General features: G+C 45.2%; 1 protein-coding gene across 1 annotated transcript; it reads right to left on the reverse strand.

Annotated features, from left to right (window-relative positions):
• Positions 1 to 10,348: 10,348 nt before the first annotated feature.
• LOC144133412 (uncharacterized) lies at positions 10,349 to 53,321 on the reverse strand. The gene is made up of 7 exons (XM_077666499.1): positions 52,895 to 53,321; positions 26,929 to 27,048; positions 20,337 to 20,513; positions 18,232 to 18,310; positions 15,912 to 16,042; positions 14,922 to 15,022; positions 10,349 to 12,275 (listed from the first exon to the last, which is right to left on the reverse strand). The coding sequence occupies exons 1-7, from the start codon at positions 53,022 to 53,024 to the stop codon at positions 12,207 to 12,209; spliced, it is 807 nt and encodes a 268-aa protein (XP_077522625.1). The 5' UTR covers positions 53,025 to 53,321; the 3' UTR covers positions 10,349 to 12,206.
• Positions 53,322 to 59,203: the final 5,882 nt, after the last annotated feature.

Here is a 59,203-nt window from a genome sequence, read left to right on the forward strand (position 1 = left end):
TGTACCGTGTGAAGAGTTACGGCAATAGCCTTTAATGGCTCATACTCGCGGTGACCATCCGTCCGTTACATCGCCACCTAGGTCACGTGAGCTTGTGATGTCATGTGACCTTAAGATCTCCGAAAGATCTATAATTTGGGTAAAAATTGCAAACGGCTTTCGCCTTCCCACAGTTAAGAGATATCTAAGTGCCTCCAACGAATTTTTCATTTCACCAGCCTACTTTTGTCCCATTTTTACCTCTTCAAATCTTTTTACAATATTTTGCCCCACGTAATCAACGTGCCACTGAAGTCTTTATATGCTTTTTTTTTAAAGCGCTTCTGTATGCGATGTATATATTACATAGCTATCCTTAGCTTGCTAAACAGTGACTAAACAGTACTAAACAGTGTGGTGCAGGTAGATATATTGCCAGGTAAGTTCACTGCAATTTGTGAGGTCTCTGATCAAGTGCCAACAAAGCCACGCTGTGAAGTTTTATGTATAGATATATATTTATATACATACATAGATGACCCGTACATATAACAACAGCTGGAAGTGGTATGTGGGCCAGTAATATATGTAAACATATTGATAGAAATAGTTCTCACAAACATTCAGTACACTGAACTGTGAGCACATTGAGGTACAGTCACCGCATAGTGCGAAAAGATTTCACAAAGGTTTGACGTCAATAGTAGGGTTACATGAGCACGAAGTAAATAAAAGTACAACTCTGTGTAGTTTTCACATCTAAATACATATAACCTATGGATCAAATACACATGTATAAGCAGGTACAGCAGGTAAATGAGTAATTTTTCTATTAATATGTTCAGCACAGCAGAGTACCACTTTTCAAGTATATATGAAGCACACTATTTTATACGGTATGTTTTACAGTCGACTGATTACACATTTGATGCAAGAAACAGCTGTTACACAAATGTCGTGGTATAACTGCTAGCACCCTGTTTGTGCAGTGTTTGTGTTCCCAAAAGGAAAACTTCACAACAAGCGGACTTGCCAACCTCGTATTGCGACTTGACTGTTTTCGAATGCACTGATATTCTCTCATGAGATGAATGCCATACCCGACCTCCGTCACCTTTCTCGGCAATCTTTGAACGTAGAGAGAACAGAACTTTACAGCTCAGCACAGGTTATTAATGCCTTGATGAATATGCAGTCATTAGTATGAGAGATCATCCTGAGCCAAATTGCTTCATTTATTCAGTAGAAGCTCTGAAGCATAAAACCATATTGAACAATACATGATAAAAATGGAAAAGTTAAAAGTACACACAAATGGCTTGCAAAAAGCGCTAGTGTTTTATGAGGTATGTACAGTCGGAGAAAAACGTCTCTAGGCTGCATGCTCTGTAAACGAAGCCGAAAGCTCTATTATTAGCTGCCACCTGGAGACCACACTTGTGGAGGTGGAAGAGCAGGTCATTCACATCCACAATTCTTGTCTCTAGCTGCCAGCTAATAACAGAGCTATTGGCTTCGTTTAAGGTCCAGATGCTTTTGACTCCAACAGTATGTGCTAAGGAACAACATAATGTCATCTGTTTGACGCACGCACTAGCATAAGTTGTAATGGTAGTGGTGATGCTCGTTAAGCTTTGTGTTGGGGAGTACCAGCAGAGCTCATCATAAAACTATAGTGTAAGCCATTTGCATGATGCACTTACGGCGTGTCTCATTTCATCCAGTGCAGACTGAGCCTAAAGCACAAACTAAAAAGTTATTTAAGCATGATAGGTTATAAATTCTAATTAGTGTACATAGGTGTTTGAATGGAATATACTATTTTCACCAGATAGCCTCACTTCAGAAACGGTGCTCCTGGCTATTGTAGCATATTTATAAGAAATCTCCATTGATTAAAGTGAAACAACGTACATGTTACAATAATGAAATGAATATCTTTTGTTAACGATAATAATATGACAGCATCTCGTTAGCTCACCAGACCTTTATGCATAAGTTCAGATATGGATCGAATTTCTCCAAGGAGTTGTGTCCCGCAGGCAATACAGCATACTGTTTTCAACAAAATAAAAAGGTCATAATTTTGGTTTTCTTTCGAGTATGTGCAGTGGTATGCCATCAAGGCCAAAAAAAGACATTCATATACATTCCTGTTCAGATCATGCACCCTAACTCAGTGACCGCCTTCTGCAAGACTTCAATCGAATATATATCTTTGCTTGCAATTAAGTACTGCAAGATATACAAGCATTGTCTGTCAGCACCATCCAAGATTTGTCATGTAGTTGCCACTGCCAAGCTACTGCTAACCTTACATGCGCTGTGCCCAACACATTAATAACCATTCATGCATATGGCAATGTATCTAAGTACGCATCTTTTTTTGGAGTTCGGGTATCTTGGACAAATGGCAGGAGTTTCGAGGCGTTGGGACTGTCGGCTAAGTCGTTCACTCTGACCACCTTAGTGCACAACTAGCATGTCAATAAAGATCTAAGCACCTATGTTATCTAATCAGCTTAGCTTTTCTCACACTGCCTTGGAAGCTAAAACAGTGCTCTACCGGTATGGCGTTCGTGACATCACGTGGCTTGCACTGACGTCATCGCGGAAGCGATTTTGAAGTATATATTAGAGGAACACTGCGCACAACTCCATCTAGATTTTATTCTCACTAAAAATCATTTCTATGGCTATTACATTGATGCCTGTTCGGCAGCAAAATACGTATTTATCGCCTGGAAAATTACGTTTGAAACTCTTACCGCCAGTGGAGTCAAACTTGTGAGGTCTACTCCAAAAACGATTCTGTTATCAAGGCCATGAATTGAATGGCGGCGCGGTATATAATTGACTCGGGGATTCATGGAAAAAATCACCAAACGCAGCTTGTGAAATTGGCCGGCGATTATCATGTCTCAGTTTAATTTTTTTCCTTGCTGATGAAAGTCCCATTTTCAGCGAAAGTAATGTCTTTGTCATTAAAAATACAGGTGTCGCCAACACTGATCGATTTCGGAAGTAAAATGTGTGCGTCGATGCCAAATTTTGGGCGCGGATCCCCAGAGCTACGCTACACCACCATTCACAACTGAAAACCGTGGCGACCCATCCTTTGCGGTGTGACGTCATGATTTTGAATCGACTGCTGGGAAGCTATTTAAAATCATTTTTTTTTCAGTAAATGGACACCGTCTACAGTGTTAATTACCGTTACTGGATTACCGGGACCACGTGCACCGTCAGTGCACATGTGCAGATCTCCTGGAGGGTGCCAGAGGGCGCCAGGTACCCTGCAGCTGCTTGCTGGCCTGGTGCATCGGGACTAATCAGCACGTGCCCACTGGCTGTGGGCGGGCTCCCGGGACTGCGGTAACGGTAACACTGTATGCTGAAGGTGTCTAGCGTGTTTTTGCTGCCCGACAAATGTCAATACAGCCACTCAGAGCCGGACTGTTAATTTTTGCCCAGAGCAATAATAGAATGTAGTTGGCCTCAGTGTCTTGTAGAAATGCAGTTAATTGAGATGATGTAATGAGTGAAATTTTTCAATTGAATTGAATACGAATATTCGGAAAAAGCTGGCTCCGTTAAAGGGGCTCTGAAAAACCTTCTGAGGAGAGTACATAAACTGGGTCAATCACAACGTTCTGTCGTCATAAACACCTGAGCCACAATCACGCGCGAAAGTTGGCGAGCACTTTCCGGCTACTTTTTCATGATCGCGTGCCCTCCTTTGTCTCGCGCGCTCCTGCGTATTTCTGTGTAGAGATGGCTATTGGTTGGATTCTTTCAGACGTCATACAGCTACCATGGCCGCGGTCAGTCAGCCACGTCGCTCCTCCGGTGGGTCAGGAAGCTCCGCCCCCCCCCACGGGGAATTCCAACAGTAGGGCTGGCGGAGGTGTTTTGAGCTTGCATAAGGTGACGAGAGGAGAGGGAAATGCGCGAACAAAAGTTAAATTTTGACTGCAGATAACTCAGCTTCTGCAAAATGCATTAAAACAAATCTTGCTGGAAGATATCCGTGAAGCGGGCGTTCGTTAACATGCTGGGAATACCACACCTTGATTAAGAGCCCCTTTATGTGCGGAATAATTGTTATTCCTCAAAATAACTGACTGAGCCAGAAAAAAATGCATTGCTCTTTACAGCTAGAATATGATCAGCAGCTGAGCATGATACTGAACAAGAGCTTAAAATGTTATGGAAACGGTTCTTGCTATGAGATCAGTGACAATGTAAACAAAGTGAATACGCACAGCTAGATGCACACAGAGCCTCCAGTAGATTTCGAAAAATTGTTAAGACAGAATAAGATGTCAACAAACTTGTTCCTGTTGCTCACGATTTCCTCTGCGAACAGACAACGTAGTTTGGGTTGCATTACTTCCGAGTATATGCAGCCATAAGAGGATATCTAAATACACCGAAGATCTATATAGTTCTTGATTACAGCTTTAATCGAATAGTAGGAAATATTTCGATATGCATTCACAAAATATTCACTCCCCATCTGCTCCCCTTCCCAGACCACCGATTTCACACCGAATCCTGCCGCGCCTTTCCTTCGTTGGTAATAACCTCCTCCTCCGCGTGCTGCAAACCACGTGATCACCATCACCGCATCGTTCGCGACGTTACGTTTCTCAAATTGACGTCGACGCGGCTGCCATACTATGTTTAAGTAGCTGTAAACAAAAAGCTGCGCGTATGTCTTGTCAGTTCATTTCTTGCTTCACCATGGAAGTTCTACAAGTAGTGCAACAGTGCAGCTCTCGTGACGTCACGAGCTAGCCACCTATATGTGGGTGCTTACTAAGTCAGTAACCGCGGTCAGATATATTCTTTCGCCCCAGAGTGCTTTCCATATGACCTGCATGCACTAATTCAGAGGCGAAGGCTTTTTCGGTTTGGAGGGAACACTGAAGAATTTTGAGAGAGAGAGAGAGAGAGAGAGAGAAAGGCGAAAGATAAATATGCCTACGACATTGAGTGTTCCCAGAGATGTGCATAGAAATATATCGGCACCACCTTCCCTTTCTCGTGCCGTGTTTTTATGTTAATCGGAAGTGATATCGCTGCCGTACATAAGACACGTCACAGCATTTATTCCTTAGTCGCAGAGCACAGATTAAAACGAGGTGAAGGAAACACAGACATCACGTGACGAACTAGGATCAGCATGCACTAATGCTACAAGGGTGCCTAAGTAATTTTTATTTTTGATGCAGCACGGAGCTCCGCCAAAGACAATGAGATTACGGCTGGTACAAGCCAAAGACGCGGGCTAGATCGCTTTTTCGGAAGCCTTGGCCGTCGTAATAAATGCGAAACTATAGAACACACTGCTACAGTGGTTGTCGTAACACTGTGGAGCTCAAGAGGACGTAGATTTGCATTAAAACGTGCGTTGTAAAAATGTCGTTAATTTTTGTAAACTCCTTAACTCACATTTTATAACGTTCATTTTCAAGATACCATCAGCATCGAATGAAACTCGAACGCAGAAAGGCAGAAATATCGGCTGTAGAAGAGTAAACACTGGCAGATCACACGGACACGTCGAGGGAGAGGTCACTGCGCCTTCCAAGTAAATATCAGTTGCTTTAATACTGAGTGTCACCCGACTAAAATCTCATTTTTCTGCGCGTAGCGCAGGGCACGAAGGAAATGAAAAAAAGATGGCGCAAAGTTGAGACCACGTGACCAAGAGGCAGCCAATGGCGTTCCGCGGTCGTCAAGGGCAGTTTGATTGTGGAATGAGTGACCGTGCTCTTCATCTAGGGATCACACTCAGGGACTCTGGCGGAACACTGCGCGTGTGGCATTAGTCCGATTCGAAAGCAGCTAACGACAATAACTATACAGCGCAGTCGAGACCAGAACACGAATCATGCATGCGTTAAGATATAGTACAGCAACAAGACGACGGAGGCTGCTATATATGGAAGAGATAACAACAACAGCTATAACAACAGCAACAAACAGCGATTCTGGAAGAAGACGTGAGATAAGCGACGTCACGTTCGTCGATGCCTTTAGATGGTGAGTGCTTAAAAGACTGCTTATGGTCACTAACAAGAGACGAGCCGGGCGGCGCTGAAATCTCTAAGCGTGCGAGGTTCGCTCCACCGTTAATTATTTAAGGGCATGGGCGCACTAAGGCAGCGTAATTATGGTACACACGACTACGAGTATCTGCTATAGCCTAGTGTAAGTTGGCACGTAGACACGCACACACAGACGTACAGATATATGATAACGAGAGTATACTACGATTGCGTCAGCTTCGACACAAACTCACATATACAGATAACAAACTGAGGGAGATGACGCGAACGTTCAAATTAAAGGTTAACATAGGGGTACGCATCTCGCCTATGGAACTGAATAAGTTCTGTCACAGCATTGGGACGGCCATCGAATACAGCGTAGAAGCTTTATACAAAGACAGATTGAGGGGGAGAGAGAGATTTTAAAGAGCATATATGTCTGGTCGAGGATAGAGTTTTGCTGACGACTCACTGGAATGTAAGGTTACCCGTGAACCGGAAGGAACATTGCTGGAAGAGGGCACGAGTTTCTGGCGAAAGTTATACACAAGGCTGGCGCGAACCTTTTAAGTCGAAAAAAAAAACACCATTACAGCAGCGTGAATTGTATATAAACCAAAGACGATGAAAAGGCAAGACAGAAATGGACAGAAAAGACACTTTTTTTTACACTTGAGATTTCTTTCCTCCGTGATGTATGTGGGAGATTTATATTTCTTTAAACCACCGGTCCGATTAAAACACGACTCTATAACGGGGGACGCAGTTTCGGAAACCCTTTTCAGCCACCTTTCGTCAGGTTTTGGTGGGTTTCCTTCTCAAAACGAAGAGTTCTAGTGGTGCAATGCTGATATAAGAGGCAGGAACAAAGAAAAGGTTGCTACACTTGCCAAACAAAAAAGAAAAAAAGAGCCTATTTCGACAGAGAGAGCTGGCTTTTGACACCCACGACTGAAGTCTTCTTTTAAAGCCACGGATCGAAGGCTGCTTTTATTGATTTATCGATTCCTTCATTTGCCTGAGCAGTAGAGGTAAATTAAAATCCACGCCACCTTCTTTCCAAGATGCCTAAGTAAAGTAATACTAGCGAGACCACGTGGCCTAAACTTCCAGAAGTGGTTGCGTCCGGCGCTTTCTCCAATCCCAGACTGCACCACGGCGGCGTTTTAACTCCGTGCTGCTACACTTTTGTGGGGTCCAGTCAAAATTAATCTCGGCGCAGAAAACGAAGGGAAAAACACAAAAAAATGTATTCTCTTAGTGTGTCTCGGTTGTCAACACTGTAAACATGAATTACCTTGTAAGGGAGTTAAAAGGGAATAAGTGGTCCTCCAGCGCACTCCCTTTCACGGGCAGGGTATGCTGCGCAAGTTCCCGAGTAGATTTCGATCACTAAATATGCGGAATGCTTACTGTTGGCAATGAAGATATATATTCCCTCCTCAGTGCATCGTAACTCGAAGCACTTAGAAATTGAAGGAGACTGTTGAACGTGGCACTGGAGGTCTTGAAGTTAGCAAATAGAGGAGGTTAAAACCTGTGGGTAAAATCTTCATAACTGCAATAACTTCGCATGTATTGAAGACGGAATCTTTCCGTTGCTAGCCCTAAGTATTCCTCATTCTTAGTGATAGAAATCTACCCCAGGGCATGGACAGCATACTCCGCCTCTATCAGGGGCAGGTTATGCTGTTCCAACTTCGAGAACGTGAGGCTACATGGAACTGACCGAGCCACCCTTCCCAACCTGTTTGAACACGCGCATTTCAGGAAATATCTTCTGGCACTGTACCTATTCAACGCTGACAAATGCATCAGTTAACAGCGAGGAAAAAGAGTTTTCATGCAATGGACGTACGGCAGGAGGTTAATTGCCACCTACGCAAAGGCATATGGAAGCACCCAGGATTTCTGAGTCGGAAAGGAAAAAAAATAAAAACGACAAATTCAGGGCTTGTATGCTGAGACGGTACGACTGTTTTGGAAAAGGTACAGGATGTTACACACGCGCGAAACGTATGGAACGGAGTCGAGGTATCATCACAGCATGTTGTGACCACTTTCTTCTTTGTGTTTTTTTTTTCATCTTGTCATCGCGTTAAAGAAATGCAGGCAGGAATGTATACGTGCATGTACGGTACAGCATATAACCGCGACACATCTATATGTATAACTCTATGTATAATATGTATATATATTTATATATATGTATACGACATCATGAAAAAAAAAGAACATGGCAGCAGTTTAGTGCGTTTGTTCTGAAGGTCGGTTATGTCGCCATCGGATAGTGCAGGAAATCTTTTAAGGTACTGTAGTGTTCTGCGTCACATCCGCCTCGAAATGCTTGCGCGAGGTGCCACAACGGGCACATCGCTATCCGCTAGAGTGTAAGATGGTGAGAGCGTTGGCACTGGACAATGTGAATTTGGGCTCATTGTAACGCGACCAACCTGCGCATGCTCCGTTCGACACCAAGTTCTTAAGCAAGGCCTGTTCTTGAAAGCGTAATACCGTTGAAGAAATAGACTGATTAGAAAAGGTAATGTCGTTGAAAACACATTTAGTTCCTTCCTGTTTCGTTTCGACCACGCGCGTCAAGTCAGTGGTGTGGCCGTGGAGGCTGAAACCCCCACTTTGGGCATTTTTGCCCGAAAATTCGACTCGATCGCCTATTGTGTGTTTTACGCCATGGCCTTTCCTGGTTAGATAAGAGTAGCTCGCCAAACGTGCCGAATGAAGCTGCCTACTACGGTTTGTGTACCACGTCGGTCAGACTTGCATCTCTGTCTTAGGACTGTGACAGGTCTGTTCGCCATTGCGTGAGTACCGGTAAACGCCGCAGTGTATGGGACACCCGCGAGATACGTTTGTAAGATGCGTGGTAAGCCTACTTTTAACATTCAGAACATGGCGGAAAGCAAACTCAGAAAAGGCCATCGCTATCTGAGCTGCACGCCAAAAAGTGGGCCGGAAGTCACGCGCTTTCGGGAGGGCTACTGGGAGTCTTTGACCGACGGCGCAGACAATAGTAACGCTGGGCGCAGCGGCGTCGTCTGCTGCATTGTCTGTTGCGCATGCGCAAACGCGCTCAGACGGCGGCCAAGTAGGGGAACCTTAACGTTCTGCTTAAAAAAAAAATGTGATGTCATGGCCTCTCCTGAATTCTTTCCTTTCTCCATGATCCAGAAGAACGTTGCACTGTGCTCACGTATTTGACTGAGTGACTCACCATTTGTCATAAAGAATGCGCATCAGGTGCTAACTTTAGCGGAAAATCCAAGACCTCGAATGCGGTTAGACTTGCAAGCTGAGCGGAGCAGGAGCATTTTGATCGCTGAGTAGTAATACCTTTCGCCGTCGAGGGAGGGAGCTACATGCTAGCAACCCAGACGCAGCGACTGGGTAGCGCAGGTTGAGGTACACGGTTTTGTTATGCCCATTTGTAGTTGTGCACGTAGCTCCATCTGGCGGGGTAACTTTGCGCGTACAGACTTTGCCGAAAGTTCCCAGGCCACATTTGGAGCGCCCAGAACAGAGGTTCGGTCTTTCCGCGAGGCTCGCATGTAGCGCTGTCAGCACTTCAGAGCTCTCATAAGTGAAAGGAAGTATCCGAATACTGAAACGTTCCGTACGAAACACGCGTACGGGATCACGGAAATACGAAGTTCAAAGCGTATACATACATATATATAAGTCCATATTTTTTTCATGCTTGTTGTATAGTTTCGATATTCCTACCGTATAGTTTTCATATGGCGCCATGCGGTATCCGTATGTATTTTCGTTCTTTCCGTGTGCGCTGTTCGTATAACTTGGGCATGCTCCGTATAGCTTCGATTTCAGCCTACAGAAAACGCATAAAATTATGGGAATATTTATGCGGAAGGTTTCAACAGGGTCTCGAGCAGCACCAGCAACGGCAACAGTGTCACAGGACCCTGCCTATATAGTCGTCTACAGTCAGTACTCTCCGCGAAGCCTGTACCCACATGCTCACCAGAGGAGCCAGAGTCGTACTTAAGCACCGAAGGTGGGGATGTTGTCGAGCGATGACTTTTAACACGCGGCGATGTCAGTGCAAGATTTAAAGGAAACGCGAAGGGAAAAAATGGAGGCCAAGGATGTAAGACCCACGTGCGCGCGGAGCATTGCTGATTTGTCTGAGATACACACTGGGAAGAAGAAGTTGAACTGGTGGCGGCTCGAGATGGGAAAACAACGTTTTGTTCTTTCAGGAACTTCTCCTCTTTGTATATAAAGTGGAAGAAAGGACTCCAGTCGTCCGTGTTTTTTTTTAGTTTTTTTTTCTCCAGCTTGTAGCCTATGTTTATAGATGGCTTTTGCATCTCTTTGACGCGCTTAGCGGACCGAGTTGTTGGAAGGCTGGCTAGAGCGCTCGTGCACATCAACAACAGCGAGAGGCTGCTTAAAGAGGAAAGTAAAATTAAGAATCGTCCCAGAAATATCTGCAACGGTGAGATAGCTCGGGATTCTCTAGGAATTCCTTTCAGTTTTTTGTTTGCTTGTTTCTGGTTGCTTTTCTGCTCAGCCAAGTCCACACGCAGTATTGGGTATAGACAAAGCTCGTAGCGTTCTCGGATGTATCTCTATAACTTTCTAACGTGACCGACGACAATACTGGACATGCAGGCAGTATCTGACCTCGGTGGCCATTGCTCGCATTTTGGTGCCCCAAAATGGCGAAGAACTCAAGGTTGGAGGTAAGTAAACGATTGTTCGCGAATAATTACTCAACTGGTGTTCGCGGCCGGTCCGGCACGACGGGTGCAGTGGCTTCTGTACTGGTTAACCAGACAACTAAAGTAACGCCACTGAATGAAGATCGTGGCTTGTCTGGGTTCCTCCTTTCTCGTACGCTGTTATCCTGACGAAACGTACCTTCTTTGTCATAAGTAACCAGACTAGCGCTTACCGCTTCTCATACGATCAGGAAGCTTTTGATCATTCATATGAAGACAGCTATGCCGCAGCTTCGCATCACTGCGGCTTATTCTCGCAGCCGACGAAGGCTAGCGACCGCAGCGCCACCGCTCCTCCGCCAGCCCGCTTTTTCCGCAGTCACGGCAGCCTGGTTACTTTTCACGAAGACTGTGTAAAACGTGCGGATTTCTTTTTCCTGCTTCTGGACGTTCCTCCTCGAAACTTCGTGATCGATATGGAAAACCGATTCTCTTAGCAGGGGGCCGGAAAAGCATTGTAACATCTTACAAATGTCGTATCGGCATTCTTTCTGCGCATGTCACACATACTCACGAGCGGTTTTTTAAAAAAAGCCCTTCCGGAACACTTTAGGAGGAGTGCATGTTTGCTCTGTTAATTTTTTTCCCTTCACACTTCATTATGCGCAGCTTAATTACTAGGCAACCCTACGCCTTGGTGTGTCTGATTGATGTTCTTCAAGGAGCATCTTCTCCGGCCCCTAACTTCTTCGGCGCTACAAAGGCTCGTTATCCTGACAACAACACGATCTGACTAAGCATAGACACCCATGAATTGTAGCTATGGTTATTGGTGCTGTCAGATTCATCAAATATAACCAGAGCTCTTTGATCGTACCAGTCGCAAAGCTCTACATAGAGGCCTTGTTTCAAAGCCTATATCACTCCGGTCCTGAACTCGGAAATTTGCAAACTGTCGCGCCACCTGCTAACATTCAGAACAACTGCTCAGCGCTGCTCACAACACAGTTACAATGGAGAAAGAAGTGTTGCCGGGGCCCACCGAATACTTGGCTCATAGGTGGCGCCACCATCTGCTAACCTCTAGTAGCTGTCCGCAAGCCGTGGCCTGATTTTGATTCGGAGTTTCGTAATTCGCTGGATTAAGAAACTCTGTATACACCCACTATGTTTTTCATCACGCCAAAATAACCAGTATGCAGTAAAAAGGTACGCGTTTTTCGATCCATCTGCGCATTACTCCGAAACTTTAGTTTTGAGAAAACGTGCATGTACAACGTAACCGTATAACGGATCAGAGCTGTCTCTATACCAACTGCAACACTCAAAGCAAGCTTTACGTTTTTCAATGAAGGGCGCATTAAATGGACCGAAATTTAGGGACTCTACAGATTGTTGCGCCGTCTGGGGAAGAAAGTGGCAAAGTTAAACTCTGCCAAATAATGAAGAGGCACCGCCACGTCCGCTAAGCCTGAGGTGACACGCTGGCGTTGTTGGAAGAGCTCCCTGCTTCCTCGATGTCTGGCGAAGTTTCCTGCAACCAAAGAACAAGACCAGAGAGGTAAATCAGTAACACGTGGAGGAGAAAAGCAGAAAGAAAAAAAGTTGACTTTACGGCTTTGCTTTACATCGCTTAGCGCAGTGAATTATTTTTATTCTTTCATCGAACAAGGCGCACAGCTCTTTTAACGCGAGAGCACTAAGGAGCTCGCGAGGCGACCCGTCGTCTTCCCCACAGTAAGGGTGCCGCGAACTGCCGCGGCGCAGCCGCCGCGTCGTTAGTGCCTGAAAAATCCACTTCTCGCGGAGGCCACCAGGAGCACTGTGATTGATTGGGACGTCATCGTTAGTCCTTGAGCAAACGGAGACGAAAGTTTTCATTGCGCCTAGGGGCATCTATGTACCGTCATGTAGATGGTATAAGGAGCGGGTTCTCTCGGGTTTCACTCTTAAGGCGGGGCTCAAGCGTCTCCCAGGTTCCAGATTCTCGCCGGGGAGCGTCTCGCCTTAAAATCCACGCGAATGAGTGCATTAGGTCGTGTCTGTGCGTTCCTGAGCATAGTTTCGACGCGAGGGAATGTTAGGCGACATGCGAGCGATTAATTGGACGTGTAGGCGACAGCTATATACTTAGCTTGAGCTTAACAGACATGACTTGCTAAGTATTTATTATGCGAAAAAAATTCATAGTGCGATTGCGAGTCTGCAAAGCGGATGTTCAACGTTAGCTGGTGCGGGGGAAAACGGGGTTATATTTGGGCGAGGTGGCAGAAGTGCGAGGGAGTTGGACTTCTTTTTCTTTCGTTGACAAGGTGCGTTGTAGCATCAGTCTGGCGGGTGGGCTTTGCTTGCGGTGCGGACGCCAACGACAACGACGCCGGAAAACTGAAGATAACAGCTATCGCTGTTAAAAAACTGACGGCATTTGAAGATCGCGGGAGTCTTATGTTTTAGCGTGCATTCGCCTGTACGCGTGCTAGCTAGCCTCAGCTTTACTGCAAGAGTGTACTCATGCCCGTGTGTGAACACTATTGTGTTCACACACGCGTACAAATACAGATATGCGCATTCGAGCACGTCAGAATCCGACGCAACGCAGTATAACACTACTCGTCGCAATACAAAACCGAATTTGCATACAGTAGCTAATATACATTTTGGGACAAATGTTTCCAGGACGTGTGAGCGGCAATCAAAACCGATGTCTTTGTTGTTAGGCTGTTATCTCAGGCCATACTTCTGGCAGAAAAAGTTGGACTTATGTGCTTTCGTGTGTGGTAGTCAAGTAAGGTCATTAAGCCAAGGTATTGAAACTATACGCCTGGATCTCTTTTCATGCGTCCTGTGGACTTCTGTCGCGGATAGTACCTAATAATAGCGCCATATTCATGCACGCGAATACTTTTCTGACAAATGTGTTGTGCCTTTTTTGCCAGCCTCCCAGAAAGCTGTTTACGGCCGTAAAGAAAGCCGAAGTGTTAGGCTGCACTGCAGCCGACGTATCCATTAGAAATGACTGCACCGACTACCGCCAAACCTAGGTATATTAATGCGAAAGGTTTTCCTTCTTTTCTTCTTTCACTCCTTCCTTTATCTCTTCCCTTACGGCGCGGTTCAGGTGTCCGCCGATATGTGAGACAGATGCTGCGCCATTTCCATTCCCTAAAAACCAATTTTGAATTCGAAAACATTATATGTATCATTATCACAAAAGCCGGGGTCCGCTGTCTATGGCACGAAATTCGGATGATGCAGTACGCCGGTATACGATGTCACAACACTTATGAAACGTAACGTGCTATGACCTGCTATGACTCAGCACTTTATAAGTGACGTATATAAGGCGTGCAGTGGTTGTACATGGTAGACGTAGTCATGACAAATAGTAATAATCATGACTCACGACATGATAATTTTACAACTTATCATGACTCGGAACCTTACAAATAACGTAATTTAAGGTTATAGAATTTGTACAAACTATGCGTATTCGTACGTGTCTCATTCATTATGCAACGTAGCATGACTCAGCACTTTACAAGCAACGTAGTTATGATGTCTAGACATAGTCCTAATGAATGACTCAACACTTTACTTCTGCAATGTAACATGACTCAGCGCTTTACAAGTAGCGTAAACCGTATAGAGTTTGTACAAAGTATGCATATTCATGCATCGTACTCATAGTCATGGCTCATAGTCGTTCTGCAACGTATCATGACTCAGCACTTTAATGCTTTTGCATTCCTGGACATCAGCAGTCTTAAGTGTCTTGGACGAATTAAAAAAGCATGAACCGCCCTCATAATGGTCTATCGGAAAAGGCCGTGACCCCTCCGGGTCGCTCATGGCAAGGACGACTCTCATCCCTATTAATGCGCAAAAAGATGGAAATATAGGCTTATTAATGTTCCTCCTCGGTTGGCGGGAATAATTTTAACTTCGTGTCGTCTTCAATATATTATCTTCGATTCCCTCCTGGGTCACCACGGGCTGGTTAACCCCTTTCTCCGCTTTCCCCAATTTGATTCCTTTCGGACTTCCCGCCGTTCCTCTTATTTCCCCCGGGCCACAAACCGCCGAATGCGACGCCGCAGAAACAATTACCGGCCTGCGGTTAAGCCTTACCTCTTCGGCCGCCGCAGGAGGAAAAGAACGAGGGGATTCTGCTCCGTCTTACCTTGGCTTCGATTGGCTTCATCTCTATGGGACGGGATGCGGTTGGCGCCGCCACGACCTGCTGCGCCGCGTGGGGCTTCGGGCTTTCTACGTAGTGCGGAACTGTGGACAAAAAAGGCAAAAAAGAAAGGACAGGAAATGAAAAAATGAAGAAGAAATCACATAGGAAAATAGAAACTGGTCTCTGGGCCAACCTTTAGAAGCATGGCCTCAAAGCTCGCCCTTTGCACCGTCAGTTAAACCGGCACGGTTCTTTATTAAGAAAAAAAGGACACTAATTTAAATTCTAATCACCTTATATTGATTTTCGAAAAAATGCTGCCGCACGGAATCTTCGGGGATTTTAGTGAGGAACACCGTTTCGCATATATAGAAGAGCATGTCGGACAGTTCAGGAGTATATAGGAGGAGTAAGATAGAAACAGAAAGCTCTTTAGTGGAGGTAGCGCACACTTAAAGCAGGCCCACTGCTCAAATATAGGAGCGTATATTGGACTGTATAGGAGCACATAGAAGTAGTAACGTAGAAACAGAAATCTGTCTCGAGCGAAAAGCGAACACGTAAAACAGGCCCACGCGTTACGCCAGTCGACGTTGGCAATGCGATTACCTCATAAAACCTAAACACACTCTCATGGATTTTGTGTAATATAACGGGACAACATATTCCCTGCCGCTCCTTAAAACTCTGGCAGCAACGGTCACACTGCTTTGCGTCGGCCACGTTAAAATATTTGAGTGCAAACTATTGATACCGCACACTTGACCGATCTCCCGGCACTACCAGTGGTGACATCTCCAGGAATTTCTAGACGAGCGCTTATGAGACGACAGGCGCAAAAACGAACAGACAAAGTTGGTGATTGGTTTCCATTTAACAGCGTTAATGCAGTGGACGGGACTTCCGTCATCAACCCTCCTTGTCGCCCGACCAGTCAAAAGAAGCGCAAAAAAAAAAAGAAGTTTTAGAGTCTGTATGGTTGGCACTCACAATATCGTCTCTGTCTGTAGATATTGCTCACTCCAGCCGCGGACACGTTGGCGCTGCCGTCGTCTCGTGCGAGCTCGGGCTGTGCTGCGGCGTTGGAGGGCATTTGGTGTTGCTTGCGGAGAGCGACTTGTCTGTCGCCAGAAGGGAGAGTGTCGTGGGGCATTGGAAAAGAGGACGGGAAGCAAGACGTGAGTTGCAGAGTCATCTGTCTTGAGAGGCATGCCCTGTGAGGTGGTTAGGGTCATCTGTATGTAGAACGTTTAACGGAGCACGTGACTTATCTGTCATGTGGCCTTGATATTTGATGACGTCATTTTATGCGGATGACGGCCACGAGATCTCAAGAGACGGGATGTATAGTTAAAGAGCTGACGTTGTAAATACACGTGAGGGTTATCACGACCAGAATCGGGAAAGGGGCAGGAATGCTGTAGCGTTGGTTTTGAACGATGACCGCTAAGAAGTTTAAACTCCGTTGTATTCTCAGAGAAGAAAGAAACGACAGCAAATTATTGTTGTCTCATGTTTCCTCGGTGTCTGAGCATTTCCCTTTCATAGGCAGTAAAACGACAAAAAAAAAACTATTAGGCGATCCTCGGTAGATCGTTTGAATGCGTTTGCACATCAGAGGTTGTCACACTTAGGTGCGTTATATCCAAGGAAGTACGCTCAGGTTCGTTGTATCCAAGGTCAGCACGCGAAAGTTCGTTATAGTGGCATACTTAGGTTCGTTATATACAAAATTTACACAATAAAGTTCGTTATATTCGAGGTGGCATACAAGGATCGTTATGCCACGCGTGACGGCGGTCGCCATTTTCGCTTGCACAGACCCTTCTAATGCTCACACATTAATAAGGGTTGAAAGTGTTAAGCCTTCATAGACATGCGAGATCTCGGCTACACGAGGAGGTGGTTTAACAATACTCACTACTGCTGCGTCTCAGTAACAAAAAAGCAGGATATATACATTTGAAAATCAACAACAGAACGCTGCCCGTCCATATTCGCGCCCAAAAGTTCAGCGGTCAATATTTTTAAGAATAAATCAGGCAGAAGGTTGCAACGAGCAGCCCAGGTCCTGTCGTAATTGAAAAACGTGTTTAGAGGATCGTTCATGTTAGAGGTCGTTCAAAACCGAGCCAGGCCAAGCACGCGTTTATTTCTGTCTGCCACGGCTTCCAGCTATTGAATAAGAACCAATAGGAAGTGCCTGAATAGGAACTACCTGAACAGGAACTACCACCGCTTGTGAGCCATGAAGAGGGTTTTGCGCGATTAGAATATTTTGACTGCGAGTGGCTTTTTGAAAAGCGAACGAGTAAAAATACAATTTCTTTGTGTGCACAGTGTGCCTCATGTGTGCATGCGCGGTCTTGGTCACGAAAAAAAAAACTGCCTAGCTGTGCGCATACTATTGCTTTCTTTACAGCCGTGAAGCTGTCTTCGCGACGATGTCACGACTGCCAGGAATAATTTTTTCCCCTCACAACGAGTTTAACCGCAAGAACACTGTTCCCTTTACGACCGTGCTCGGAGCTGAATGCTCAGTGTTGATGCTTAAAAGCCCTCTATTTTTTCGGTTAGGGCAAATGAGCATTCAGGCATGACCACAGATTGCAGCAACAAACAAGGCCGGTTAAGTACAATCAGCGCCCGTACTCGTCAAGCGATGAAAGCCGAGGCTCAGAGATAAAACAAAAACAAAAACAAAACGGATTAAGCGCTACCGTGCAATCGTACATTCGCTTCGAAGGCACAAAATATGTGCGAGCAAAAATAATCGACTGTTAACTGTTATCCACTCCCCTTTACTTTGTGCACTGCCGCGAGTTTCCAATACGCGATCAAAGATTATATAACACACTGCTCTTCCTGTTCATCTCTCTGGTGTTTTCGGGTACTCTCACACGCAAACCAGGATAGAGAGTCCCGATGTTAGATCCTCCTGATAGGGTGATGACAACTACACCATTTTGTATACCAGGCTCAATTTTCGTAGCGCCGCTGTGTTATCCTGAAACAACGCATTTTGAGGTTGTCTCGGCACGAGATTGTTTAATACAGCTGCCCGGCACAGCAGATATATTTCAGGCAGAAAGCTTCATGTGGATACCAGAGGTGTACGCAATATTTGAGGAACAAAATGGCGTCTTCCAACCGAACTACGGTTGACCCCACCGTAACTAAACATAGACTCTGTGCAGTCGCGAGACATGTCAGAGAGCGCAACCTAAACTGCCCAAGTGCGACGCTCGGAAAGGCCGCTAATATGATATGCGCATAGGGATTGCCCGGTCGATGTTTCGAGCACACGTACACACAACAGGCGACGAGGCAGAGGACAACCACGGTCACTGGGATCACAGCGAGAATTCCGAATCCGAAGGAAGATGTTCCTGGGAAGAGAAAAACAGGCAGGGAAAAGAAAACAAAGGGTACATTGGTACGTGGGTATATGAGTGTGTATATTTTGTTATTGTTTAGGCTAATATAGTTGAGTGCCGAGAGGAAGCTTCTACAAGTATTGTGTTTTAACTATACCATTCTGTCTGTGTAACAGAAACTAGTTAGACAACACTGCCCGGTTAAGTAGGCGTTCTAAGTTCGTTACTTTTTCGCTTTGAATTTGAATTTCCTTAATTTCCAACATCATCAGCATGACAACGCCCACTGCAGGACAAATATCTCTCCCATGTCTCTCCAATTAACCCGGTCCTTTGCCAGCTACGGCCACCGTGCCCCGCAAACTTCTTAATCTCATCCGTCCACCTAACCTTCTGCCGCCTCCTGCTGCGCTTGCCTTCTCTTGGAATCCACTCCGTTACCCTTATGGACCAGCGGTTATCCTGCCTTCGCAGTACTTGCCCTGCCCCAGCCCATTTATTCCTCTTGATTTCGACTAGGATGTCATTAACCCGCGTTTGTTCTCTCACCCACTCTGCCCGCTTCCGGTCCCTTAACCTTGCAACTACCATTTTTCTTTTCATGGCTCGTTGCGTTGTCCTTAACTTAAGCTGAACCCTTTTCGTTAGCCTCCACGTTTCTGCCCCGTAGGTGAGTACCGGTAAGATACAGCTGTTGTACACTTCGCAATTTATGGGAGATTTAAGGAAAAAGTTTCTCATAGCAACTGAACGAACTTTAAACCCTGTCTGAGGGTACCACCGGCCTATACCGGGTGTTTCAGCGAGAACTTTCAAAAATTTTCAAAAACAGCCTTTTTGGAGTAAAAATATTGCTTTTGGGCGTAGCATAGCATTGTCAGTCTTGGCGGACACCAGAAATCCGGTGAATCGTCTTAAGTAGTAAAGTGGTTAACTAATTTTTAATAATCAACTTCCTAACTAGTAGAGTTAGACGCCTAGTTGAAATTAGAGATTTGTAGCCGGTCGTTAGGAATACCCATATCAGTATTTGTAATTTCTAAAACGCGATTACCCTTGGCGCTGCGGCTGAACAAAATTTGGCTTTTTCGACTAGTTACGTGCACTGGAGGGTTTGCTCTGCCCGCATGCTTTCGAAAGCGCATGTATTTCGCTCTATGGAGCCAAATTTTTGTCGAGCCACAGCGGCGAGGATAATCGCGTTTTCTAAATTATAAATACTGATATGGGTATTTCTAACGACCGTCTGGAAATCTCTAATTGGAACTAGATGCCTAACTTTACTAGATAAAAAGTTAAATATTAAAAATTGGTTTACCAGCTTACCACTTCAGACGATTCACCGGTTTTCCGGTCTGCGCCAACACTGGTAATACTCCATAACTACAGCGCAACGAACGGGACGTAGAAGAAGAATACAGGCAGGGGCACAACACAGCGCTGACTCACAACATGAAATCTTTATTAGCTGCCAGCCGGAATAAGTACGCGACTGGCGGCCAGATATCGAAGGCAATGCACACAAGTCACAAATATAGAAAAAAACCCGAAATAAAGCACATGCGTGTGAGCATTCCCAGTCGAGGTATCGTTTTTCTTTTTCTGATAGCGATACGGAGGGTGCACTTATACAATCTTTTGGGAGCATTGCTATGATATGTGCTTCTAAAAATTTTCTTGTCAGCGAGTCGCGGTTCCTACCTATCACAACGCACTCGTTGTACAGTGGCTTGCAAGCATCGATGTCATCTTCGTCATCATCTTAATCAATTTTGCAATTTATGCAGTGTTTGGCTACGTGGCCTACTATGGGGCCACCCACGTAGAAACCAACTCGGCCAACAACTGACCTTGTCGAACTGGTAATACTATGCCGAAATGCCATATTTTTACCCAAGAAGGGCGTTTTGGAAAATTTTTGAAAGTGCTCGCTGAAACACCCCGTATGTGGTCTAGCCTCCTGCTGACCGTATATTGTGCGTGAGAGCAACAGCTGAATCGATTTAATGGTAGAAAGGATGAAGTTCTGGCCCCTCACTGTGCACACAGCTCCATCCGCCGAAGACGCTTCGCTCCTTGACCAGGCCGTCCTTGCAGTGGCACGTCCCGTGCCAGCAGTATCCCCGGTAGCACTGGTGGTCCGCGTGGCATTCGCGGTCGGCCAACGCAGGCCAGCCAACCTCACTGTCCTCCACCGGCTTCTGTGTCACTGGCGCTGCGGGCACAACGACAGGGGACGTATACTAAACCGTAATGCGAATCCCTGCCAGTATCAGCATCTCCAGGCATCCTATATGGCAGACTTAATTGCTCTAACCAGGAGCAGTGAAATCATTCCGGGGATTACAAAAATTTCTTTAGACAGTCCATAGACTGTACATAGACTTCTGTTTGTAAAGTCTATAGACTGTCTATAGACAAATCTTAGAGAACAGTCTATAGGCAGTAAAATCCTACAGTCTACAGACAATATGTAGATTTATGGCCATACACTTTTATGTATGTATTTATTTATTTATTGCATCCTCAAGGCCAAAGGCATTACAGAGGGGAGTGGGTTAATTAGAATAAAGAACAGTGAATAGAATACAGTGAAAATACATATTACAAAATAAATTTCCTCCAGAATAAAACAAACAACATCCAGAAAACGTAAATAGTATAAAAACAATGTATACAATACAGTGGAAGCAGATATAACACACAATCAACTTTCTTCACAGTAAACAATATTAGCTACAGCGTCGTGAAAGATTTTATTATCAGCAATGGCTGCAATATCGGGTGTCTTAGACTTTCGTCTATAGGCACTCTACAGATTATGAATATACAAAAATATATATCTATACGAAGACAATAGAGTCTATAGGATGTCTGTAGACTGTCCATAGACCATTTTTATAAGTGGATAAAGAAGGAAAATAACTGCAAGAAGAATAAGAACGGGAAGAATTAGAAGAGCATAAAAAAGTTAGTTGAGGCGTTCAGGCAGGTTCTACGCCCAGGCTTCTGTAATGTTTTTTTTTTAAAGTCTAGACGCAGTTGAAATACTTGAATTGAGTATAGGAATTAAATTAGCTGGTCTGCGAAAGTTCTTACTATATTCGGATACAACTCAAGAACGAACCAGCAGATGGCCCTCAAAGAAGGCCTTCCAGCCAATGGCGTCGGCCGATTTTCATGACTCTGCGGTTAATCTCTTTCATCTGCCATCCCCTGCAATTTCATGCTAGTAGTTCCAAAGGGATCGGTCAAGGGGGAGAGGCTGAGAACTGGTCGACGCCATTGGCTGGAGGGTCTCCTTTGATGAGTTCGTTCTTGAGTTGCATCCGACTATAAAGTGAGAGGAAAAGAAGAGAACAAAAATCACAGGGACACCTAATTCCATCACGTGTTAGCAGTGCGATGGCATTGTCAGATGTTGATGTCTTTACCGGAAGTGGGATCACTTCCGGTTTGGTGACATAACTTCTCTCCAGCCAATGGGAATGCTCCGGTGTGGTGACGTCACTTTTCTCCAGCCAATGGACGAATTTTTTGAACGGCGACGCATTTCGCCCCCATGGCGCTTCTAATGTTTTCGCTTAAACACTTCTCAAAAGGCGTACATTTTATCCGGAGCGTCGAAAAGCGCCGGCATGCTACTTTGATCGCGGGAAGCGAATAGCGGTAGAGAAAAAAGGTTATCACTGTTTACGGCGTGTAAACAAATAAAAATTGTTGTTATTATTAGTTATTATAAGAACACCTGGACATGAAGAGTCGAGATAAGTGAAAAAGAAACAGGAATTTTGAAAAATTGTGATTTATACTCGTTTCGCTTCAAAGCGCCCTCGTAAAGCCCAGAGTTCTCCAGTTCCGAAGAGGAAAGAGAAAATCAAACAAAATAAATAAAAAAACGAAGAAAGGGGTGCCTAATCAATGTTAACATGGTCGTTCAACAGAAAAAAAAAAGCTGAGAGATTGTCCTGACCGATCATGCTCTGAGCTGCTTACCAATTCGGATGCTTCTGTGGCGCGATAACTACTGCGCAATGTGGTGCTCAAAACCTCCAGGAAACGGTAATTGAAAAACAAAACCAGAAACACTACCTCGTCATATAAACCTATATAATTCACAATCGCTTGCACTTACCGTCTCCGGGAGTAACGCCTAAATCTCTCGGAAGCTTGAACTAAGTGAAACTACAGGGAGTGCGGTCGTTGAAAATAACGCTCTCGGCGAGCCTGGCGCGATCTAAGGAAGAAATAGCACCTCCGGACTTGCCCCCCCCCCCCCCTCCTTCCTCCGAAAAAAGCCAAAAAGCCACCACAGCGAGGAAGGGCATGTGTCGAGGCAGAGGCACACGCTAGGCTTAACTCCGCCTCGGCGCGCACGTTTGCATCGCTAGTCCTCGGAGTTCCAAGAATCGCTCTCTCTCTCTCGCTACCCTACTCAAAAAGTCATTTGGAATGGCTCAGGAGGCAGCGAGCGTTCGCGGTGGTCTCCGTTTTGGGCACACCGTGAAAATGGGGGACTTATGGAGATTTCGCGCACCTTTCGAACGGAAAGGGGAACCTGAGAGGTCCACTGCGGCTCACTGAAAAGGGAAGCTACAACTCTTGCCCAGTCTGACCGCGCGTGCTTGGCGGTGCTAAGCTTTTTTTTTTTTTAAGCGCTAACTTCGCGCTTCCTGGCTTACTAAAAATTTTCGCTTAGAAAATAGGAAAAAAAGAAGTGAATGGAAAAAAAAGAGGAATGAAACGAATATTCAGCAATAAGACAGGTAAAAAAAATTAAGGAGACACTGATAAGCTGCGCCTTTAAGGATATGGCGCGACAGTGTTAGTTAATGGCTCCCTTCAGCGGTTTCTCTTCACACACAGTCACTGTTCCTTGTTCACATTAACACATTTACCGCAATTATCAGAACACGGTTCCCAAATTCTTGTCTTTGGACTCTTTCAGACTGAAGCTTATGCGTACAATGTTACTCTAATTAGTATCACGCTAATTAGCACGTTTATAGTTCACTCAACAAATTATTACGTTAGTAAGCTTCAAGTTATGCCAACACCGCACACACACACACATCGTTTCCGCCCCCCCCCCCCTTTCACCTCAGCCAAATCAACGTGCCTGCGTGGCCTAGTCGGTACCCTGCCTAGCTGGTGTCGCAAAGGTCGTCGGATCGCATCCCGGCTAAAATTAATGGAAGTTTTTCTTTGCGTAAAGTGAATTAGTTCATAAAGGTAAGTAGTTTAATTTGAGACATGCGCCGTCCTTTAATTCACTTTGCAAGTGCTCTTTTCAATTATTTTTATTCCAGACATACGCGCGTGGCGTGGGTTATTGGACACAACAACGCCGCCAGGACGACACTGGGTTTTCCGCTGACCGGGAGCTTTAAAGCTGTCGCGTTAAAAAGATAAAAAAATAGGGAAACGTTCATCGAAACTAAACTGCAAACAGTCTTCGCCCAAAAAAAAAAGAAATGGGACACCTCACTGTAACGCAAGTTAAGCAGCATTGGAGGCATTAGAGAGTTATAGCATAGCGTGATCCGCGATCTGCTACCGTTATTCGCTTCCGCGATCGCTGCCATTGCGCTTGCGCAGAACTCTCTGAGAGCGGCAGATGGCGCCACGTGCCCGTCAGCTGCGTGCGCGTCTGCCTCGTCGGGACCAATCAGCGCGTACGCAGTGGTGGCCCGCGGAAGCGGATCTCGGTAGCGGATCACGGATTACGCTTTGCTACAACTCTCTATTTACAACTGCCCTTTCAAGGTCATCCTCCCGGCGAGGCGCAAAGCTGCGTTTGAGCGAAAGAGCTCACGAGGAGAGAGAGAGAGAGAGAGAAGTGGTAGAAGAAAGGCAGGGAGGTTAACCGGAAGAATGTTCTGGTTGGCTACCCTGCGCTGGGAGAGAGGGATGAGGGGGCGTTAAAGAATAAGAATTAGAGCCATATGGTCTGTATCAAGCACGACAAACAGTCACAAGCGCACTGAAATTCACAGGCTGCCGCAGCAGTAGCCTGCACACCTTGAGGGCTGCTGAACACTGCGACGTGAGTAGAACAGATCCACAATCCTCTATCACTGATATGAGGCAGTCAGGCAACGCAGACGTTCCGCTGTGAAGAAAGGCTGCTTGCCGTTGCAGCTGATAATGTTGATGACAACGTAAGCATCGGACTTCTCGGAAGGATGAGGCTGGAGTATGTGTTGTGCCAGCTATCGGACAGCTGCAAGCACTGGATTCAACAAATCCAGCATCTGCAGTGCATTCTGTGCAGCTGGCATGTGCAAGCTGGAAAGCAGCACACGCATGGCATTCACGATTGGCTTTAGCATTGTAGTCACTTGCTCGTCTGCGACTTGGGCCGGTTCCTGACCTACTACCCGACCAGCAGTAGGCTCAACACACTGGGTGCGCGGTGACTGTTCTATCACTGAGGGTGTGGAGTGCTTCGGGAGCAATGACCAATTCACTTGCCGGTCCCGGTCTTGGACCGGATTTGGGCCTTGTGCTTGATTAGCAATAGGCTCACGACTCGGTGCGCAACAACTGCTTGGCCACTGCGGGTGTGTGTAGCTCAGGCAGGGATGGCCAAGGCCCGTCTGCGACAACCGTCCCTGCCTCGTATGGCTCCCGTTCCTTAAAGTAGTATGGGGAAGGGGAGGAGCTCAAGAGGAAAAGTTTTGTTACAGATGGGCTTCTCTCTGAGTAGTGCACTTGGTAGTACATTTGGCGCGAACACACTTGAACCCGAACGTTTGCTTTTCAGCCTTACCTCCGGTCGGAGATTCATTTCTCTGTTAGCAATGCTATACCTAAGTTATTCTTCTCACTGAAACGTTCAAAGTGTGCTGATTTACAGCTTGTGTTTGAAGAACAAGTCGTCGGGAAACGCGTGCGCCAGGCGTGTTAATCTGGAAGACATTGACTACGAGCCTCGTACTCTATGATGGTTACAGTTACCGTTGTATTGCGCATGTTAGAGGAAGCAATACACAATTACTTTTTGTAGGCCTAGTTGGCGCACAGGCTAAGATATAGCAGACACAGAAACTCGCACAGGAAGGCGACAGGGACAATCCGTTGTCCCTGGTCTCCTTAGCAAGTGGGTGTCTGCATATGCGCTTTATTTGTTCATCACTTTCCCGTGGTGCCGTTCATGGCATGTTTGATGGTTCTGGGTGGAACTGAATTTGTTCACCACTTTAACATGGTGCCGCTCATATCAAGGTTGACGGTTCTGGGTGCAGTTTATTGTTTACAACAACCAGTGATATTGCAGTTAAGCAGCCATTTTAAAGTTGGCTTTTTTGCAGTTATGACGTTCTTAAGGTGGAGCACGCTTTCAAGGCAATGGTCGTGCAAGGGAAATGCTGGGTAAAACCTCGGGTGAACTTTCGCATTCCGTCGAGCTAGTCCCCTACGCTGGGTAGACGTGACAGATGGTTGTTACAGTGTACAAATAACTATAAAATCTAAACTACCAAGTTTTGGTGATTAATGAGCGTCTACAAGAAATAAAATTGGGCACACATTTACATAAAATAAATACTAAATAATATTAGACTAAAAACCGCTGTAGTATCTGCTGATGCAACAGTGTGCCTGTCAAAACTTTGACTTACTTCGACGGGCGATATTACAGCAGTCAGCGATAGCCCATCTTCATCTCTGGCATCTTACACTTTTCTTTGACAAGATTGAGAATTTTATCTTCAGTTTCGTGAATAAAATAAACCTTATCGACATTTATACTGCCTGAAGCGTGCAGGATGTACTGATAATTGCAAGACTGGCGTAGTTCTATGGTGTAGGATGTCAATGAGGCAATGCTGATACCGGCAGGACAGCTTTTGTGTCATTGCTTGAGTGGATGAAGCGCACAAAAGACACGGCACATAGGCAAAGACGGACACGACACAGGCGCTAATGTATTTAACGGATTATTTTTATCGTGACGAGAGAGTAGCATAAAAACTAAGTCAAACGAGACGCAACTCTCAAGAAGAGATCTTCTCCTAGGCTTAGATGCAACTAATAAGATGCATACGCTTACGATGCGACACATGTTTTGACACACTGCTGCGCACATACGAATTTTTTTCCTACGAGTAAAGAGTGCAGATGCAGTATAAGGCTGTCAGCAGGGCTGTAGACCGGTCATATTCACGGCATGGTAACACTACCAGCAGGAACTGTCCGTGTAAAACTCCCTCTTTTTACTCAAGTTTGCTTCTTTGCAGTAAGTGTCTTATAGAGGAAAAGCGCTCTTTACAGGCGAGAAAGTTAAAATGCTGTACCTTTGTTGCAAGGCTTCTTTCCCTCCCTTTTCTTTTCCGATGTTCGTGTATGTACATATTAGTATCCGCACATTCATTTTATGATTGTTAGCTCAATACTTTGTCCTTACGTGTCTATGTTTTTGTGTGTGTGTGTGTGTGTGTGTGTGCGGCCTGTCCCGTTTTGCGCGCTTGTTCCCACTTGATGAATCAGTCTACTAGTTTTATATTCTTCGACGTTGGTGATGGTGGTGGTGGGAATGTACAAGAGGTAATAGCTCTGCAGTGACCTGATTTCTGCTTCCTTCGAACATTAGTGGCAGAGAGACGATAGGCTTTACATTGTGTACGCACCTTCCTTGCACAGGTACGGGCTGTGGTGTCCGTAGCGGCAGGCGCAGATTCCTTCCATGCAGTGCACCAGCTCCGGGTTTTGGCACTCGGACTCCCCCGAGCACTGCGCCCCGAGGGGTTCTGCGAATGGACGCCACACATTCTCATGGGGCACGTATTTGGAATAACTGACGTAGAAACACTTAAAATCGCATGCGCCGATGCGATTGTAGCATAAAAAAAAAGTTTATCGTGTTTGTCGATTCAGCTGGAGGACAAACAAAAGGAAAGCCGAAATAATAAAAAGACAACTATAGTGGCACTTTTCTCATGATATTGGCAGGCGAGATATTGGCAAGCATTTTGAAGAGTTCGCAATTTCACGATGCTTTTATTCTGGCTTGTCCGGTGACTGACGTTTTATTGAAGTATCACATTATATGACACAAACAACGTCGATGTCAACAATAAAAGTTGTGTCAGACCGCACGACCCCCCGCCCCCCCCCCCCCCCCCCTCTTCCCATTAAGCCCGTAAAGCGCTGTTTTCCTGGTTTATTGTTCTCGCGTTGTGCAGACGTCCGAAAAGTAAGCTTTATAGCCTTGTAGCCTTTGCTGGCTGATACGGTCACCGCAAAAAAATGCTCGCTCGATCGCTTTAGCTTGCCTGTCACAAGCAGAACCTCTTGTTCCCCTGGTCAAATCTTCCCCCCCCCCCCTCCCACACACGATCAATTCTCCCCTTTGCGAACGCAAAAAAAGCCTCTCTGTACACATCTCGGATTTTCAATTACGTTTGTTCTGTTGTTCAGGGTTTTCTTAAGAAGCTGCTCGTGCAGTTTGCACGCGTCAACCCCGTGTCTCCTTCTAGTTGACGTTTGCCTTTTGGCAAGAAGCCACATCATGTAGCAAAGTACGATTTGCTGGACTCACTCACTCACTCACTCACTCACTCACTCACTCACTCACTCACTCACTCACTCACTCACTCACTCACTCACTCACTCACTCACTCACTCACTCACTCACTCACTCACTCACTCACTCACTCACTCACTCACTCACTCACTCACTCACTCACTCACTCACTCATCCACCCACCCACCCACCCACCCACCCACCCACTCACAAGAAACGCTAACATCTATCCAGCTGATCATTTTAGTTCCCTCCACCCTGTATCGACACGACATCAGACGACACCACACACACATGAAAAGGGGGAGAGGAGATAAAATTGGAGCCAGGCACGCGAAAGCGTTAGCTTAGGGCAGAACTGTCAGCTCATCGCCAGAACTATCAACGAACGATGTAACTTATCCCCGAAAACACTTCGCTGTCTTTCGACACGAGCACGTGCCTCGACACCGAGACCCACACGCCAAGCATATCTCGGAGACTCCCGGTCGCTTGATCGCGTTTCTTCTTTATTGGATTTTCGAAATCGCTTCTTTTATGCATTTCCAATCCGGTGAGCTCGTTCTGTTGCCCCTTGTTTTGCTGTTTTGCCACGCCGAACGCGCATATCAAGCGAAGCTGCACTGGCGCGGAGAAAAATGCTCGCTAGGCATATATACTGCCTCGATATTTCATTCCTTACAGCGGATGCGCCCCCCCCCCCCCCTCCCCATTTTTTTTCTTGGCTCCTCATTTCTTTCCCGTGTCTCTTTCAGAGGGAATAGGACACGCTTCGGAAAGGGCAGAAAAACAAGAGGATGTGAAGAAGGCGGCATTGTACGTCGGAAGTCGGAAGCGGAATCACGCTTGTTCTGGGGGATCATACGGTGCCGTAGCTCACGCGGAGAGAAAACTGAGAACTTCGGAACTTCGGAACTTGATTCTCTTCTTGTCTTCCCTTTTCGGCTTCCGACAGGAAACGCCGGCTGTTTTCGAGACCCGATCAGATCGCGAGCGGCTTGGGCTGACGCTGCGCGTGTTTTCACAACAAACCCTGTTTACGTTTCGTCGGTACGTTGTAGGATCACATGGCAGGAGGGATGGCGCCGTCAATAAAAACAGGCACCGAACGAAGTCAGAGACACGGCAACTCCGTAAGACGTGCGTTGGTGTACTGACGAGAGGATTTGTTGTCATCGTGTCGAAGCGATGCACGTGAGCTCGCGAGCGCTCAATCGCTAACTTGCTCATTTGTTCGCTCATTGTTTTGCTGAATCGCTTACTATCTCACTCGGTTAATCTCTCATTCGTCCAGTCATACCCTCGCCCGCTCAGGTACTCACCAACTTGCGCACTCACTCAATCGCTGACCAGCTCGCTCACTTACTTACGCCACTACTCATTCACTCAGGCATTTTATTGCTCACATGTCCATTCAATCGCTAACTTGCTCGTTCACTCATTTCTTCACTAGTTCGCACACTCATTTTCTCTCGTCAGATGTATTGACGTTTTCACATGCTCACCCATAAGTTCAATTACATGACCTGTTCTCCAATTCCTATAAACTGTATGCCGACTGCACTCATATCTGCACTAATGACTTTGTTTCATAAAGCAGTTCTGCAGGTGTTGTCGTTGTAATACCGGCTGGGCAACTGACAATCAGGCCCAAAGGTTTGTCCCTTACTAAGGACAGGGCTTGCCACTTTCGGTGGCGCCGTTGGTTATATATCTCGAAGGCAGCCCTCCGCAGTAGCCATGTGTTTTGTGACTCTATGGCTGCTATTAGGAGCTGAAATCAATGCAACTTAGAGATACTCATGTGTCGTTGGGATCTCAAATAGGGCAAACTGATTAAATGAGCTGTCATCAACGGATAAGACGTCGAACTTCAGTTTCTGCGGGAAGTGCAGCGTTCCTGCGGCAATATGAAGCCAAGTATCACTTCGCAGCCTTAATTACTTCTTTGATCTTAAGAATACATTTTCTCCTCTTTCAAACGTCTGTCAAACATTTTATATTTTTCTCTTTTCAATTTAACCTTTCCTGTCCTGTCCTGTGGCAGTGACTGGGCGGTGATGAGTGTGGCACACCCAGCGTCCGCGGTAAAACATCAGCAAAGCCTTTAGAGGTCAACATTGCCATGTAAAACACTGCGATATGCCTCGCTTACAAAGTTTTGATAACTGCTTTCTGTAAAAGAATTACAAAGTGTGCTGTTTAAACTGCTCTGAAGTCTAAGGAAGTGACAACACCATACCGCAGACTAGCAGCTGCTTTGTTATTAGCTTCGACAGGCTTTCAGGGCTGTCAGCCAGCGTAGGACATAAAAAAAGACAAAACTTTACAGTCATACTAAAAACAAAATAGCGAGGGTACAACAGATACAAAAAAAATCGACAATGCTCTCTTTCACCATTCTTTTTTCCTTCTTTAACTGTCTGCTTTTCTAGCCCCTCTTGCAGTCTTGTTGCCTTTGAAGTAATGTTTTTCTGCTGCCTTTTTCTTTTGTTCTTCGCTATATTAAAGCCATGAAAACATGTCTGAAAGGCCGTCAAGAACTAGCTACCTTATTGAATCTCGACCGCTTCCCTTGTGTTCTCGTCTCTTTTGAGCTAATACAGCCAGTTTGAATGAGCACCAAGTTGCTCGACTATGCTTTCAATGTTGGGAAATGAATGCTAGTCTACGCCACAGTGATTTTTTTTCTTCTCGTGCTTTATCTCCGAGCAGAGATTACGTCACGTTTTTAGGGCACTAACTTCAACTAGCTAGACTCTGTGTTTCTGACCAAGGATCTGCCTGGTTAATAAAGTGAATCGTAAAGATCTGAAAGCATTAACAATTTCAGCGACTTTACATATTTTTGGTTTACTAGAAATGATATTCAATTCAATTTATTTTTTCATGAACACATTGCGAGTGTCGATGTAAAAAAAGCCAGAAACTGTGCCTTGACATGCTCGTCGGCCCCTGCATTGCAGGGCAGCAGGCAACATACAAATTACATACACAAGTAAAGAGGCAAAATGCAAACAATGGTTGTCAAGAAAGGTTGGCACATATTCGAAAAAACAAGGAATGAAGGGTACACAAGAAAATGATAACAAAAAAGCAACAGAAATATATACTTCATAGAAAAAAAATGTATTTGATTATTCAAATCAGATCTACACTTTATGGGACGAAAAAGATAAAGAAGCAGTGAAAGAATGGTGGAATGTAAAAAGTAGCACATACATCGTGTATATCTTTGCGGCATGCTCGTGATACATCAACTTTTGCAGCATGAAACTTATATAAATGACGGGGCAACGTGTTTGCTGCGCTATATGTACCATATATTGTGCGGCATGTTGGACTATGCCACAGTTCGCTGTGTCTGCTAAGGTAAACTTGTACATTTAGCAAAAGGTGTGCCCTGTCACGCAAGTAATTTACATTTTGTTTTATCTCCTTCTTATATCATTCAGCCAGCCTAACATTATACATTTCAGATACTCTTACTGCACTGAACTGGCGGAGTAAGTCGCATGTGTTTGTATCGGAACCGACGTTTAGTATTGCACGTAGAGACTTCTTCTGTAAAACGTAAATCTTAATTTTATTGGTACCTGTAGTTGTTCCCCAAATTATGTGCGCATTGTATACTTGGGACATAAAGAGCGAATTATACAGGAGGAGTCTAGCTTTGCATGGAAGTGACGATGCCGCTTAATGATACCCGTGACACGAGAAAGCTTACTGATTACAGCGTTAACATGATTGTTCCAGCTTATCTGGCTGTTGAAATGTACCCCTAATATCTTAATATTGTCTACAACTTTTATAGTTTCCAAATATAGCTTAAGATCGTATGGTAGAATAATGTTTTTATTTTTGGTTTGAATATAATAGCCTTAGTTTTAGTTACATTAATGTTGAACTGATTATTAAGGGACCATTGATGGAGTGTACTTAGCGTCCTACTTGCCTCGTTTATCACATCTTCACATACGCTTGATGAGAAGAACAGTGAGACATCGTCTGCACACATAACAGACTTCGATGATTCACATCTTAAATTCGTACTCTTGTTGAATACATCACTCCATTTTAACTTTATTTAACGCAATCGACATAACCCAGTGCAGTGCAGCGGTTATAGTGAATCATGTCTGCATCCTTTTAAAGCGAAAATTGTTAGGCGCCCGTTCCTGACTTTTTCGTCGTCGTCGCCATCGGCGCAACCGATGGGTGAGTTAAAGTCACGGTCACGTGACATTCATAAACTGTCACGTGACGTTAATGTCACGTGACATGAATATCACGGTCAACCTGGGTCGCATAAGCCTACGGGTGGCTTTGTTTGTAACAGCCGGCTACCAGTGCAGGGGTGCATCACTTCACCAATACACCAATGCGCCAGGATTATATCCCCAGAACTAAACGCCTAAACAGCTATCGCTGAACGTCGCGTTACACTGTCGTAACCGTCCTGTGAGTTTTTTTTTTCTGCATCTGATTGGGTAATCAGAGTTTGAACTCTAGCTAAAAAGTCATCTGGATGCCAGCAGCGAAGCCCAAATATTCATAACTACACTTGTCCTCAATGCCTGTACAGCGTTTTGAATGTCATTATGCACTACATCTTCCTGTTTGCTTCTTCACTCTTTCATAATAATTCCCCTCGCATCTCCTATCGTGCGCTTTTTTACCACAGCGCATCATTTCCGACACGTCCGATGTCCTGGGATGCGCTCAGGCACGCTATGACGTCAGCATATTCAGAACACGTCCGCCCGTCACCTTCAGAGCTGCTTAGTTTCGGCTCGATTCACCAGCGCCACCATGTCGCGTTCTAGTTTGCTCGAGTCGACGAGTCCACACTGGCCTCGTATCCTGATCTGCATGCTGTCTCTCACGCGGAAGCGAGCAGCCTCGGCCGACAGGCCTGCGCGCTGCACATACGACAAAAGATCCCGAGCTCGCTTTTTTGTTTTGTTTTTATCTGCTGTGCAAGCGTTGCCCGTCCCTTTTAGCCGCGCACTTGTCTGTGATTGCCGGTCCGCACGCCCAAGTTGTAAGCTGCGGTGTCAATACACGTCGCGGTGTCGACAGGAGAAGCGACAATGCGAGCTCTCGCTACGCCGCATCAGGGGTTGATGGCTGTCCCGCTGCACTCGTGCTCATTGGCTGTCTTTTTTTTTTGCTTTTTTTTTTTCGAGGTGAAGCACTCACCCACGATGTCATTCACTCTCAATGCTTTGCTCACTGGAGCAGCCAGTAAAGCCTGTGCACGTCATGCTCGGCGCGTCCTAGAAGCCTCCCTGACCTTCTCCATCCACTGTCGATGCTTTAAAATCGCGTGACGGCAGCTTAACGACGGGGTAGCAGAGCAGACGATACGGTAGTAGACGTGAACAAAAAAAAACGATAAAGAAAATGGGAAAAGGCGAGTTAAAGCATACACCGTCCTATGCTTTTTCGATGCATAGACAACATCTCTGCTAGCCACAAGGACCAACTATTTCGCCTGTCTGCCTCAACGTACAACATTCGTTTATGTCGACAGCACAAAAAGAAAGTTTTCTTGCGATATCATTAGAGTTGTCACAACTAAATCCCGCCGATGTACGGCGTCATGAATTTCACTGATTAGTTGAGAGTGGTAACGGGACCTTGTGACGTCATCACAACCTGCCCACCGTGGAAGGTCATTATTAATTTAAGATTGGTCGCGAGGGGTCACGTTACCTCGTGACGTCATCATAACCTGTCCGCCGGGTTGTGAGCAAACTAGTTTCTAGACGGCAATCTAGATAGAATTGCAAAAGAAATGAAAAAAATGTGATGAATGCAAACGTCGGCGCCGTCACAGCATAGCAGACATCTACTACTGCAGCTAGCAGCCCGAATATGACGCTTGACGAACAGACAATGGCAAAGCAACTGATGCAAACACACAAAGGAGTTGCAACAGAAGCTGCGGCAAATGTGAAATGAAATGCTTTCGCATTTCACTCTCTAGGCGACGTTAGCGTCCCCATAGATTTATTTTTTTATGGTCATGCCATTTGACCGTACGATCTATCAAGCACGTGAGCTGCTTCAACAAGCGATGAAATCTATTTAAAGGGAATATTTTATACTTTTGAGCACCTTGCTCTAAAGAACTTCGCAGAAAGGCTTTTGTAGGCTTAAATTTTATGGCACTGTCTGCCATGTTGGTACCGGTTAGAATAACTTCATTCGGAAAAATCGTCGTTTCCTGATTAGTCCGCCATGTATGTGCAAGAGATCGGCAGGCTATCAAGTGATGTTGCCATAATGGATGCCGCCACAATTAGCATGCATGCATGAGAATGGAAGTGGGGGTGCCGCTTTCGCTCAAGTGTCACAACCTGTCAAGTGTCGCCCACCGTCACAACCTGGAACCAATCTTTGCACGTACTAACAGATTTAAAAATTATTTTTTTCCATGCACTGTCACCCAGTGGAATGCTCTTCCAAGAGATGTTTTTTTTCCGCTGATAATGTAACAGTTTTTGAAGCAAGTGTACGAAAAACGCTGTGCTTATTTTTTCCTTTATATATATATATATATATATATATATATATATATATATATATATATATATATATATATATATATATATATATATATATATATATATATATATATATATATATATATATATATATATATATATATATATTTGCTTTAATGGTTGCCGATTCATTTTCCCCTTTTCTACTTTATATCATGTGTTTGCACTGCACCCTGTTCGTTTTATATCTTGTGATTGCTTCCCAATGGTGGCGCTGAATTGCATTTTTTGTGACCTGTATTGCCCTTCCTGCTTGGTCTTCAATGACTGCAGTATGTTTTAAATAAATAAATAAATAAATAAAAAATTACGTCAACTTTGTGCTATGCAGTGAGGAATTTTGTTTTTTCTGTGATCATATTCCTCACAACATGTGAAGCCACAGTGGAACCGTTGTTCCCACTTAAACGTCCAGACGCTGAGTGTCATCTACTTCGGGCTGGAACAGCGCCAGAAAACGAATATACTACGTGAACTTCGCCTCCTCAAAAAGCGAACAGCACAACAGGTTTGCGGAGGCTTTAAAGGGTTCTTCAGTGAGCTCCTCGAACTCGAGTGGAATACTTCTTGAAGCTATCCTTACGAGCGCTGTTGATCACGCAGCAGGCATCAGAGTGGTGCTGTTGTCACCGCGTGGGAGGTCGCGCTGTCATGTCAAAAGTTCTCATTTTTTAGTCGCGACTTCCTCTTTCTAGAGAAAAAAAAGATGAGCTTATTGAAGATGATTGCTCTGTTGACAAACTTATCACTTGAACTGTGTTCATAGCAGTGCTACTGAAGGCGCGGGTACCAAATTGATGGCAGCTTTAAGCCATGCAAGAGTGGACCGACTGTCCACATTATGCACTCACGTGTTGCTTCTGTTAAGTCTTTTTTTTTTGCTTCCTCAGCTGCTGTCATGTGGTGATCTGTATTTGATAGTATGGACGACATTTTTTTTTCTTTTCTAAGCGAGCAGTATTGAACAGTGATAGAGACATCCTTTTCAGGGTCCTTCTAAATCCTGCTAACCTGTATGCAACCTCACTTACAACAACAACAAAAACGGATATTGTTTTTTTTTGTCGACTACAGCGCTCTGCTCGGCCGACCAAAGTAAAAGACACAGCATGAAGAAGCAGAACAGTAGTGACCTCGTATTCGGATCGGCGTGATGTGGCTTCGGAGGCGACAGAATAAACATGGAGTAGTGCGACTCAACTGTAATATGCGAACCCAACACATCCAATCCCCTCCCTCTCGCAACCAGCGACCCGCATCACAGCTCATATTACTACATCGACCGCCGTGGAACTGGAGAGACAGAGGCTTAGAAATAGACTCCACAACACACTGCTGTGCGGGGAGCTCGGGTTTTATATTGGACGAGACAGAAATGGCAGAGCGGGCCGCTTCCGTGTTTCGTCGTTCGTTGGTCCGTCCGGGTCACCGGCGGGTGGGCACGTTGAACCCTGACATTTCGAACGCACCCGCGCGCGCGCACCGACACTCAACCACCTCTCCTTTCTATCTCTCCATCTCTTTCAGTCACCCTCTCTCGCTCTCTCTAGAAACGCATACGCACACTCGGACTCGCTCACTCCGTCTGATCCTCCTCTCCCATTTCTCCCCTCTCTTTCCCTCTCAGCGTTTCCCGGCAGCTCTGCGGCGCTCTTAAGCTCTTGGGTTTTGAACGCAACTCTCGCCGATGCTTCGTCCCCTCTATGTGTTTGTAGTAGTGGTACATGCTAGAGAGATGCTAGAGAGAACTGGGAAGGTATAGTCTCTCCGGTTCGTATATACCGCGCGGATTGAGAGATATGAGCGAGCTACTACGTCACGCGGACGTCATTCTCTACGCTCCTCTTTCTCCCTCTCCATATTCCTCTCTATCCATTTTCGCAAGCAGACAGCTCGCCGTCGATTGTGCTTCGCTTTTACAACATTCCCCCTCCCCGTCATCCCTCCTTCCATCCTCTCCATCTTCCCTTCGTTGACGCACTTTGCTGCCCGCTGGTTATTATTTCTCTGGCGTCACCTGAAATGTAGAGCATCCGCTGGACGGATAATGTTCCGCGTCATTATTTTACCGGGCGTATGGAGTGAGCGACGCGCTTCGCGATGCAAATCAGATAAAAAAAAATGGATCCAATTTGGTACGGGTAATATTATATGGGCAAGTGTATTGGAAGGGGTTGAATAGAAGGGCTGTATTTTTGCAAAAAAAGAAAAAATGAAGGATTTGTGCCGCATGCCGATTATATTTCTTGGGACAAGAGGCTCTGTCAGGTATAGTCGCTTTTCTGTTCTGCTTTATTTTCCGTGAATAAACAGCAATAAAAGAACAAAAAATCAAGGAAAGGCAAAAAAGAAAGAAGGAAAAATAAAGAAACAGAAAGCAATCAAGAGAGGAGGAAAGAGAAAAAGAAATAATTAAAAAAGGCGGCTCGGAACTTCGCCGTTGCTGGGCTAACTTAAATTTAAATGCGCTGTCTTCAATCTCTTCTTCCGGAGGAAAATTGAATTTTAGCGCAAGTTTTTTGCAGGCGCCACGAAATAGGTGATTTCTAAAGAAAGAAGTAATTAGATCAATAAAAATATCCGCTTTTTCTTGTGGTTAATTTTCCGCAGAGAAACTTCGACTGCCTAAGCGTGTAGTGCAGACCGCCTTTAAAATTGTGACCACGGTAACTGGGAGCTCGAGCATGAGGGTCCACTAACTTGTGCATCATAGGCTTCAATAGAAACCGCGGCTAAATATTTGACGAGGAGAGTTTTTAGTCTTATAGCTAAACCTCAGAACCCATCATGTTCATACCGCTGTCAACAGAGACGAAGAAAGCTTCTAGTTCATAGTTTACCACTGCGCTCTACTTGGCTAGCGTCTTCGTAGCTAACTCTGTTTCGTCAGGTTGCATAGAAACGAGTGTACAGTGCAGATGACATGTCTTACGCATTGGCTTCAAATACCTTTTAGATAACTGTTGACTCACATGACGACAAAGACAGCGCAGAGAGTCACAGAAAGGAAGGAAAATAGCACGGGCAAAAGTAAAGGAACAATAAAGGAACGCCCTGGATGTAGAAAGAAACCCGAGCGGATAATGTCGCGGCGGAAATTGGGAGGAGGGAATGAACCCGGCCAGGACATGTCATTCGCACAAAAGGTGACCGGTTGTCACTAGGAACGACAAGCTGTATACCGAGAGAGAGAGAAGAAAAAAAAAACGTCAGTGGTGGCAGGGATCCAGGGGAAGTGACATGGTTAGGAAGTCTGCTAGGATATAGCTGGTCTCGGTTGCCGCAAGGGGAGGGCACGTGACCTGCCTGATCGTAATGATCTTGACGATGAGAATTACAGGAGCAAAACAATCGCCTCTTGTTAGTGGCACGCATCGCGGATAATTAGCAGCTGTCTTTTCACTCTTGGACGTAGGACGACAAGCAGCATCCTGCATAGTGCAGTCCGTTTAGAATGGCAAGGAATGCGCTGCAATTAACTTGCAGGACGGGGCTGTTTGGAAAGCGGCGTTGGATAAAGCATAGGGAGAGACATTTCGAATGGCACAACTACGTTGCAATGTGATGCAAGACTGGGCTGCCCAGAACACGGTGTTGGACAACGCACTGGAATCGGTACAGTGCGTTTCGAACGGCACAGGAATACCCTGAATGGGTTGCAAGACTAGGGCTGTCTAAGATGTGGTGTTGGACAAAGCATAGGAATGAATGCAGTGCGTTTCGAATGGCACAGAAATAAGTTATATTAGACGGCATAACTGAGCTGTTTGGGACGAGTGGTGTTGGACAAAACATATGGAAGGATGCAGTGGGTTTCTAATGGAGTTGGCTTACGTTGCAATGGGCTGCACGACTGGGCTGTCTAAGATGTGGTGTTGGACATAGCATAGGAATGAATGCAGTGCGTTTCGAATGGCACAGGAATAAGTTATATTAGACTGCATGACTAAGCTGTATGGGACAAGTGGTGTTGGACAAAACATATGGAAGGATGCAGTGGGTTCCGAATGGAGTTGGCTTACGTTGCAATGGGCTGCACGACTGGGCTGTCTAAGATGTGGGGCTGGAAAAAGCATAGAAATGAATGCAGTGCGTTTCGAATGGCACAGAAATAAGTTATATTAGACTGCATGACTGAGCTGTTTGGGACGAGTGGTGTTGGACAAAACATATGGAAGGATGCAGTGGGTTTCGAATGGAGTTGGCTTACGTTGCAATGGGCTGCACGACTGGGCTGTCTAAGATGTGATGTTGGAAAAAGCATAGGAATGAATGCAGTGCGTTTCGAATGGCACAGAAATAAGTTATATTAGACTGCATGACTGAGCTCTTTGGGACGAGTGGTGTTGGACAAAACGTATGGAAGGATGCAGTGGGTTTCGAATGGAGTTGGCTTACGTTGCAATGGGCTGCACGACTGGGCTGTCTAAGATATGGGGTTGGAAAAAGCATAGGAATGAATGCAGTGTGTTTCGAATGGCACAGAAATAAGTTATATTAGACTGCATGACTGAGCTGTTTGGGACGAGTGGTGTTGGACAAAACATAGGGAAGGATGCAGTGGGTTTCGAATGGAGTTGGCTTACGTTGCAATGGGCTGCACGACTGGGCTGTCTAAGATGTGATGTTGGAAAAAGCATAGGAATGAATGCAGTGCGTTTCGAATGGCACAAAAATAAGTTATATTAGACTGCATGACTGAGCTCTTTGGGACGAGTGGTGTTGGACAAAACGTATGGAAGGATGCAGTGGGTTTCGAATGGAGTTGGCTTACGTTGCAATGGGCTGCACGACTGGGCTGTCTAAGATATGGTGTTGGAAAAAGCATAGGAATGAATGCAGTGTGTTTCGAGTGGCACAGAAATAAGTTATGTTAGACTGCATGACTGAGCTGTTTGGGACGAGTGGTGTTGGACAAAACGTATGGAAGGATGCAGTGGGTTTCGAATGGAGTTGGCTTACGTTGCAATGGGCTGCACGACTGGGCTGTCTAAGATGTGGTGTTGGAAAAAGCATAGGAATGAATGCAGTGCGTTTCGAATGGCACAGAAATGTTAAATTAGACTGCATGACTGAGCTGTTTGGGACGAGTGGTGTTGGACAAAACATATGGAAGGATGCAGTGGGTTTCGAATGGAGTTGGCTTACGTTGCAATGGGCTGCACGACTGGGCTGTCTAAGATGTGGTGTTGGAAAAAGCATAGGAATGAATGCAGTGCGTTTCGAATGGCACAGAAATGTTATATTAGACTGCATGACTGAGCTGTTTGGGACGAGTGGTGTTGGACAAAACATATAGAAGGATGCAGTGGGTTTTGAATGGAGTTGGCTTACGTTGCAATGGGCTGCACGACTGGGCTGTCTAAGATGTGGTGTTGGAAAAAGCATAGGAATGAATGCAGTGCGTTTCGAATGGCACAGAAATGTTATATTAGACTGCATGACTGAGCTGTTTGGGACGAGTGGTGTTGGACAAAACATATGGAAGGATGCAGTGGGTTTCGAATGGAGTGGGCTTACGTTGCAATGGGCTGCACGACTGGGCTGTCTAAGATGTGGTGTTGGACAAAGCATAGGAATGAATGCAGTGCGTTTCGAATGGCACAGAAATGTTATATTAGACTGCATGACTGAGCTGTTTGGGACGAGTGGTGTTAGACAAAACATATGGAAGGATGCAGTGGGTTTCGAATGGAGTTGGCTTACGTTGCAATGGGCTGCACGACTGGGCTGTCTAAGATGTGGTGTTGGAAAAAGCATAGAAATGAATGCAGTGCGTTTCGAATGGCACAGAAATAAGTTATATTAGACTGCATGACTGAGCTGTTTGGGACGAGTGGTGTTGGACAAAACATATGGAAGGATGCAGTGGGTTTCGAATGGAGTGGGCTTACGTTGCAATGGGCTGCACGACTGGGCTGTCTAAGATGTGGTGTTGGAAAAAGCATAGGAATGAATGCAGTGCGTTTCGAATGGCACAGAAATGTTATATTAGACTGCATGACTGAGCTGTTTGGGACGAGTGGTGTTAGACAAAACATATGGAAGGATGCAGTGGGTTTTGAATGGAGTTGGCTTACGTTGCAATGGGCTGCACGACTGGGCTGTCTAAGATGTGGTGTTGGAAAAAGCATAGGAATGAATGCAGTGCGTTTCGAATGGCACAGAAATGTTATATTAGACTGCATGACTGAGCTGTTTGGGACGAGTGGTGTTAGACAAAACATATGGAAGGATGCAGTGGGTTTCGAATGGAGTTGGCTTACGTTGCAATGGGCTGCACGACTGGGCTGTCTAAGATGTGGTGTTGGAAAAAGCATAGGAATGAATGCAGTGCGTTTCGAATGGCACAGAAATGTTATATTAGACTGCATGACTGAGCTGTTTGGGACGAGTGGTGTTGGACAAAACATATGGAAGGATGCAGTGGGTTTCGAATGGAGTTGGCTTACGTTGCAATGGGCTGCACGACTGGGCTGTCTAAGATGTGGTGTTGGAAAAAGCATAGGAATGAATGCAGTGCGTTTCGAATGGCACAGAAATAAGTTATGTTAGACTGCATGACTGAGCTGTTTGGGACGAGTGGTGTTGGACAAAACATATGGACGGATGCAGTGGGTTCCGAATAGAGTTGGCTTACGTTGCAATGGACTGCACGACTGGGCTGTCTAAGATGTGGTGTCGGAAAAAGCATAGGAATGAATGCAGTGCATTTCGAATGGCACAAAAATAAGTTATATTAGACTGCAAGACTGAGCTGTTTGGGACGAGTGGTGTTGGACAAAACATATGGAAGGATGCAGTGGGTTTCTAATGGAGTTGGCTTATGTTGCAATGGGCTGCACGACTGGGCTGTCTAAGATGTGGTGTTGGACAAAGCATAGGAATGAATGCAGTGCGTTTCGAATGGCACAGAAATAAGTTATATTAGACTGCATGACTGAGCTGTTTGGGACGAGTGGTGTTGGACAAAACATATGGAAGGATGCAGTGGGTTCCGAATGGAGTTGGCTTACGTTGCAATGGGCTGCATGACTGGGCTGTCTAAGATGTGGTGTTGGAAAAAGCATACGAATGAATGCAGTGCGTTTCGTAGTCGAGCGTTTGACGCAATCCCGTCTGGCGAGGAGGGAGCATAATAGCAGAAAAAGAGGAGCACTCGCCAAAAAAGGAAAAACAAAGACGTTTCGGGGCCCGTACGGGTCCCTTGTTCACAATGGCAGCAGATGGGCGAAGGTGGTTACTTATGTACGGTGCAGGTGACGTAATGAGCATGCGTAGATCTCAGGAAGATTACCCCTCGTTCGGTTTAATACTTGTGGTGTCGTTTGGATGTGAAGTGATTCTAGAAGTAAACGGGATTATAAATACTTCTCCGTCGCGATGACTGAGGCGTTGTTCCAATCGATGGCATGGGATGCAACTTGATAGTGTTCAGCCAAGGCGTTTTCTTTCGTGTGGCCTTTGGCGACGTCATTTTGATGTTGTTTTAAGCGCCTGATAAAATTGCCTGATTCGCCGATGTATGCAGCTTTGCAGTCCTTGCAGGGAATCTTGTACACCACTCCGGGGAATCTGTTTCTTTCAACCCGGTCTTTAACTCTGACAAGTTTTTGCTTCAGCTTACTTGGTGGCACGTGGGCGATATGGACATTGTAGTCCTTGAAGACCCTGGCTAAGGTCTCGCTCACTCCTGGAGCGTAGGGGATGCTTGCTCGCTTGCTTTTCTTGGTGGCCGTTGTTTCCGCGTTTCGATGTGAACAGCGGCGTTCTGCAGTGATTATCATATTTTTCGTGTACCCGTTGTTGGCAAGATCCTTCGTCACAATTTTCAGTTCGGATCTGAGTGTCCTCGGGCTTGAACAAAGGCGGAAAGCGCGGCCGAAAAGTGCAGATGCAACGGAGCGTTTATGTGCGACAGGGTGTGCCGAATGAAAACTCAGGTACCGACCAGTGTGAGTGGGCTTGCGGTACACGCTCGTTGCGAGCCCATTGCTTGTTCTTTGCACAAGCACATCCAGGAAGGGAATGGCTCCATTCTTTTGTTCTTCTTTGGTGAATTGAATTGTCGGCTGAAAGGAGTTCAGGTGCTCAAGGAAATGGCTTGCATCCTGTCGGCGAATCACACAAAAACAGACATCGACGTACCGGAAAAACAGTTTAGGGGCTGGATGAAATGAACCCAGTGCCTCTGCTTCAGTGCGTTCAAGAACAATGTTTGCGCACACGACGGAGACGGAAGCACCCATGGCTGTGCCAAAAAGTTGTTTGTAGTGTTGCTTCCTAAATACAAAATACGTGTTGCGCAAGCAGAAATCGAGCAGACGACAAAGGTCAACAACCTCAAAAGGCGTACGTGAAGAGAGCGAGGCGTCGTTTTCTAAAAGGCGTTTGCAGGATGAAACTGCGAAGTCTACCGGGACTGACGTAAACATTGACTTCACGTCGAAAGAGACCAGGACATCCTCGTCGTCTATAGTGACGTCCTTAAGCTTGTTGACGAAATGGGAGGAGTCCTTTACATACGTCGTTGTTCTTCCAACCAGAGGGCGAATCACTTGATGTAAGTATCCGGAGAGCGCGTGCAAAGGAGAGCGCGTAAAGTCTACGATAGGGCGTAGTGGCACGTCCTGCTTGTGCACCTTAGGAAGGCCGTAGATAGCAGGTGCCGAACCGTTGTGGCACAGCGGCCGAAAATAGAGGTGCTTATTCTCTGGTGGGACGAACTTGAAGACGTAGGAAAGTAGACTTTGAAGTTCTGTCTCTACCTTCTTTGTGGGGTCACGTTTAACTTTTTCGTACATCGCCTCGTCCTGGAGAAGCGTCGTCATTTTTTGGATGTAGTCCGATTGGTTGAGAACGACGGTTGAATTCCCCTTATCAGCAGGCAGGACGACAATGTCTTCGTTCTCTTGGAGCCTTTTCAAGGCATGCATTTCAGGGGAAGTCAACGTTTCTGTTTTTCTCCCGCAACGCTTCGAAAGGACCCCGATGGCACGGCAACGAGCTTCTTCCCGCTTACCAGAATCTACCTTGCGGACTGCCTGCTCCACAGCGCAGGCCATTCTACGCCCGTTTGGCTGAGCGCCGGTATTGAAATTAAGGCCTCGGCTTAGGAGGCTCAATTCTGCCGGGTCCAGGTGGTGGGAAGATAGGTTGTGTATCCCGAATGCAGCACGAGAAACGACGCTGCTGTCCAGCAACGAACAGAACTTGGCTTCTTGGGCTCTGCTTCTCCCTTGACGGGAAATGGCAGCAGAACTGTTGGCGTGAAGCAGGACGCTGGGAAAATCGCTGTTGAGGCAATCGTCCAGCATGCGTTGCGTGAAGAAAACATCATTTTCCAGGCGTTTGATGGTGCATCTGGTATCGAAAACGGGCTTGAAGTAGACGCTTCTCAGCTTGCGCAATCACTTGCCTTCCAAAAGGCGTGCAGACCCGAAGTGGCAGTCTAAGGGACTTGGGAATAAGGCCATGGTTCTTGCAGCGCAAATTGAAGTGAAGATGGCACAGAAAAGATGTGAAACTTGTCTTGAGCGTGACGAAATTACGGATCTTCGTTATCACGGCTTGCCCATATTTTCCGCGGAGAGTAACGTAGTGCGTTTCGAATGGCACAGAAATAAGTTATATTAGACTGCTTGACTGAGCTGTTTGGGACGAGTGGTGTTGGACAAAACATATGGAAGGATGCAGTGGCTTTCTAATGGAGTTGGCTTACGTTGCAATGGGCTGTACGACTGGGCTGTCTAAGATGTGGTGTTGGACAAAGCATAGGAATGAATGCAGTGTGTTTCGAATGGCACAGAAATAAGTTATATTAGACTGCATGACTGAGCTGTTTGGGACGAGTGGTGTTGGACAAAACATATGGAAGGATGCAGTGGCTTTCTAATGGAGTTGGCTTACGTTGCAATGGGCGGTACGACTGGGCTGTCTAAGATGTGGTGTTGGACAAAGCATAGAAATGAATGCAGTGTGTTTCGAATGGCACAGAAATAAGTTATATTAGACTGCATGACTGAGCTGTTTGGGACGAGTGGTGTTGGACAAAACATATGGAAGGATGCAGTGGGTTTCTAATGGAGTTGGCTTACGTTGCAATGGGCTGCACGACTGGGCTGTCTAAGATGTGGTGTTGGACAAAGCATAGAAATGAATGCAGTGTGTTTCGAATGGCACAGAAATAAGTTATATTAGACTGCATGACTGAGCTGTTTGGGACGAGTGGTGTTGGACAAAACATATGGAAGGATGCAGTGGGTTTCTAATGGAGTTGGCTTACGTTGCAATGGGCTGCACGACTGGGCTGTCTAAGATGTGGTGTTGGACAAAGCATAGGAATGAATGCAGTGTGTTTCGAATGGCACAGAAATAAGTTATATTAGATTGCATGACTGAGCTGTTTGGGACGAGTGGTGTTGGACAAAACATATGGAAGGATGAAGTGGGTTTCGAATGGAGTTGGCTTACGTTGCAATGGGCTGCACGACTGGGCTGTCTAAGATGTGGTGTTGGACAAAGCATAGTAATGAATGCAGTGTGTTTCGAATGGCACAGAAATAAGTTATATTAGACTGCATGACTGAGCTGTCTGGGACGAGTGGTGTTGGACAAAACATATGGAAGGATGCAGTGGGTTCCGAATGGAGTTGGCTTACGTTGCAATGGGCTGCACGACTGGGCTGTCTAAGATGTGGTGTTGGAAAAAGCATAGGAATGAATGCAGTGCGCTTCGAATGGCACAGAAATAAGTTATATTAGACTGCATGACTGAGCTGTTTGGGACGACTGGTGTTGGACAAAACGTTGGAAGGATGCAGTGGGTTTCTAATGGAGTTGGCTTACGTTGCAATGGGCTGCACGACTGGGCTGTCTAAGATGTGGTGTTGGACAAAGCATAGAAATGAATGCAGTGTGTTTCGAATGGCACAGAAATAAGTTATATTAGACTGCATAACTGAGCTGTTTGGGACGAGTGGTGTTGGACAAAACATATGGAAGGATGCAGTGGGTTTCTAATGGAGTTGGCTTACGTTGCAATGGGCTGCACGACTGGGCTGTCTAAGATGTGGTGTTGGACAAAGCATAGGAATGAATGCAGTGTGTTTCGAATGGCACAAAAATAAGTTATATTAGACTACATGACTGAGCTGTCTGGGACGAGTGGTGTTGGACAAAACATATGGAAGGATGCAGTGGGTTCCGAATGAAGTTGGCTTACGTTGCAATGGGCTGCACGACTGGGCTGTCTAAGATGTGGTGTTGGAAAAAGCATAGGAATGAATGCAGTGCGTTTCGAATGGCACAGAAATAAGTTATATTAGACTGCATGACTGAGCTGTTTGGGACAAGTGGTGTTGGACAAAACATATGGAAGGATGCAGTGGGTTCCGAATGGAGTTGGCTTACGTTGCAATGGGCTGCACGACTGGGCTGTCTAAGATGTGGGGTTGGAAAAAGCATAGGAATGAATGCAGTGCGTTTCGAATGGCACAGGAATAAGTTATATTAGACTACAAGACTGAGCTGTTTGGGACGAGTGGTGTTGGACAAAACATATGGAAGGATACTGTGCGTTTCGAACGAAACGAGCCTAAGTTGCAATGGGCTGAACGACTGGGTTCTATAAGATGTGGTATTGGACAAAGCATAGGAATGAATGCAGTGCATTACGAATGGCACAGTAATACGTTATCTTAGACTGCGAGACAGCTGTTTGGGACAAGTGATGTTTGGCAAAGCGTATGGAAGGATACAGTGCGTTTCGAACGGAGCAGGCCTATGTTGAATGGGCTGCACGACTGAGCTGCCTAGTACGCGGTGTTGGACAAAGCATGGGAACGAATGCAGCGTGTTTATATTATTATTATTATTATAATGTTTCGAATGGCGCAAAAATACATTGGACTGCACTGGAAATGCACTGCTCGTTGGTTTGAAATACGGAGCTGTATAAAACGTGGCGCGGGGCTGAGCATCGAGACGGATACAGTGCATTTCGAATGGCGCAGGCATAGTTTGCAATGAGCTGCACGACTGAGTTGTCAGAATGTGGTGTTGGCAAAGCATAGAAATGAATGCAGTGCGTTTCGAATGGCACAGGAATACGTTATATTATACTGCAATACTGAGCTGTGTGGGACGAGTGGTGTTGGACAAAACATATGGAAGGATGCAGTGGGTTCCGAATGGAGTGGGCTTACGTTCTAGTGGGCTGCACGACTGGGTTGTCTAAGATGTGGTGTTGGACAAAGCATAGGGAAGAATACAGTGCGTTTCGATAGGCGCAGAAATACTGTGCATTTGGCTGCAAGACCTTGCTGTTTAGAACGTTGCGCTCTACAATACATAGACAACAAATGGCTCAGGAATAGGTTTCAGTGCTTTGAGAGACTGGGCTGTTTGGAAAGGGGTGGACAAAGCATTTGGACGTAACAATGTTTTCTGAATGGCGCGGGAATACTTAGCATTGGGATGCAAGACTGGTTTGTTTTGGGACGTAGTGGCAGACAAAGCATCGGGACGGGTACAGTGAACGTAGAATGGAGCACGTATACGCTGCATTGGGCTGCAACGCTTGGCTATGTGGAACGTGGTGTTCGACGAACCACGGAGACGGAAGCGTACAGAGATATAAAAGAACAGTAACGCAACTGTGTTGCTGCCTAGCTGCTGGTATGTGAAAAAGTGAGAATGCTCATTTGTTAATCTTTTCCCCCCGCAAAGCCACATCTGCGCAGTTGTCTTGTGTTGCAGCGACATGGGGTGGAGGGTTATTGTGTCCTAAGTTTTGGTGATGAGCTTAGTGCATATATATGAAGAGCAACATAATGTGGTGTCCATGTACTGGGTACAAAATGCACAGTACATGGACTCGGGCATAATTGATACGTAGAATTTATAACCCCCGACATATTATAATGACGTAACGGATAACGAGGGAAGAGAAATGAAGTAGGTTCTGGCGGAAATAAAGTCAGTAAATTTGACATGATGGGCTAGTCGAGGTCGGAGGGGTACAAATGTAAAGGAAAATCAATGAGCGAGACCTATGTCTTACAGTGAACTTTACTCGGCTAATGACGATGAAGAGGCTTGGCATCACGCTTAATTGAAGGGACGGCGGACGTTCTGTGTAAGGCGGGTTGCTGAGCCTTTTGTCATCCTGCACTGACGACCGAGGACCTTCAAGGCACCGGTGCTTTTGTACGAATTATCTTTGTTATCTGTTGCCATATTCTTTAAGCTTATTTGCTGCTGTCGATGGAGACTAGATCGATATTTGCAGCTGCGCTGAAAGATTGTTTCCTTATTTCTGAGAGTGGCACCAACGTCTCAGTGAGCGGTGCATATAAGACAAGCGAAGGGTGGCTCTGAGAGACGGAAGAAATCACGCTCAGCCCTGAGAGTGAAAAGCAGTTTCTTACACACTAAAATTCTCAAGTCCCCCTATTTTACCTCTTGTGGTGTGCTGAAGCTATAGTTCCGGTAAACCAGACGGAATTTCTTCGCTTAGTTGATATGCACGGGTTGGACGGTGCTAGACTCTCACTTCCCTTAAACTTCAATAGATTTGTTCTACATTGTCGACTTCCTGTTTAAATTGTTGCTGAGCAGGCAGTGCTATATGCTTTGGTATTATTAGTCGAGGAGAGTTTTGAATATTTTTTTATGTCAGAAGCTTTCACCAAGGGCGCTTGACCTTCCCGTCTCAATAGGTACAACAACAAGAAAAAGGATAGGAACAGAAGCTGAGGCAACCGTAAGACGAAAGCTGTTAGGTTGCATGTGGTATGGTATGGTATGGTATGGTATGGTATGGTATGGTATTGTATTGTATTGTATTGTATTGTATTGTATGGTATGGTATGGTATGGTATGGTGTAGTATGGTATGGTATGGTGTGGTATGGTTAGGTATGGCATGGTATGTGTAGCTGAACGTCCCGAAGTTGCACATAGACTGCGAGGGACGCCCTATACGAGGGATTTGTATTATTTTCGACCTTCTTTGGTCCTTTAACACGCATCTCCACACAGAATTGCGGTCGTCACGGCCAAGACCCCACCTGAGGACCTTGGCTTACCAGCGGACGCCATTCCTACCGAGCCACCGCTGCGCGCAAAACTAATAATTTTTTTCACGTTTTCATAATGGGCGTAATGTTTAGCACATCTCGCGAAAATCGGCCCAGAGAGGTGCTGATCAACGAGGACGCAGGGAACAGCGCTGGCGCAGAAATTGCAGGCATGGAATAAAACTCGTTTTCGGATATTGCCTTATGAGGGGGTCTGCAACTCAACGGTGGCATTTACGACGGCACGTTCTTTCGTCGCCACGGTGACTTCCGTAATCCGAAAAAAGTCGGCATCGTCATCGTCATTCAGACTGTGTCCACCACACTGCAAAGGCCTTTCACAGTGACCCCCAATTAACCCTGTCCCGAGCAAATTGTAGCCAGCTACCCTAATGCCATAAGGCTACTTATCTCGTACACCAACCTTACTCTCTGCCGCCTCATCCCACGTTTGCCTTCTCCTGTAAACCACTCCGTTAGCCTAAGATAGCTGTCGCTTATCAGCTTTCTTTATTTCTACTAGGATATTATTAACTCGCGTTTGTTCCCTGATCCACTCTTCTCTCTCTAAATCAATTAGCTTACACCTATCATTTTCCTTTTTATAGCTCGCTGTGCGGTTCTCAATTTATTTGCAACACTTTTCGTTGACTTACAAGTTTCTGGCAGCGTACTACCATCATAAACTTTGCTCTTGAGAGATACTGATAGGCTGCTATTCATGACGGGAGAGCGCCTGCCTAAAGCACTCCTCTCAATTCTCTTTCTTCGCTATTTGTCTCTCTTGGTTCGGACCTGCGGATAACTGCTCGCTCTTGGTAGATGTGTTCTCTTTCCACTTCCAATACTTCACGTATTGCTCGAAACACTGCCCTTCAGATCCCAGTGCCGTCTGACTACTGTTTTATTTTTCCTCTGTTGTGTTTTTGTTCCTTCAGTTCGTTATATTTATGGGTAATTCGTCTCCCGTCTTTTGGTACCCACTTCTACAGTGATCGATAACCGAATAAAGCAAGTAACCGGTTGTGTGTTAGCGTAACAAAGGGAACAGCAAAGCAAAGGAAGCGTAACCGGCGGCGGGAGATGGTTAGGTGAAATGAGGTTAGAAATTTGATGCGATATATAGAGCTTTTCGGGCTGCGATGGGCAAGGTAATTGTTAAGCAGTAGAAATAGTCTACCTATTTAATGATGATGATTACGATTAATGTAAATGGCCAAAATGGTGTTGGTTTTAATCTGAAGGCAACGAAAACTCGACACCTATATATATATATATATATATATATATATATATATATATATATATATATATATATATATATATATATATATATATATATATATATATATAGAGAGAGAGAGAGAGAGAGAGAGAGAGGGGGGGAGGAAATGAGGGGATCGTTTGAAAAGCATATGAAGGAAGCCAACAGTCACCAAAACACATTCCCCTATGCACCGTGGTTTCGGTGACTGTTGGCTCCCTTCATATATATATATATATATATATATATATATATATATATATATATATATATATATATATATATATATATATATATATATATATATATATATATATATATAAATAATCCTTTTAGAAGATGGCACAATCCCCCCCCCCCCCCCCCCAATTAATTCTAAAGAAGAGAAGGACTCCGTGATCCTCGTTGTGGGAAGAAGTGAATGTTGGTTTATCATAGGCTCAGGGATTCGTGTATAAAAAGAACTGGCTGGACGTCATCGCAGTTTCCTAGCGAAACCGACTGGTGGTAGTGACACCCGCATTCCAGCATTGAGCGCGAAAGCACTCCTTCACGAGGTCTAACCGGCTCACCGAGTTTGTGTGAAGCTTGACCTTGAGGGTGACTTTGGCCAAAGCATCAATAAATCTGCTTGTGTGGCCACTGCACGTGAGCACTATGTTATCGCCGCTGCCGATCAGCCTAGTGTTGAACTGAAACACTCTAGTCTTGCGCTGTCAGCACATCGCCGTCTTCATCAGTTAGTACTACTATCGAACTAATATCGACGAGCCAGCAAAGCAAAACCATGAGCCAACCAGGCTACACACATGTTTCCTACGTCTACTTGGTTCAACTAAACGTTAAAACCCCACCACCTTTTGCCTCTTCTAGCTCATAAAGTTCCGTTTTCAGCTTAAGTTGCGTGTCTTTCCTTACAACACGATGGTCAATCAATATAAGACGATTTCGATTTGTTCTCAGTGACCCTTTAATAATTTGTTTGCTTCGCATGTACAGACAATTGAAGGAAGCACGCTTTGAATTTTGTGCGAACCGGCGCACGAAAGTGGACAAGGAGCACTTTCGGTTAAGTTGTATGAACTTTTGTTGACCTCCTATTATTTGTTCAAGACGAGCCGGAAGAAACGGGCAGTGCCGGCTATGAGTTCTTTGCTTCTTCTCCCAGGTCACGTCGGCTCTTTCGGCTCGGACACAAGTGGAAACGCCACAAGTAGGGTCCTCGGAATGTTGAGTTTGCCCAGACCTACTTCGCTTTCTATAGCTTGTTCCCCCCTCCCTTAGATCCTGCTTTTCGCTAGCGCAGCATAATGTCTAGTTTTTACCACGCAATACCAGCTCAGTTGCGAAGACAGCGCAGACCTAAGCTGCGGCAGATACGTTCCAAAAACAAAAAAAACAACTCGCGAAAATATGAAAACTCGTACTGTTAGACCGAGAAGGTATGAACAGATATAAACAGACACAGACGGTGCGAGACTTGCAATGTCTAGGCATGTTGAGAATGACTAAAATAAATTCACTAAAAGGTCAGCAAAAGGCGGGAATAGTAAGAGTAAAAATTATGTTCCGAAATTGTATTCATGTTTCATGACTGCACATATTGTCCACTTAAATGACTACGCGTTCCAGAGCTTTCGAACGCCCCTGCAGTCCTGTGGACAGTTTTTGTAAGAATTTCCACGAATACCTTAACGCTTTCCGGCGGACATCAACCGCCATTGTACCTCTGCCTACACTAGGGATAGCAAAAGGTAACGGGTTTTACTGACCTCGCATACGTCGTCACATTTGAAGTAGCGATGTCGTAAAGTAGGTATAACGACACTCACGTCCAAAAGGTGCTTACAATGGTTTATATTTCTCTTTTGTATTTGACTACATGGTCCGACTCCTTTCAAGGTACGACGGTACATTTAACTACGGTTAAGCCTTTACTGGAACAAAACAAAAGGCACGACAGAAAGAAAAGCTCCTGACGTAATTTACTTGTATTTGGCTTATGTGACAATTAACGAACTCAACTTTCGTCGCTTAAAGCGAACAAAATGTAAGGCACCTATGCATTTGATAACAAAGAGAGGGTCAGTCCATTTATCTACCAGCTTGTCCTGCCTTTGCGGCACATTACGTATAAGGTTATCATTGATATACTAAATGACTAGTACATAGGCTGGAACTCCACAACCTAGTGGAGGAGATCCGTTCATGCTTGCTGGAAGGGCTAGATTTGTTGTGTTCTATCCTCTGCTAGAGGCGGAGGTAAAGCTCTTTGGGCTCAAAAATGACTTTGACAGTGTTTAGTGAACCGGTGTTCTTAAAGTTAACCCTGAAAAGTTGCTGATGCATAAAACTGCAAAGTGAAGAAAATTAATAGTAAAGAAACTCGCCTTATGTTTCCAAAAGTAGGATCCCCATTGAATATATAGAGCACACCGGCGTCAGGTACGGGTGCTGGCAGAAATTTATAGAACACAGAAGCCACGAGAGAGTTTGTCTTTGGCAGCGTAGCCACGTTGCCATCAACTGAACGGCGCGCTTTGAACCTTGCGTGCTGCCTATACAGTACACCCTGCATTGTAGAGCCGTATATGGCTCCGCAGACAGCGAAAAAGTTTAATTTTTCGGAGTTACAGGATCTCTAAAACTTACCAGAACACTTATCATGGCGTCCTTTTTGTGTTTTCATTATGCTTTCAATTGTTTCTTCTTTGCTAAGTTCTGCTGTAATTTATAAAAATTTTAAAAAGGTGTACAGGCCAAGAGGTTCTATTCTAAGCCACGTAGTGGGGCACTCCAGCCATCCTGGAAGTTCTAACATTAGAAGGAGAGAGGATGAGGGGTCTTGTGTGTGTGAGCTATGAAATCGGGACGATGCAAAAGCAAGCCACAATGCTTGTACCAGAAGCAAACTGGGGCTGTACATTTCGGACAGAACCTGTGCGCGAAATTAAGTATACGTTAGTCTGTGACTCATCTTTCTAGTGGAACATCCTTGCGATGTCGTCCTCATCACTTCGTAACAAGGCAAGCACTAAGAGGCTCACGAGTACGTCCGCTTAAAACGCCTCCACCGTGTTTCTTGAAGTATTCCCGCAGTTTTTTATTTTTTTAAAGAAAAATCGTGGATTTAGGAACGAGTGCCGTTACGTACGCAGTTCCTCGGCGCCATGGACCAGCGGCGGCGGCGTCGCACCGAGCAGCAACAGCAGCAGCAACAGTAGCGGGGCTTTCGGCGCGAACGGCGGCAGTGACAGCAGCGACGACGAGGCGGCATTCCTCATTTAGCGAGCACGGACACCCTCATCGGAAGCGCGGCGACCGGCCGATAGACGGCCGACCGACCGACCACTCCTCCGACGGCACTACTGGCGCGTCTCCTCCTGTTCCTCCCGACTCGTGAGGACTGGCGGCACTGGCTCGACCGGAGCACTCACGGCGCCGAAGAAGACGAACGCCCCGACGACGACAACGCCAACGACCACGAGAAGCCGCCGCCGTCTCCACCGCCGCCGCTGCTGCTGACGCGGCCCTGGGCGCCTGGCACCATTGCGCGGCCTTTCCCGCCTCCCTGCGTCTCTGGCCGAGCCAACAGGCTGCTGATGCTAGCTCGTCGCTGCTCCTGTAAGGACACAAAACGTTGGTGGTGGTGCGGAGCATTACGTACAAGCACTAGTGGCGCAGCTGCCTGGAAGCTCTTCGTTTGCAAAAAAAACCGACCCGATGATTGGCTCAAATTTAGAAAATTTGAGATTTTTGCGCCATCTATGGACAGCAAAGCAAACCATATTATACTTTAAAGGACGTCATCATTACAAGCTTTCCGAGTTGTATCTGCCACGGAATCGGCTGCTAACAGATGGGGCTGCAATCGCTAACCGCCCCGAAAACTTCCAATCGAATAGCTTGGCTGGTTCTTTGCAGCGAGGATTCGTATCTGGTTCGAAGAAACTGCTCCGGCAGCGGTGGTTGTTGGTGCGGTGGACTAACTCCACCTAGCGGGTAAAGCCGACAAGCAGGTGGTTCGTCGGAGCACCGGTGCCCTTTCAGCAGCGGCGACGTTTCGAAGCGTAGAGATAAACGGAAGCGGCTGCGGCACTCTCATTTTTCGAGCCTGGTCGAAGAGCACCCTTTCCTTTCGGAGATGAAAGCGCGCAAACTGGGAATGCCGCGCCATCTGGAGCGGTCAACGCAACTCTGTAGAGCGAGAAGTGCACGTCACTATCGGTTCGTCGCGCGCGCGGTCGTTTTGCAATGCTTCACATCATGCTTGCTGTACGGGGCCTCGTGGATGTGCAAAGCTTCTGGTCTTTATTTCTAGAACTAGCGGGGATCGGGTTTCAATGAGTATGAATTGCAATGAAAATTTTTCCTTAGCGCCCTCCAAACTGTGCAGACTGAATCCCAAAAAATTACGACTTATCAGATTTTGAGATGAAAGAATTATTAATACTGCGCCTCAAATATTCCTTCACCGCTCGCTTTATTTTTGGCTCCAATCTCCTAAAAATAAGTTAAAAAACGCTTAGATCGCGATCTCGAAAAGTGCCCCCCCCCCCCCCCCCCCCCCCCCTTGCGGAGCGCCCTGCCACTGGTTTATGTGAATCGCGCGATCACAGGTGGCTCGTTTCTGAGAGCACTCACCTTCCGGCTCACAAACCCCTCATGACGCACACCCACAAATATTGCCACTACTTTAAAGCATCTTTCTCCTGCAGTGTACATTAAGCGCCTGAAAAACAAAGTTAGATCAGGCTTGAAAAAAAAAAGTAAGATCATATCGCAATCTATAGACGCCATGGATTGGTGGTCGGTGAAGTCTTTAGACTGCGTTGCGAAACGGGAAAGAAATGTTATGGAAGAAACGATAAAACTTGGTTATACTCTCACATGGCGCTTCGCGCTCCTCATAGACACTGTTTATGAAAAAAAAGAAAAACGCTTGAAAGGAACTTCGTACCCGAGTATACTTAGGGACATGGATGTACTCGCATGGAAGGGAGCTTTAAACAGAAGCAGCAGTTGGTTCTTCGTTCGAGTAGCACGCAATATATGCTGAACAGAGTCTTTTGGGAAGAAATGTGACAGCTTATCTCTACGGTTCAATAAAAGATTAAGTTGAATGTCTTTAAACTGTGTGCATTTTATAAATAAACGAATGGAGTAAAACCGTCAGCATTAGTACTGTTTTGAAAAGCTGCCTTCTCCGCAAGTACACTCTTTATGTAACGAAACGCGCTTTACAGAGCCTGCATCCGATGCGATCACGCAGGGTGAGGCAGTGCATACATGATGGAGAAGTGTCAACAGATTATATTTTGCGTCTATTTTTGTGAGGTGGAGACGGTGGAAAGCATTTGAAGAAAACAAAGAGGAAGTTAGTCTCTTTTACTAGGTGTAGTTATGACTCCTAAGTTTTGGAAGAATTTCCACATGTCTATCCGAAATAGTACGTCTAAGCCGCGACAAACGCCGTCTGTACGGAAGCGACAAGGTTTGCATTAGATATGAAGGGCGCACGACGAAAAAAAAAATCCAGCTGTGTGGTAGAAGCCATAAAACTGGAGCAGCAGTTTGAGGGATAAGTGATTCGGCAGAGGTGTTTGATGGACGAAAAGTATAAAAATGTATATCCTGCAGAGATTAAATCGGAAGAGAAGGGCAGACTTTTTATAGATATGTTCACGCTTGCTATAAACGAAAAAAAAAGAAAAACGAGGATAGCGCACTTAGGAAAATGAAGAGCGCCAATAGGACGAAAAAAAAAACTTTGCAGGTATACACGGTGATGCATTTGTGGATTAAATTTGGTCGTCGCTAGGATAAGCTCGTTAGTGCTGTGGCGCCGTCGTGCGAGCATATTACTTTCACCTACTGTGAGAAATACACACGTATAGCAGTTCTTTAACAGTGCTATTAAAACTCGATTAGAGCGTAGCAGCACCGATGCCCCTCGAGAATGTGAACTCTCTGCACTTTTTTTTTAGAAAAATACTCTTCTTTAATAAACGTGATAAGGATCCCTACTCCTCATTAGGCTTTCCAGTGCAAGTTAGAAACAAGGCGTTTTGGTGGAGACTCTACGAAAGCTGAGTACAGGAACTTTATATGAAATATTTAATCTAGGCGGCTTTTGATTACGAAAAGTGGGGATACGAGGCTCAGCCAAGTTCTGGATGATCAAGCGAGGTAAGTATAGATGAGATGAACTCGTGAAAGGAAATGAAAAAAGGAAAACAGAAAATCACTCACGCACACGCACACCCACATATATACACACACGCACATACACACACACATACATACATACATACATACATACATACATACATACATACATACATACATACATACATACATACATACATACATACATACATACATACATACATACATACATACATACATACATACATACATACATACATACATACATACACACACATACATACATACATACATACATACATACATACATGCATACATACATACATACATACATACATACATACATACACACACATACATACATACATACATACATACATACATACATACATACATACATACATACATACATACATACATACATACATACATACATACATACATACATACATACGCGCGCGCCACATGCATGCCCACGTACTCACAAACATACGCGCGCACATACACACATGCGCCACGTGCACGCACTCACACACGCATGGACTTCAGCATATGTCAAAGGCTATCGCATTTCTCGGTTACTGTGTGAAGCCGCCTACCAAGGTGACCTTATTTTGCCTCACAACGATCACTACAATCTTTTTAGGAATTTTTTCTTAGTTTGACCATTTGGAGGAGGATCTCAAATTTTGCAGCTACAACAGTACCTGCGAAATAAAAATTTCAAAAGTTAACTAAATACTTTTTTAGTTAGCTACCTAATTTAAAATCACTCCTCTTTCCTCGTGCCCGCCGAAGCCTTCAATGCAGCCCCAGGGTTTTAATAAATCTTACACAATGTATCTTTCTAAAGGACCCTAAAAATTATATATATATATATATATATATATATATATATATATATATATATATATATATATATATATATATATATATATATATGTGTGTGTGTGTGTGTGTGTGTGTGTGTGTGTGTGTGTGTGTGTGTGTGTGTGTGTGTGTGTGTGTGTGTGTGTGTGTGTGTGTGTGTGTGTGTGTGTGTGTGTGTGTGTGTGTGTGTGTGTGTGTGTGTGTGTGTGTGTGTGTGTGTGTGCTTGTACACACGCGCACACACACGGACATGTATATATAGTCTGCTTCAGGAACAACTGTCAGTAATAATATGATCAGACTATTAATTTCGCATTGATTAACATCACAATTTTTTTTAAATCGTGATTTTCCCCTATGCTTTCCTTGATTTCGTCGCCTGTTCTCTTGCTTCACTAACACAAACATGCGTACACACATATGAGTGTCTGAATAAATGACAGGAAGTAGGGTCCACGGAGGCTGGGCACATGCAAACCCGTGTTACTGCACGAAAAAGCAATCCATGCGCTCACCATCCGGCACACACACACAAGCACAAACGCACACACGTGTACGGATGAAAAGCTCGTCACTCGTAGTTAACTCCTAATTGGCAGGTGCAACGTACGTGCTGCGCTCGCTACGGCTGATCGAGAAGCTGCACGCACCGCAGTCTCTAGCGAGGGTGCGAGCCATGCTGTCGAAAGCGATTGCGTAACTAATCATATCTGCAACGAAGTCGGGCTGCCTCGACCCTGGCTCGTATCATAAATTACTTTCGCAATATGCGGCGTGATCGAAAAAATAAAGAAAGGTTAAATGACGCGAAAACTATTAATAACCGCCCGTCTTTCGACTACGTGACAGCAACGAAAAATAAAAGAAGCAGAAGCGTATTGAAACTGTCCTTCGTAAGCAGTTACTAGTGCTTGGTACTAGTGCTTGTAGCATTCGGTCATGGTAGTTTATTCAGCGTGAGAGTGCAATCGCAGACAGATGCTTATGATGACGCATAAATCATGAAAGATGAAGCTGAGGAGACAAAATAGGCAATGCTTACTCGGCGGGATGAATAAGAGAAGGTGGATGCCGAGATAATAAATGTGTGATTTGCTATACCGTAAAAAAAGTCGAAGCAGGCGTGTAGGCTTAAGGCAAGAAGATTGTTTCTAATTGCAGACATTTACAGGGAAGCTGTATACCTCCACCGTCCAAGGAAATTTTCGTGTCGTCGGCGTCGTCAGCTAAAAACGCCAGGCTAAAAACTAAATGCTACTCCGAGTTATAAAAATTCCGAACAGCATAGAAATCGTGTATCATACTGATCATAAAGCAGTCGTAATATAAAAAAATTGAAAAGTATACAAAAGTAAAAGAAGAAAAGAAAGATAGGAAAATAAAAAGAAAAATATATAAGAAATAAACAAAAATATAAAATATAGCAAAAATAAAAAATATAAAATTACATAGAAACATTTAACAAAAATTTAAAAGAAAAATATACGAGGGGTAAACCTCCTTTGAAATCAGGCATACAGCATAAGCTCAGTACTCGTTTTCATTAAGAAAAACAAAACAAGCCTCCAAACCACATGATGGATGACAAGGTGCGTGTCAACAATGGGAACACCGTACGACGCGTTCCGGTAAACATTGTGCTTAAAAACTGAATGCAAACAGCATATCACCTTTGAAATCAAGCATACAGCATACAGCTCAAGTACATTTCACTTGTGTATTGTTTCACTCTTTTTAGAGCCACGTGTGGGAATCTTCAACTGACGTCGCAATGGGTAATTGGGTGTCGTTTAACAGCTTCCCTTTTCAACCACCTCCACATTACGGATTGGAGCCACAATTTTTTTTTGTGCTAAAAGCTTTGCTGTTTGCTGCTTCATGATTTTTTTCTTTTCAGACATTACAAATGCATTGCGCAAATATCAGTCTGATCATTCGGAGCGCCATTCGATTTTAGTTAAATTACCGGTCGCTGCGTTCTGTGCAGCAGCTAGATAGAATAAAAGAAAAGAAATAATTGGCGCGAGACCTGTTACGAAAAGTGCAAAATTTATTAAACAAACGATTTCCAACGATTCAATAATACTTTAATGATTTTGTACGCTACTGTCGTTAATCATGTTTATTGTCTTTCATGCTTTTTTTTTAATGAGGTCTGGCATTCTGTATTGATTTCGCAATTGGCCGCTTCGCAGCCCACAGGTGCTGCCTTCTCTGCACATTTCTCGTTTTCGAACAAACAAAGAAGATAAAATAAAATTCAAAGTTCTGAAGAATAGAACAATGAAACATATTTAGGAGAAAAAAAGAAGCGTGCAGACATATTTCTCCTCTGAAGCACCAGAGCCTAAAATTTGGTTTCATAGCGTTGTTGAATTTTCTGCTCAGGATATCTATTAGTCACTCGGAAAATGCATTTTTCTTT

Source organism: Amblyomma americanum, chromosome 5, assembly GCF_052857255.1.
Source record: "Amblyomma americanum isolate KBUSLIRL-KWMA chromosome 5, ASM5285725v1, whole genome shotgun sequence".
Taxonomy (NCBI): Eukaryota; Metazoa; Arthropoda; class Arachnida; order Ixodida; family Ixodidae; genus Amblyomma; species Amblyomma americanum.

Coding starts and splice junctions, on each gene's coding strand:
- LOC144133412 (XM_077666499.1), bottom strand. CDS start 53,024: ATGAGGAATGCCGCCTCGTCGTCGCTGCTGTCACTGCCGCCGTTCGCG. Junction 18,311..20,336: donor CGGATGGAGCTGTGTGCACA/GTGAGGGGCCAG, acceptor TTCTCTTCCCAG/GAACATCTTCCTTCGGATTC. Junction 12,276..14,921: donor TGAAGCCAATCGAAGCCAAG/GTAAGACGGAGC, acceptor CTTTGGTTGCAG/GAAACTTCGCCAGACATCGA.